Below are 70,882 nucleotides of genomic sequence, written 5' to 3' on the forward strand. Positions count from 1 at the left end.
GGAGATAACACTAACATCTGTTTGGCTGGCTAAAATAAAAGGAAAAACAAAACCCTGAGAATGCCAAGCTGATGGGCATGCAGAGAAATGGGAACTTCCATACATTGCTGGTGGGAATCCAAATGGTGTGACTCCCCTGGAAAACAGCCTAGCATCTATAACGTTAATTGTGCATTTACACTATGACCCAGAAGGCCCATTCCCGGAGAAAGGAAACCTTACGTTAACCAAAAAACCAACCAACCAACCAAACAAAACAAAACAAAAAAACTAGAAACGAGTGTTTCTAGCAGCTCTAGTAGAAAACGTCAAACACAGAAACAACTCGGACGGCCTTCGCAGGTGGATGGGTGAACAGTTGGACCCGTCGGACCAAAGCGATCCTCCTCGGCCCTAACAGGGACAAAGCGGTACAAGCAAGCAACAGCCCCAGTGAATGCTGAAGTCATGACGCTGAAGGAAAGAAGCCAGTCCCAGAAGTTTTCACGGTGCACGATTGCGTTTACCTGCGATTGTTGGGAAAGACAAGATTGCAGAGATGAGCAACGCATCAGCGACTGCCAGGGAATAGAGCTGGCACCCGGGGATAGCCTGTGGGAACACCTTGGGTTCTTTAACCTGATTACTGTGGTGCTTAGCCGAATCCCTCCATGTGTTAAAAGTCATAAACTTGTATGCCCGCTGGAAGAAAAGAGCCAGTCTTATCGTGGAATCCTGTAGTGCAGGTATCCCTGGGAAGGGTTTAACCTGCTATGTCAAACCAGCTGTGCTCAAGGAAAGTGTTCTGAGTCAGAAAAAAATAATTGAGTGGTTCCCCGCCTGGAAATTCTGTGCTCTCTCTCTCGGATTTGGAGTTGGGATCAGTACCGTGCATACACCCTGGGGTGGTGGAGCTTCGTGGTGGCAAAGGCACGCGGAGGACTGAGGGGGGCTGGGACAAAGATAGGCACGACCAGACAGCAGCCAAGGGCAAAGGTACACAGAGGACCGGCCGACTCAGGAGCCCCTCTCTCCAAATAGCCTAGAGCGAGGGGACCCCAGAAAGAGAAGGGCAAGGACCAGATCCTCCCATTGCCTGGGTATGGGTTATCTGTTGACAGTTGTCTACACCTTTCTACCTGTCTGTCTCTCCTACTGGACTGTCAGGCCCCTGAGGGCAGGGCCAGAATCTTAACACACCTTTGAGTTACCAATATGCCTAGTCTGGCACATAGCAGCTAGTTAAAGCTGTTTGTTGAATTTAAAAGGAAAGAAGCAAGGAAGGGAGGAAGGAAGAGAGGGAGGGAGGGAGGGGAGATGGGAAGGAAGGGATGGAGGGAAGGAAGGAGGGAAGGAGATAAAGGAACAAATACATCTGATTCTTCCTGTGGTGATGAGGTCAGAAGAGGGAGCCAGCTAAGACAGGGAGCCCCTTGGGCAGGCTGTTATACACGCCCCTGTCAGACTTGGTCAAGATGCCATCCCAAACCCCCAAGGCACAGGAAGGTACCACTGCTTTAGCAGAGAAACCGGATGCAGTATAAATATTAACAGAAGTATTGCTTAAACATATCAGATATAATTTCTCTGGGATCCTTCCCAGCTCCAAAATTCCATAATAATAGTATCACAAATGGAATACTCTGTTAGATAACGTACTATAAGATTTTGACTGGATTCCTGGCATTCACAGCAAAATGCTGGAGAAGTCACAGGAGAAGGATCTGAAACGTGGATGCTGTCCCACGGTCTGTTCCCTCTGTCTCCCAATCCATGCCACGGTCACCGACTTTGCCTCCTGAATCGGGATCCTCTCCAGCACGACCTTCTCCACCGACAACTGCCCCACCCCACGTCCTCCACCAGAACCTACATCCCCTCCATCATTCTTATCTCTGACTCTTGTACTGTATGTGCTTCAGGACTCATCTTCGCCATCTTCCCCTTCAAGAAGCGTCTCCCCCATCTCAGTTACTACCCCAGGCCAGTCTGTGCTAAGATGAGCTCCCGCTGTGTTCTCCAAGCACAGCACAGACTTTCCTACATCGAAGGGTTTCTCCTTCTGGGTTGGAACTGTTGGCCAAGTTGCCTGTCTTTTGCACAGTTCACCGGGGCCATCTCTTTCCTTGCAGTGCCCAGACTGAAATGTGCCTGGCATCTAAGAGACACACGGTAAATATTTGATGACGTGATGAATACATGAATCTTCTAAATTATTCAAGAGCCGGCAAGCCTGAACCCTCTGACATGCTGCGATGGTGATGACTATTTTTGTGAAGTCGCTTTTATCAGCAAAGGTCGGGAAGCCGACTTCTCCAGCTTCAGGTCCTGGGTTAAATGCGGACCACTGACAGATTGCCAGGGACCAAGGAGAACCAAGAAATCATTGAACTTAGGACAGCGACACTATCCACACTCGCCACTAGATGGCAGCCGCACCCAAGGAGCAGGTGGCTCTGGCCTCTGACCACGCCCCCGCCCCAGGTCTGGCCCCGGGGCAGATGACCACTGGCCTTGGAGCCACTGGGACTGGACCTCCTGGAGGCTCTTGATGTCACTGATCCATCCCCCTGAAGATATGTCTTCCTCCTTGGCTCCACTCCGACTGGCTTCAGGTCCCCACCCCCCAACCCCCATCCCACATTATAAAATTCCCACTGCGCAGGACCTGGCCGGGCTGCAGCGTTAATAGGTACAAAGAAAAGGGCAGTAGTGTCTCCTTGGGTGTCTCCCCCACCCCCCAACTTCCCCTAGGAAATCAGGACGTCTTGAGAACTGTCAGACAGGAGGAAATGGATAGGTAGACGCCAGGGAAAAGTGTGAAAGGAGCCAAGTAGAAAGAGAGAAGCTGAGATTGGAGTGGCTGGAGGAGAAGGCTCTGTGCCCGCGCCTGACCCGGCAGGAGGGACCAGGAGACAGCGTTACATAACTGAGTTGCTCAAGAGGACAGAGGGGTCAGACCAGGAGAGACTCAGGGCCATCGAGTCCCATCTCCTTGGCCATGGTGCCCTTGATGGGAAAGGAGACAAAGACTGGCCAGAGAGTTGGGGCGGGTGGAAGGGGGTGGCTCTTCCCGGGGCTGCCTGATTTTGAGTAGTTGCTTTGCATGATTTTCCCGGACCCCGGAAAGCAAAAGGCCTCTTGACCGTCTTAGAGGGGGCTGAGGGTCCTGTAGAGCACGGGGACAGGGGGCCCTCACCCGGTATCTATATCACCCCTCTGGCAAGGTCTGGGTCAGAAACATCACTGCGGTGCAAACTTATTCTCCAAAAGTGTTGGCGTTTTGTTTTTTTTCTTTTTTTGGTTGTTGGGTTTTCTTAAGATAGGAAGCCGCCATGAATGGTTCTTAAGATCCGGCAAAAAGACACTGAAGCAAAGAGCGTGGGTATCAACACAGACAGCCCTTCCCTAGACTTGTAGTCCCGCAGCCCATCGTGGGACCCCTGCCTGCTCGCCTCCCTTGCTGGCACCAGCCCCAGGAGTGGGTCCCACAGAGTGGCTCCACGGAGATGGGCAGAAGGAACATTCCAGAAGAGGACAGCCCGTGTGCAGAGACACAGAGGCTCCAAATGCCTTTATCAGGGTAGCCAGCTCTTCCTGCTGGGCTTGGCACTGGCCTGGTTGAGCCCAGGAGTCCCACACTGTGTCCCAGAGACCCCTCCGTTCCGGGCAGACCTCGGTGGTCAGTCACCCCATTAGTCATATCCTGGAACATGGGACTAGCCGGCAAGGGGGAGCAGAGCTGCCGCAGCGGCTGGGAGCTCCAGGATGGAGGTCAGAGGGCTAAGAGCCATCCCCCAGGCAACACCGGGCTTTCATTCTGCCCCTTCTGCAGCCCAGCTCCCTCAGTAGCCCCTCCTCCTGGGGTGGCTGGAGTCAGCTGCTCAGGGACCACGCCGGCTTCCCACGCCTCCTCTTCTGTCCCACGAGGGCTGAGCCTGAACACAGAGCAGCTTCAACCCCAGACATTTTCCCCTAGACCCAATCCCCCCTTCTGCATATATGCTAACATATGTACATTGCTTCTGTGTGTACCTACATACACACATGCGTGTACATATATGTGTATCCCACACACGCATACACTCTGTGTATCACAGAGCTGCCTTCATTAAGCCCTTGCTGTGTGCCTTTGCTTATTCAACCCCCACACAAGCTTTCCGAGGTCCTAATGATCACGTCCACTCGCCAAGTGGAGAAGTCAAGGCTCAGAGAAGTCCTTTGTGCAAAGCCCAGTACCAGGATAGCAGCACGCCTCGCAGAGCTACGTCAGAGGGCTCCACGGGGCAGTCAGTGGATTACGACACAGGCCAAGAACGTGGACTGGTGCTGACATGGACAAAGTCGTCTGCAAGGGCCGGTCTCCCCCACGGCCATGCTGACGCCACCTGCCACCTGCCACACCCCGCGGCCCACGCAGCAAGCATGGGAGCCCGGACGGAGGGAAAACAAGACTGATTTGATTATGTGCATGGCAGGGTAATTCACTCCAGGGTTTCTTCCTGGATTGGAGAGCGCGGACGCAGAAGCGGTGATGGCAGAGCAGAGCATCGTGGAAAGCCTCCTGCTGCAGTTCCCGCGGACACTGTCCCCATCCCCCCTGAGCAGAGAGTGCATGCCTTTCCCGGCCACCCTCCTGCCATCTCCCCCAGTCAGACTCTCCAGACTCTTCCCAGTCTGGAGATTTCCTGTTCGTTTGTGCACAGAGATCAAGCTGGCCGAGATGGAAGGTTCCCTCACCGGCTTTGGTCTTCCGCATCCCTGGGAGGGTCTCCCTGATAGACCACGGAGGAAGTCCCTCCACTCCGTGGACTGGGACCCGTGGCAAGGACTCTCCCCCACCCCGTGGCCAGTCTGGCTGGCAGGGTTTCAGGCAGTTTTGTTGGCTTCTGGGTACCCCTTGGGGCACCTTGGGGACAGACAACCCAACGCCTTACAAGCAGCTTGTGAGAGAGGTAGAGACCCTTCCGCGCCATCCCAGTGGACCATCATTCCGTTCTCATTACAGTCACACGCAAAGCCACGGGGGCCTAACCGGGGAAGCCAGGTGGGGCAAGGGTGAACATCCGCCCCCTGTCCAGAGACACCTGGGCCTGGGGTGGGGCAGGACCCCGCTGTGCTCCTGCCCTTTTGTCACCCGAGATGCCCACCCACAGGCTCCGGAAAGTTCCCAGGGGCACCCCCACCATCTCAGAACGGAGGACGTTAAGTAAGCCTCCACCTGCCCTCTCCATCCCCCGGAAGGACTCCACACGGCTCCTGGATCTCATTGTCACGGCCTGCGCTGCACGGAGCCTGCAGAGCCTCTGGGAAAGGCAGCCTTTGGCCGTCCATCTCCGCCATCACCAACACTCACTCCACCAACCCACGAAGCCCCGCTTGCCTGATGTCTGAGCCGGGGCCAGGAGAAGCAGCCCTGCCAAGACACCAGCCTAATGCAGGTCTCCACTCAAACTCGATGACAGACTGCAGAGAAGCCTCATTAATTTTTCACAAGGTTTACCCAACAGTGGCAGAGCCGAGCTGAGACAAAGCCACATCACGAGAGTGCCTGTGCCAGCAGCCCGCAAAGGGTTAACCCATTAGCCCATATCCTGGTGAGCTCATCCCCACTGGAGCCCGCTCAGTGGCTGGGATCAGAGGCACATCAGCTCCTCGATGGGGCCAGGGAGGCTTTCTCTGGCTGGGATGCAGGACTTGAACAGAAACTCGTTGCTGGGTTCCGCCTCCCGTGCAAGCCGCGTGCGATTCCCAGGTTCATCATCCTCTCCCCTGGGACACTGAGGACAGTAAGTAAGGAGGGGATCGGTCCCCTCTGCCCTCCCATTTCCCTGGAGAAACGGGCTGATTTTTAACTTTGCTTGGTGGTGTGCTGAGTCTCTGAACTGGAATTGGAATGCAAATATGCCAAACCGAGCCTCAGGACGGGGAGAACCGGCCACCAGCAGGCTGGAGGGGACTGCCCAGGGAGAACGGTGACAGCCCAGGGGCAGGGGAGGAGAGGGCTGCCCTGCTGAGGGCCCCGTAGCTGGGAAGCTGTGTGCAGACGGGGGCTTCAGCCCTAGGTGTAGAGCATCTAGACTTCACCCTTGGCCACTGGGAGGGGCGGGGAGGGCCGGGCAGGGACCTCAGTCTCAAACCTGGGCAGAGGCAGGAACAAAAAGGCTAGACAGCAAAGCACCAGGCAGCCCCCTCCCGTTCCTGGTGTTGCATGGGCGGCGGCAGGGGTGGGGACTCACACCCAGAATGTCCTCCTGGGAATCCCAGATCAGACCTCAGCGTCTGCTGCTCCCGGCAGCATGCGGGTGTGGCAGGCGCCGAGGGCAGGTGCCAGGGAAACAAGGGACAGCGGGCTGGCTGGGACAGGCTTCATCTCAGCAGGAAGAAACTAGGCAGGCGCAGAGCGCGGACTGAAACACGTAGGGCAGACCAATCGTCCGTGGAAAAGCAGACGCCATCCCCTGAGCTGGGCAGGGTCTGGGTCCTGGCTGGGTGACGGGAAGAGGGGGGTGAGTGGCACTGTCTGGGTGGAGCGTGGCCTCTGGGGAACTTCCCTTCCTAGAAGTGCCGTGAGCAGATGACAGACGGGGTGGCCCAGTGGTAGTGACGGCGGCAGTGTATTCAGAAACGCTCTGGCCTCCACTTTATCAGCTCAGGCACTGGGCCCCACTCACCTTATCAGAGGAATGGGGTCACCCACTGCACGTCTTGTTCAAGGGAGGGCAGCGTCTGGAACCGGCGGCCTCGTGGGGCGGGGGGGGGGGGGGGGCAACTCCAGGGGAGAGAGAGAGAGCAAGACCTTCCAGGGCTCGGGAATGTCACCAAAAAACCCATGCACATGGTCTTTCTCAGAAATAATCCTTCGTGTCATTTCCGAGGCTTGTATTGCCAGCCCGCCCTCCCCGATGCTCCCACGGGACAACCTGGGTCTCTGGGCCCAGCCTCCAGCAAGGCAGTGTGAGCCCCCTCCCCTCCCGAGCTCTGCTTTGGGTCCGTTGCGATTCCCAGAATAGCCCAGCTCCTATCAGGGAGCAGACGCTTGGGAACCAACAGATAACCCCAGGCCCTAGCACGGAGGGGTCTCTTATGGGGCTTGCTGGAGAGCACAGAGGCTGCCCAGCTTAAACAGAAATCGAATCTCTCATAACAACAAATATTTTTGGTGTATGTCCTGTGTATGCAGTCGTTGGCACATTCTTGCACCCAAAGAAGAAAAAAGAAAGAAAGAAAGAAAGAAAGAGCATTTGTTGCAATTTCCCTGGGCACCCTGTCATTTTATTGGTTAGTCTCGAACCTGCTAATACTGACCAAGTTTCAGCAGGTTCGGAGGAGAACGCGGCCAGCAAAGGCCGGTAGGAGCGCCGAGGTGAAGATGAGCAGGAAGGGGCGGGGGGAGGGCAGGGAAGACAGCACCGGGGAGAAGCAGAGGCAGGTGCCACGCCTGAGAAAGCACTGTGCTGTGGATAACAGACCAGAGTTTGGGGCCAGGCAGCTTTGGACCTCAGTTTCCTTATCTGTAAAATGGGAGTGAGGGCAATGGGGCCCCCCTCCTAGAGCCACCAGCAGGAAGAGGGGTGCTCTGGGTGGAGAAAGTGGCCCTACATGGTGTATTTCAGACGCTGGAGGGGAAGCGTTTGGTCTTTATCGTCTTGGACCCTCACTGTCGCCTGGCACCTTGCATAATCCACACGCATGGCCCCAAACCATTTCTACGCTGGGGGACGAATACGTGATCCCGTGAGAAAATGCCCAGGTCCTCCAGCAGCTTCTCTCCCCTGGCATCTGAGACATCTCCTCGCCTCATTTGTTGGAGACGCCCTGTCCTGGAGTCACTTTGCCCCGGCCCGCACCTCTGATTTTCCAGGTAACGGGTTTCCTGCCCACGCCCCGACAACAGATCCCCATGTTCCACTAGAGACATCCTGCCTTTTTTTTCATATTTTCCCATGCAAGCCACAACGGGCAGGGAGGGAGGAAACACGCACCCCCTGAGCTCCCCTGCAGAGCGGGAGACTGGCTTTCTTGTATCCTGGGCACGGAGGCTGGCACACGGGAGTGGTTTGGAAAGTGGGGCCGTGCTGGTGAGCACTGTTTGCTGAGCACTGCGTAGCCCCCCTGGGGGGGAATGCAAGGTCAAGAGCCAAGCACCGAAATGACACACGTAGGCGGTATCTCCAAATAAGGGTGCGAAGGCAAACACGTGGTGGGTGAGCGGACCAGCACTAACAAGATTAAGGGACAGTCCTGGGGGTCCTTCCCTTCTGGAAGGGATCGTTCAGGCCACCAGACCCAGTCTTTGCTCCGTCCAGCCCGCGCGCCCCCCCCCCCCCCCCGCCACATCCCTAGCTTGCGGGACGTCTGTGTTTTCCTTCACGGGGTGGGAGGTTTCCAGAGACGAGGTGGACAAGGTGAAATCCCTGTCTCTCTCCATCTCTCACCTGCCTTTCCTGTCCCAATCCCAGTTTCTCCAAGAAACACCTTCGCTTCCTTCCCAAATTTCCTCCTCATCGGAATCAGCTCCACGGTCTTTTCCGGGTGACTCCCTCACTCTGCAGACCTCCCTGTAACAACATGTCCACCCTCTCCTGGGGTCACTTTGCCCCGGCCCGCACCTCTGATGTTCCAGGTAACGTGTTTCCTGCCCATGCCCCGACGACGGATCCCCGTGTTCCACTAGAGACATCCTGCCTTTCTTGGGGGAGCTGTCGTTCCACCAGCTCTCCACCCAACCCACCAATCATTAGGGTTTTTCAGTCACTTTCCTGGGGCCTGTGGTTTGCACACAGGGAAATGCACAAGTCTTAGTGGGCTATATGGACAGACAGACAGACAACCCCCCTCCCATGTAACCCACAGCAAAAATACCACGGATGGAACACTTCCATCCACCCCCGGGGAAAGCCCTTAGTTCCTTCCCATAATTCCCTTCCCTACAAAACTGTTTTGAGTTCTGTTGCCTTCGATTACTTCTTAGAAGCTTCTAGAAGGCCCTATAAATGGAAATCTACAATAATGTTGCTCTTGGATACATTCACCTGGTATGGCTGGGAGACATCCAGGCTGTGTGTCCGTGAGAACCTTGTTCCCTTACGTCGTTCAGTCCTCTCCATGGCTTTCATATTCTGTTGTATGAATCTACAATCTGTCGTTGGGTGAGTTTCTGGCCAGGGCTGTTGTCGGGAGAGCTGCTTGATGAATGTTCTTCAATAAGTCACTTGTGGACGCAGGCTTCTGTGTCTCCGGGACAAAGAAGTAGCTGGGAGGGGAACTCTGGGGGAGAAGGGTGGGCGTGTGCTTAATTTTGTGAGAAACTACCAAGCCCGTTCCCAGAGTGTTTGTGCCGTTTTATATTCTGCCAGTAGCGTACGGGTCACCATTTGTCTTGTGAGTTGTTTTTTTTTTTTTTTTTAAGATTTTATTTATTTATTTGAGAGAAAGAGAAAGAGAGCACAAGTGGGGTAGGAAGGGCAGAAGGAGAGGGAGAAGCAGGCGCCCCACTGAGCAGGGAGCCCGACACGGGACTCGATCCCAGGACCCTGAGATCGTGACCTGAGCCAAAGGCAGACGCTTCACCGACTGACCACCCAGGCGCCCTGGTTGTGAGATTTTTAAACGTCGTGCATTCTAGGAGGCGTCCAAGTGCGTCTCCTTGTGTTCTTCATGTGCATCTCGCTGTTGAGTGTCCCCGTCAAGCATCGTGTCCGTGCATTCATCTTCCTTCGGGATGGTCTGTCTAAACCTCTAGCGCGTTTTGAAAATTAGGCTGGCGAATGGTTGTTACCCATCAGATGTAGTTCTTAGCGTGTTCCAGGTACAAATCTTTTGACAAATACGTATTTTGCAAAATCTTTTCTCCCAGCCTATAGTTTGCCTGCTCACCTCTTCTAGGAGCCTTTAATGAGCAGGAGTTTCCGATGAAGACGAAATCTTACTTAATTGCTTTTGTTTTCATGCTTGCTTACTGCCTACTCTGTCCTGAGAAAGTCCGCCTGCCTGTGGGTCACAATGGTATTCCTCTCTTTTCCTCCTAAAATCGTCCTCATTCTCGCTTTTATGTCCAGGTTATGCCTGTGATCTGTCTCAATTAATTCTTGGGTGGAGGCCATGAGGCGGGGGTCAGGTTTCATTTTTTTTCTAGTAGAACATCAGTCGCCCCATCGACGTCGGTCGAAAGGACTTTCTTTTCCCCCATGGAATTGCTTCGTCAAAAGGCAGTTGTCCTTGGTTAGTGTCTGGATTTCTAGCCTGGTTGTGGGAGAGGGTGCTCTGATTTCCTAAAAGTCAGACTTATACAAAGCAGGCTGGCTTCCTGGGCTGGTTCCTGCAGCCTGTGGTGGGGTGGGGGTAGGCGGTCAGAGTTCTGGTTTTTTAAGTAGTCTCCACTCCCCACATGGGGCTCGAACCTTCGACCTGGAGTTCATCAAGAGCTTAGTGCTACTGGCTGAGCCCGCCAGGTGCCCCTCAAAGTTCTGGCTTTAGACATGGTCTGGCCATTGTCTGTCTGTATATTCCATTTCCCATTATTATAAGCATTTGCAGACATACATAAAAGTAGAGATTGTAACCATAGTGAGCGTCCGTGTATCCACCACGGATTTACTGTCACTGAGCATCTCGTCAACCTGCCTCTGGACGGAGTCTGAGGTTTTCATAGCATCACGGCATTTCTTCCCTGTACGTTGTTCCAAGCCTTAGCTCCATGTCTTTTTTTTTTTTTAAGCTCCGTATCTTTAAGACATTTTCTTTTGTGTCCCCAGGATCGTTATCATTCCAAATACAAATTTTAAATTCTTGGTGTCATCTCATCCCTAATCCAAATTCTGACTCCCTTAAAATTATCCCCAGATGTCTTTGTCCAGTCGGTCTATTCTAGTCAGAATCCAGAAAAAGGGACCATGTTGCCTTTAGTTAGACCTTTCAATTACCTTTGTTTAAACATTTGATTGCCGTTTAACCTCCACACAGAAAAGCAGCCCTACGGCGAGTCTCCAGCACGAAGGGGACCCACAGAGCCAGCTGTAGCAGATCGAGAAGCAGAACGTTCGAGCCCCCCCAGAAGTGTCCGACATGTCTCCACCACACCCCCACCAAAGGCAACCACTCTCCTCATTGAAATAGCACAGATTTTGAATTTGATGTAAATGGAATCTCATTTTATGTAAATGGGGGTTTTATGTAAATGACAGTTTGCCTGGCCGCTCTTCGTCCGTGTCGTGTTGGGAGATCAGTGCCCGTTCAGGCTCAGGGCTGTCCCTCTTTCCTTCTTGTGGCTGTGGGGTCCCAGACTGAGGCGCCATCTTGGCACCAGCCTGCGGCCTGCCCAACCCCAGCAGTGAGCTATAGTCTCCGTCCACTAAGTCTGCCTCCGGATACTCCAAACGTGGCCTCTGGGGGAGAGGGACCCATCATTCTCTTCTCAAATGGCTGCCCTGAGGGCTGAGCCCACATTCAAATCTGTGGGGGGTCCAGGAGGCCCGACCTCCGGCTTTCCTTCCTTCCTTCCGCCGTCTCCCCCACAGGCCCAGCCTCCGGGCCTCAGCACCTGTCCCCCGCTGAGGTGTCCCGGACGTTAAAGAACGGCAGGTGTGTTCAGTTTCACTGTAACAAATTCCCACAGACGCAGTCACCGAAGACAAAAAAGTTTATTCTCTTATGGTATGGGAGGGCAGAGTCCAAAAATCAAGGAGTCCTTAGAGCTGGTTCCTTCTAGGAGCTCTGAGGGAGAACCGGGCTGCGCCGCCCTCCCAGCTTCTGGCAGAGGCTGGAAATCCTCGGCTCTCCTTGGCTCGTAAGGACATTGGTTCAACCTCTGTTCACACGTTCAGCAGGGTTTCCCCTCCGTATGTCACATTCTCCTCTCCTTCCTCTTATAAGGACACGGTCATTGGACCGGCCTACTTGAGGATGACCTCGGCGGGAGACCCCTGCCTTCCTTATACTTGCCAAGGCCTCTAATCCGAATAAGGTCACTTTCTGACATTCTGGGTGGACCAGTCAACCCACTGCTGGGAGTGAGGGAGCCTCTGAGATGTACAGATCAAGCCCCCAGGAACTTAATCCAAACCTGAAAACTGTTCTCACAGGGCTGGTTCAGCTCCCCACATGTACCTGGGTCCCTCACACGGCTACAGCAGGGGGCCAGGCCCTTGGAGAGCCTGCCAAGGGCCAGAAGGGAGGCCCCCCGTGGAGGATGAGTCAGCTTGGCCTTGGCCCTCGAGCAGCTGCAAGCTAGGCAGGAAGGACAAGCCGGTATAGGGCTATGGTCGAGACCAGAGTGATTTCCCCCTCCCCCACCACACCAGGGGACATCTGACAATTGCCGGAGACATTTTTTGATGATCGTGACCGGAGGAGGTGGTGGTGTTACTGGCATCTGGTGGGCAAAGGTCAAGGCCATTAACACAATCTCCTACAATGCCCAGGGCAGCCTCCCTATAACAGAATGACCCGCCCCAATAGTACTGCTGTTGAGAAACCATGATACTGGAAAAAAAATAGAGAATATTTTAGGGCTTGAATAAAGTATTATAAAACTCGTAGCACCCTGACTTGGGGATTGTCAGGCAGATTGTCAGGAGTGGCAGAGGCCACCTCCCACCCAGACGGGAGCTCTCGCTCCCAGCTCCAACCCAGCTCCAGCAGACTGAGAATCTCTGCATTCCTACTTCTCCCTGCCAACCCCTCCAGCATCCGAAGGCAACAAGACCCTTCTGCCCTGGGTCTCCACTGCCAAGTGGTAGAAAGGGCCACCCCGGGGGCAGGGTGGGGGGGAGTCCTACTGGAGATGTCAGAACATCCACAGAAAAAACTGGATGAGTGTCCGGGAGCATGAGCATTCACCTTCTGAAGGCACGGCCGTGCTACGACACCATTTCCTCCATGTCAAAGGGGACGGCTCTGTAGCTGCTTGTTCTGGAAAGGGGGGGCATTACGGTCGGTTCAGGCCTGAGCTGCTGTGGGGTGGAGGCGGGTGGGAGGTGAGGGATCAAGTTTGGCATGAACATGGTGGGAAGTGTTGGAGGAGAAACCATTTACTCCGGGACCCAGCTTTCCACGGGAGACCCTTGGTAAAGATGAACCAGCAGGTTCCAGGGTGCTCCAGAGGCCATCTCCTCGATCCCAGGCTACCCTTCACCCAGGGGCCAGACTTGCACCATCTTCTCCATATTTGGGTCTGGCTCACCCCATTTGGGGCGTTGGGGGAGCCCACTGTGTCTGGGATGAGTTGTCTCCCTTCCCCAATACACGTTTGGCTATTGGAAAGCAGTCTGATTTGGGTGGACCCCGAAGAGGCCGAAACCAAAACAGAAGAGGGGGGTGGATGGAACAGGATGGAAGGAACAGGAGCCGGGGACCCAAGACAGTTCATCGGAGGAGGGAGACAGAGCAGAGGTTGGAGAGAGTGTTGCTTGAGGAAAGTCAATCCGGGCAGGCAGGAAGGGCCCTGCTGAGAACAGTGGGAGAGTCTGTGGCCTGGGGACACAGGAGGAGAGCGTGGCCAGCAGGGTCCCAGAGCTTAACCCAGGGAGGCACCAGGCTCCGCGAGGAAGAACCCATCCAAACAGTGTTGTAAAAAATGCTGAATTCATGCTGGGGACCATCGGGAGGGAGGAAGCAGAAAGGACAGTCCGTTGTTCGTTCACTCGCTTGCTCACTGAAAGGGAGGCAGGATCTCTGGGGTGCAACAGGCCAGACCTTCTGGAGACAAGTCAAGGATGATGCCTCGGGCCAGGGAGTCAGTGAGGGCCTCCGGGAAGCGGACCGGGGCTCTCTCCAAGCTCACCTTCCTCCCACACACAGAAAGTACCAGGGGAAGAGAGGGCTCTGGTGACTGAGAGGTACACGGCCGGGCTCAGATGAGAAATCAGAGCAGGTCACCAGCTAGACTCCGTACCTTTACAGGCCTGAGATTGACCTGATGTCATCGTCACGGAAGGCGGGGCAAGGGGGCACTTAGCTATTCAAAGGTCACGCTCTGAACTTGGGGCATGACCGTCCCTGGCTGAAAAGCCCATAAAATCCTGGGCTGGGCTGAAAGATGTCCTCCAGACGGTAAGAGCGAGAGCAAGAACAGAACGGGTTCAAATCCAGCCTCTGGCAGCTGGACATGAGCAATGCTGTTATCCCCATTCTGTAGATAAGAAAGCTGAGGCACAGAGATGTTAAGCAACTCACTCGAGTCACACAGCTAGAAAGTCATTGAGTCTGAAAATAAGATGTCATTCGCAACAACACGGCTTTTGCTTTTCTTTTTTTAAAGGGGTACCCTGTTCCCTGTTTTAAATATTAAAAGCAGTTGATCTGATTGCTATAATATTTATCTCTCACAAGAAAAAAACAAAGAAACATGACAGTGAGTGGTTTCTTATTTATGTGGATCTCATCTGACTTTCTGTTTGGCTTCAGCACAAAACCCAGTGTCGCCCTCCGCTCAGAGCCAGACCAGAGACGGATGCTGAGAACAGGAAGGGAGTGTGGGGACTCCTTGGGCTTCACCCTTGTTCCTAAGTGTTGCGGGTACCAGGTGCCCAGTCCCGAGGATCCATGACGATGGAGGCTCTCCCCAAGGCCCCGGAGATCGATGAGAAGTCTCCAGAATCCAAGGACCTGCTGCCCAGCCAGACGGCCAGCTCACTGTGCATCAGCTCCAGAAGTGAGTCCGTGTGGACCGCCGCCCCCCGGAGCAAGTGGGAAATCTACCGCAAACCCATCATTATCATGTCGGTGGGCGGCGCCATCCTCCTCTTCGGCGTGGTCATCACCTGCTTGGCCTACACCCTGAAGCTGGGTGTCAACAGCCTTAAAGTCCTTAAGATGATAGGGCCTGCCTTCCTGTCTCTGGGACTCATGATGCTGGTGTGCGGGCTGGTGTGGGTGCCCATCATCAAGAAGAAACAGAAGCAGAAACAGAAGTCAGTTTTCTTCCAGACTCTCAAGTCCTTCTTCCTGAATCGCTGATGGTGGCCTCACTTTCTCTTCTCCCCGACACCCTGCTGCCTCGACCGGGAGATCTGACAACATCCAACATTCCCCATCTTCTGGTGGAGGTGGTGGTGGTGGAGGGGTTTAGCCATAAGACCGGCAGGCAAAGCCTTTTCCTGGCCCTCTGGGAAAGAGCTCAGGGCTCCACATGCAGCTGAGGAGCGCTGCTGGCTCGATCTCATTCTCTCTTTCTGATATTGCTATGACTCCTTTGACATTGGCCGCAGCCGTCCCCTTCCGTGGCTCATTCCCCACTCCTGCATCTAGGTGCCACTCATCGAACTCTCTCTGCCAAGTGCTATGCATGCTGGGAAATTCCTGGGGCCAGGCTGTGTCCCAAGCGGAACCTCGTGTTTACACACATCAGAGTGTCCGAGCTGGATTCCCCGTCTATATCCTTCTGGAACACAAACTGGACCGTGGAGGTCCTTCACAGAAGAGAGGGAAGACTGGCTTCTGGCTCCCTGCGGTTGCCAGCCCCAGCTCCCTCGGTGGGCAAGATACCGATCTGCATCTCAAGGGACAAGTCTCCAGTGTGAAACATTCCAAAGAGGAAACAGTGGAGGGTGTCCAGGGAGAAACGCTTTCCAAGAAGGCGCATTCCCCCCCGGAGAAGGCTCTGGGAGTCAGCCAGCGGGGGACGTTTAACTCCGAGTTACACAGTATTTACACCAGAGACCATCGGGGTGGGCTGGGGTGCCAGAGTTTGACATTCTAACGCCTTCTCGCTGACTGTTCTCCCCTCTGAACTTGACACTTAGCCATGGACAAGTGCATGTTGCCCTAACTTCCTCCTTCCCCCTTACCTGCACCTCCATCCCCAATTCTAGAGCAGCAAGAGGGAGACGTGCGGCGGGATTCTGTAAGATCTTTCTCTCCTCACCTGCTTGGAGAGCCAAAGCCAAGATCGCATACCACATTTGAATGGTCTGTGGGTTTCCAGAGATAGGATTTGTTTCGGAAAATCTTATCTGCTTTCCCCGTCCCTACCCATCAAACAAGCAAACACTGATTGGGTGCCTGACTCTGGGCCAGGCCCTGGAAGGGAAACGGGTCAAACAAGGTCTGTGTTCTCATCTTCTTCCCAAAGTGAGACATACAGGCCAAGGGGCCATTGGACGACCCGTGCTGAGCACGCTATGGGGGAAGGGCAGCAGGTGTGGAAACGTGGAGGGGCATCTCACCCAGACGGGAGAGAGGACAGAGGGATTGCCGGAGACTGTGTCCTCTGAACTGAGAAACAAAAGGAAAGATAAGAGTTAGCAAAGGGGAAAAGCGTGGAAGGCATTTTGGGCAGCAGGAATTGCCATACAGAAGCTTGGGCAGCAGGAGTTGGGGAGGGGGGTGCATAACACAATTAGGAAACTGCACAGCGACTTCCCCTCTCCTTCCTGCTTCCCACCTGCCAGAGTGTAGCCTCTCCCCATCTCCGGGGGCCACACTGAGGTCATGGACTGGAAGGGAGTTTCCAGGGGACTCCCCCCAAGCAGAGAGCATCCATGGGGTAAGTGCTCCCAGAACCTGGGGCTTCCAGTAGCAACCAGAGGCTCTTGGGTGACAGATCCGGAGGCTGCCCTAGGCCAGGCCAGAGGCCCAGTGGAGTGCACTGACAATAAGGTGTGAACGGAGGGCATCCTGCACTAGAACTACCATTGGCTTGAGCTGCCTTCCTTCCCCGGTGCTTCTGGGCCCACCTCCCCTGTCACCATGGCAACCTCTCTTTTCCTCTAACAAGCCACCAGGAATCTCCATCCTTCCTGGTGGTTCCCTCTGCAGAGTCAGAACCTCACCTAGTTCCCTCTGCATCATGGGAAATTCCATGGTGGTGGGTACCTGTGACAGGACACACCCCCTGCCCCATGCCCTCTAAGAAGCCAGAGTTTGGGGGAACCTGTGGCCTTTGAACTTCACCCAAAACGACCATGTCTCTCATCCAGACAGTGTAGCCGGGTCTTCTAGCTAAACTGTCTCCCGTGCAAAGGTGGTCAAGACCAGTCCGGGGGGTGGGTGTTGCAAGGGCTTCGTCACTAACTGTAGTTCTAGTGCCTCAAGTGGTTGGGCTTATAGATCACTCCCCTTTCCCTGACATGAACACAGATTCCATATTGGTCCTATAATCTCACTCTTACATTCCTGGTGCTTTCTGGGACGGGAGCAAATGGGGTGGGCTCCCAGCGAGCTCCCTGGGAACCCACGCCCCCTGGGTCTCATGTCATCTGCCCACAAGCTTGTGGTCCAAGCGCAGCTGTGGTAGAAGGGCCCATGGATATCTTACTGGAAGGAAGTTTGGGACAGCCATGACTCTAGAAGGTATCCAAGGTCTGGATTCCCCTTGCAGTTCCCACCAATACTTGCCCATACACCCTGCCCCCTTTAGCTAGTGTCTCGGGAAAACCAATGATTTTGGAAAGCTCTCCAAGCCTCATTCATCCCCACTGGGATCTCCCATATGCTTGTGGACCAAGGAGCATGCCAGCATCACACAGAGGGACTTTTGCCAAAGACCGTTGCCACACAGGAGACTGGGGTATGAATGGGCCTGCCCTGTAAATTCAGCCCAGACCAGATGCCACATTTCTGGGAGAAAAAAAAAAAAAGCTTCACCACCACGACTCCTTTGGCACCTGTGGATTGGAGGACAGGACCAGCATCCCCGTGTTCTGCAAACTGGACTGTATTATTCTGCCCCGTAGCTATTCTGGTTTGGGACACTTTGATTTACTCTGAGTCCCAAAGATGGATGTAATGTTGAATCATATTCTATTCCCCGGTGTCTGCTGTGTTTTCTTTCTGTTCCATCCACCAGGAGTTCCAAGATCATATCCACTAATTCTTTCCTCTGAATGCACCCCCTTGCCACATGCCCTTCCAAGCAGCTTAGGGGGAGGGGGGAGAAATGGAATGGTGGGGGTTTCCCATGAGGGTGCTCAGGTGCCTGGCAGGAGCTGAGAGCCCCACGCTGAGAGCTAACACAGCAGGCAGAGCAAGGAAGTCCTGACTCTCCCTTTCCCCACAAGCCCAGTATTGAGACCAAAAAGAGACAGGGAAAAGAACCATCCAGAATGAGTCAGCGGGCAGGGCTAAGGCAGGCGGCTACCTAGAGGTCAGCCCGTCGATGTCCCCATGAACTTAGGAGACCAAGCATGGTAAGGGGCAGTGCAGCTCTCACGACCCCCGTGGCCTCCTTCTGCCTCTTAAGCCTTTCTTCTTTGTCTCCTGGTCCAGCCTCTTCTGCTTCTCCAGGTCGTAAAGCCTGGCCCTCTTCTACTGCCCCCTGTCCCCACCAGACTCACCATGTCCTTGACTTTCTGCCCGCCCTGGCTCGCTCTGTCCTTAGAGGGGAAAAGAAAGGACGGCTCTGGGTCTGCACAAACACGCAGTGTTTTATTCCTCCTTCGGTTCCAGCAGCTTTAACCAACTCATGACACCCCACAGCCCCCGTCCCCTACATTCATCACTTTGCCACTATCTCCAGCCTTCGGGGATCAGGGTCCCTAGAAAACGACATCCCAGACCCTGGAACCTGTCTGATATGAAATGCAGACAAGGGGATGGCCTGAGCACGTACCTGGTGGAGTTTCGGGCCCTGCCAGCCGCAGGCCGTGGGGGCTGGGGTACGGGCAGGGCCTGAGAAGGGGCAGGAGGAGAGCAGGAGGGCAGTTGGCAAGGACACTTAGGAGTGGTATCCGGAGAGCCGAGGAAGGGCCTGGGCTGAAAAGGATGGACATTTCTCGGGTGCTCGCTGCATGCCGGGAACTGACCTCAGAACTCAATCATCAACTCATTTAGTCCTTCCCCAAGCCCTGTTCTCAGGTGCTACTGTTATCATCATCCCCACCTTACAGATGGCATAAGTGAGGCACGGAGACACCAAGCTATAGGACAGTATCAAGCCAGGATTGAAATCCAGATGGTCCAGCTCCTGTGGCCACACCCACTACTCCCACCCCACCCAGCTCTGCAGAGGCCCCAGGGTCACTGTCGTGGGTGGGGAAATAAAGCAGGAGTGCAGTCGGGGTCAGGAGAGAGGCAGGGAGACAAACCAAGCAGGGGCCCAGAATGCCCCAGAAGCAGGAAGCTGGCCAGGGGCCAGGAGGAGAGACAAAAGGGCCAGCAAAGGACCCAGCAGGCTGAGCACCTCCTGAGAGCCAGGCGGCATGCTAGGGGCAGTCACATGGTAGGGTCAGAGGCAGGAGTGGAGGCCTCGAATGGGCAGAGCGGGGTGGCCTTGGTAGCTCCTGTCTTTGTCCCACCGGCAGGCTCCTCTGCTCGCCAGCCGGACGATCTGGAACCAGCTGACACTTTGGCTGTTATGTCCTCACAGCACATCACAGGGCAACTTCATATCCCCCACAAAGTTTAAGACCACCTTCCACAGGGGTGCTTAGAATCAAAGGATCTAAGTCAAGATCCAATGTCTCTTTTCCAGGAAGCCAAGTGGTTAGTGCCAAGGCTTTCTGCAGGGAAAGGGGCTGGGGGCTTGTCCCTCCTTTCTCAAAAGACCCTCCTTGCCTCTTTTAAGACTAGAAACAAGCCCCTGATGAGCTGTGGGCCTGGTCCCTCTTTGACCCAGCAAAACCAGTGGTCATCCATCCAGGTCCCACCTCCTGCCCCGACCCGGATCCCTGAGCCTGTGCTCTCGGCACCCACTGGGCGTGGCCGGTTGCCATCTGAGCTTTCTGTCTAAGCAGACTACTGCCCTGCCCATGGCTCCGGGAGCTACGCAAGCTGGGCCAGGCCCTGGTCTTGGGCCGCCCACCCCCTCGGGTCTCCGGTGGGGGCCTGCTGTACCTGAGGGACTCTGCTCTCTTCCCCCTGGAGCTGCAGGTGCAGGAAGGAGGGGCTCTCCAGGTCCGGTCTCCCACCTCAAGGAGAGAGAAGGCTCAGCAAGGGTCACCCCCTCCCCTGAATGAAGACCATCTCCCACTGCCCAGCAGGGCCCTCCGGCAAAAGCACCCAAATGAGTGATTGCCAAGAATAGGAGAAGCAGCTGCCCACAGTCCCTCTGATAATCATGTGGACCAAGTTGGGCTCATCTTCCAGGACTAAAGAAGTGTGGATATAAATAATGGGCATTTTCCTGCAGGGCTGCGGGAGAAGGAGGCCCGGAAGGGGAGGGACCAAGGAGTCTACTCCGGCCTGGCACCTAGGCCCTCCCTTGCTCCGATTCCTTCTCAGACACAGTCTCTGGATCTGGCCCTCGGGAGTAGCTGTTAACCCAGCATTTCAGTCCCCTGAGCATGGACCGTGCGTCAGACATCAGATATGGGGCCGAGGGATTCATGCTCTGGCCCAGCAAACAAGCAGACCAGTCCTCGGAGGAGGGGGCCGAGGGGTCACTGATTGTGGGGGAGTATGACAGGGCCGGAGGGAAGCAGGGGCGCAGTGGGAGGACCGAGGGTGTGCCCCCAGGTCAGCCCGGCCCCTGTCAACCTCTCCAGGCTCTGGGATGGTGGTGCACAGGGTGATCACATCGGGGATGGGAAGGAGACTGGACCCTGGGGACGGCAGGGCAGGGGGAGTGCCTGGCTGGTTAGTGGGGCTGGAGGAGCCCATTAAAAGACAATCTCTCCCGATGACCTGCGCTACTCTGTTTCACGGTCTTGGCGTTCACTGCTTCTTCCAAATCCGTTCCCTCATAGTCTCTGAATGTGTCCCGAAGGTGCCGCTTTTGAAGAACATGCTGGGGGTTGGGGGGGGGGGCATCCCTTCCTCCTCTTCTGTCCTGGGACCCTCCCGTCCAAGGAACAGTGGTGTGAGCTGCCTTGTCCTGCAGCGATTGTCTCTCCGTGGCTTCTGCCCCCTAGATATCACCTGTCCTCATTCAAACACATCTCTGGGCTGTTTCTTCTTGACAATGGCTTCAACTATCCTGTGTGCTGTGAGTCCCCAAATCCATCCCCATATGTCCCAATGCCTATTGGACAATGTGTTCGCTCCCTATTGAAGCTGTTTTTAAAAAATCAAATACTTAGTAGCTTAAGACAAGCAAATTTATCACCTTAAACATTCTGGAAGTCACAAGTCCATAACAGATCTCACAGAGCTAAAGTCAAGAGGTCAGCGGGGCTGGGTGCCTTCTGGGGACTCTCGGGGAAGACTTGCTCCTGCTTTAGCCAGCTTCCAGAAGCTACCACATCCCTTGCTGCCCCTTCCTCCGTCTTCAGAGCCAGCAATCACATCAGCCTGACCTCAACTGCTGCTGCCTCTTCTCCTTCTTGGACTCTCTTGTTTCCTTCTTTCACAGGTAAGGATCCTTGGGGTTACCTTGGGCCCACCTGGAAAACACAAGATAGTCTCCCCCGTTGGAGAGATCCTTGGATGAGCTTGCTAGGACCACCATAACAATGTACCACAGGCTTGGGGGGCCGACACCACAGACATTTATTTTCGCTCAGTTCTAGGGGCCAGAGGCCCAAGATCAAGATGCCCGTGGGGCTGGCTTCTGAGGGCTCTCTCCTTGGCATGCAGAAAGCCGCCTTCCGCCTGTGTCTTCATGAGGTCTTCCCTCTGGGTGTGTCTGCGTCCCGATGTCCTCTTCTTATAAAGACACCAGTCATAGCTGAACCAAGCCCACACTCAGGACCTCATGTAAATTCAATTCCCTCTTAAAGACCCTGTCTCCAAATTCAGTCACATCTTCAGGGGACTGGGGTCAGCACATCACCATGAATTTGTGGGGACCACAAGTCTCTCCTTAATTCCATCACATTTTCAAATTCCTGTTTGCCATGGAAGGTGAGACCTCCTGGCAAGTTTCAGGGATTCAGACGCAGACATCTCTGGGGAGCCACTATTCTGCCCGACACAAAAAACCTTCATCTTAATACCACCAGCAGCTTAAACTCAACCTGCCCCAAATGGAATTCATCTTGCTCCCCCTTTGACACCACCATTCACCACCGTGCGGCAAGTTCCCCAGACCAGAAATTTGGTGTTCTGGAGAAAATATCAGAAATGACTATTTGCCTAGTCAATATTCTTTTCCCCGTCTTCCTTTGTAATAAAACCTCTACGTTATTGGAGATAGCAACATGCCCAGCTAAAAACACGACATTCCCCTACCTCCCTCATGACAAAGGTTGACCACTCTACATATACAGAGAGATCATTAGCAAGAAAAGCTCCTCATCTGCCGGAAGCTCTTTTCCCTTCACCCTTCCTTCTTCGAAGGCAGACGTGATGGTTGGAGCTGCAGCTGCCATCTTGGGGCCGTGAACTGAGGTTGAGAATGGAAGCCACCGCCAAGGGCAGCAGAGCAGGAAGTGAGAACAGTCCTGCAACACCGATGACCTCCAGGGAGCTATCGGAATCCTAAGCCCATCTCCTACAGGAGATAACCATCACACCTTACCCCACTTTAGACACCATCATTCTGGGTCTGCTACCTGTGGCCAAATGCAGTTCCCGTCTCTGTAGGTGGCAAGGCTGGGACAAGTGTGCTTTTCTTCCTCCGAAGCCCAAATACTATGTGATGAGATCCGGGAGGGATATACTCAGAACAAAGGCTTCTTAAAGAAGCAGCTCAGTGCAATGTTCCTGGTTCTGCCCCTCCAAGCATTCTCTACGTCCCTAAAGAGAGAGGAAAGGGAGGGCAAAGTAGGACCATGATGGTCCTGACTTCGCCCTCCTGCCTCTGAGGCAGCAGGGACCCTCCCCAGACTGGGCATCTGGGTGGCGGTCTGGGAAAAGAGCGGGGTTCACCCAGGGCAGCCCCCTTACCCTTTAACCTATCAAGCTAGCCCACCTTATTTTATAAGAGCAGAGGCAAGGGTGGGAGGGAGAGGGTGGTTGGAAAAGACTGAGCCTACGAAACTAGCATTAACTGGACAATCTACATAAGGTTCCTGTGTGGTCAGCCCTGAATATTACTTATTATTAATATAACAGACGGCACGAGGCCGTGACGGCAAGATTTGGATGTTCTCCTAAATGATGTTATGTAAGGACAGAACACAAGTCTCTATAATTAAGTGTGAGTTGCCTAGGAAAGAAAAGGTCCAGCTTGAGACAAAAGAGACCACTTCTTTGGTACGGAGCAGTTATGGTCACGGGAAATCTGGAGCTTCGGCAATCGACGGACGTGGGTTCAAAACCCGACTCCACAAGCTAATTTCTACACGGCGTGCCTTCTGCATTACTAGCTCAGATTTCCAGTTATGGGTGAGGGTGGTAAGGACCCCCCGAGGGCCTCATCAGGGTTAAATAAGGTAATAGGAGGGTCTGACCACAAGCAGGTGTTCGGTGAAAGGCAGATGTTGTTGCCATGTTTGTTACGGAAAGAGAGAATTCCAGGCTACAGACCCAATGCAGGAATTCCCAAACCCTCGGTTAGAAGCGATTTATGCCTGAGCTTGGGAAGCCATAAGGAGGCTCCCAGCCAGGACTTCGATATCTGATCTCACACGAAGGAAGGCAGCCCTTTTGCAACCGAGTGCTGGACTCTCCCAGCGGTATCGGTGTAATTGTTAGGGAGCCTCGTCCCAGACTAACTCACAACGTGCTCATTTGCACTTCGAATCTAGGTAAGAGCCTCATAAAACTCAGGTAAGAACCCCAAGTGAATAATTCTGAGCACGATCGCCAAGCCGTCCCCTGGTGCCCATTCACCGGGAGAGGGAAGCGAAGCTCCGTGTAATGAGCCCGCTGTAACTGCCGGTCCTGGGGCGAGGGTGTGTTCACTTTCGGGGGACGAGGCCGAGTAACCAGACTAATGAGAGGCGCAGAGTGTGCAAGCCCCAGCCAAGGCCAGGATGGCCGCAGTCAGGTTCAGCCCAGCAAAAGGTTGGAAGGGAGGGAGGCGGGCTCCCCAGAAAGCGGGCGCTGGGGAGCAGAAAGGCTGGGGCGGGTGTGGCCGCCTCTTGGCCAGACAGGTAGCTGCAGAAGAGGCCTGCCTGGTCTGGAGGATGGGAGGCGCCGCCTGGGAAGAGCCTGGGAGGGCTTACAAAAGCCCTTTCACGTGTGGCTGGTGAAAGACAGCATTGTTGCATTCATCCATTCCACCCCGAGCTGTGAGCACCTTGGGAATGCTGCACGGGGAGCCAGGGGGAAGGAGGTGAACCGAACGGAACCCCCCACCCTGGCGGGCCGTGAACAAGGACCTGAGCAATGAACGGGCTGTCAGAGAGCGATGCGGACCACAGAGTCGGGGGCAGGGAGAAGGTGGGGAATGGGGAGGTGGGTGGGGAGGCATAAAGGAGGAGAAGGAGGTCTCCAGGGGAAGGTGTGGGGAGAACATTCCAGCAGAGGGAGGGAAGCCCAGTGGGTGTTGGAGACGCCATCTCTCCCCTCCTCCTCACCTCCTTGCTCTCCTCCCCACGGTGGTGTGAATCCCACCCCAACTCCTTCCCAAGGGGACCTGGTGGGGAGGGGGCGCCATGCTGGTGGCCCGTAGCCTCTCCTTCCGCTCGTCTCTCTCCTGCTCTGGCTTCTCCTTCACGACCCACGCCTGTCCAGGATCCTCCTCCTCGTGCCTGTTCAGCCCTCCATCCCGCTGTGCCGGTCACCCCCAGCTGCCCCGCTGCCTGCACCCAAGCCCCGGCTTCGGTGAATGCCACCCAAGTCGGCCGCTGCTGTTGACCCCTGTGCCGAGCTCCAGACAGCACGTCCCACCCTGGATGGCCCCTGGACTCATGCTGACCAGTGTCAGAAGAATTCACCGTGTGTCCCCACACTGCGTCCTCCAGACCCATGTGTGTGTAACTGCCTCACCCCTACACCCAATCGGTCTCCTAAACCCCTCCAAGTCCTCTCTTTCTCCAGCCCCAGTGCCCCTGGGTTAGGTCACTAGTGTCGTCATTCAGGCCCTTCCTGCTCCAATCTGTTCTCTTAGGGCCTGGGAGAAGATATTCCACAATCCCTTGTGTGTTTGAGAGAGCAGGTCCCAAAGACCCCTGTGCAAGGCCAAGGAGGCCAAGTGTTCTGAGCCCTGGTCCTCCTGCCCTGGAAGGACCCAACCCTGGCCGTATGGGCAGCAACCCGCTCTGTAGATGTCCCTACAGATGGGTCTAAGCAAAGACATTGGTCCCCTCAGTTCCCTAGTCTTCTCTCCTTCAGCTTCCCCATTTTCTACCTCCAGGAACCATCTGCCCGCCCATAGACATCATCCCTGGGGAAGAGCCCTGGAGCTGCTCAGAGCCCATGGATTCCAGTGCAGTGTCTGAGGTGCAGGGCTGGACTGGTCCCGTGGCTAAGAGGGGGCAGAATCAGCCTCAAAGCTGGCTCTCTTGATCTTAAGGCCACAGCACCTTCTTTGGAGGTCCAGGGAGCTCAAGAGGGCTCATTGGGACCTGCCAAATGGGAAAAAGTCCAAGTCTCTGAAGAAATGGATGGCACTCTCCAATATGGTAGCCACATCTGGGTATTTACATTTCCGTTTAGGTTAACTACAATAAATACTGGAGTGTTTGTGTTTGTTTTTGTTTTTTTGCAAATCCACCAAGTTAGGGCTTTAGCCCACAGCTCCCCAGGGACCTTCCCTCCAGGCCAGCACCAGACCCCGGTGAGCCAGGCTTCACGGGGTCTTTGGGTTTCAGTTCTCGCTGTAGACTTTGCACCATTTGGGTCCTCGTTCTCATGCATCCTACAGCTAAAAGCTTCCCATGCCAGCATCCTCTGGCCAAGCTTAGAAGAGTCAAAGCCCCAGAGAGTCCATGTGCCTGCAGTGCCAGCAGCCGTGGGCTCAAGAGGACAACCAGCAGGTACATTGCAGAAGAGAGGGGAAGGCAAGGCCATTTTGGCAGAGGATCCCCGCTGGTTGAGCTCTGGGAAGATACATTAGCCGACTTGATCTTTCAACGGCATTCAACACAACTGACAAATCTAACCTTTTCTGAGACATTTTTCTCCTGTTGGATTCAAGATAGAATGAGCCCGTGGTTTCCCCCATCTCTGTAGTGTTCTTTTCCGGTCTCCTTGGCTGGCTGACTCTACTCCATCCAGACATTCAACGGGGAGGTGCTCGGGACCATCCCAGGGCTTCTTATCGTGCTCTGTCTCAAGAAGACAAGCACTTGCGTCTCCGTCACCAACTTGCTGCTGGCCTGCAAATCCATGTCCCTGCCCAGAGTCAGAGCTCCCAGCCCATCTGTCATGATTGCTGAGCCCCACCAGGCCCCCTTCCAGTACATCCCACGGCATCCAGGAAGCCCCACGGCATCCAGTTTGATGAAAGAGAAATCTGGTATCCAGCCATGACCCCCTCACGTTCCTGCATCCCCACATTGAATCCGTCACTGTGTCCTGTTGATTGCGCTCCCTAGCTATGCCTCAGGTCGACCCACTTGTTTCCACCCCCACTGTCACCAGCCCCACCTCTTCCTTGGTCTCCTGCAACCCACTTACTGCTTGCCAGGTGCCCATTCTAGGTCCCCTCCATACAGCTCTCCCCACAGCAGCAAGAACGCTCTTTCAAAAATATGGATCAGGGATGCCTGGGGGGCTTCGTGGGTTGACCGTCTGCCTTTGGCCCATATCATGATGTCAGGGTCCTGGGATTGAGACCCACATTGGGCTCCTGCTCAGTGGGGAGTCTGCTTCTCCCTCTCACTCTCCCTCTGTGCTTGCTTGCTTTCTCAAATAAATAAATAAAACCTTTTTAAAAATATGGATTGTTTCGCCTTCTGCTTAGGACTCTCCAAAAGCTCCCTGACGCTCTTGGGAGGAAGACGTTAATGTGGTTTTTAACCTCCTCTCCTCCTCCTGTCCCAGCCCCACCAAGTGCCACCTGCCACTAGACTGCTAGTGTAGGTGCTCCCGCCTCTCCTGGAATGCCGTCACCTCCTCTTCACCACTCCTCAGTGACCCTCACTTACTCATCCTTTGGCTCTCAGCTCAAACATCAGTTCCTCAATGAAGCCTTGGTCTATGTCTTCTTTCTCACGCTCTCATAGGAAGGGGTCCTTGACCTTGGACTACGGATCTCTGCCATATTTACACATTAATTGACAGGACTGGTGGGCATCTTCTTCCCCATGCCCCTACCCCTTCCACCCCGCTCTCCACCTTAAGCTCCTCGAAGGCGGGCACTATCTTTCTCTTGGTCACTTAGAGCCAACTCTGCACCTAAAGTTTCTTCAGCAGCCCAAGAGAGCTGAGCCTGGCTCCCAGCAGAGCCCACGAGTGGAGGGGCAGGTCCAAAGTGGGTGCAGGACCTGGGCATGGACCCACCCAAGCAGAGACCTTGGTCCATGGCTGGGAGAGGAAGGGTTCCTGGGCAGCCGAGCCCTGTACGGTTTAACCCTAGCACCCTGCAAACAGGCTTTGCAGCCGACTGCTCCCGAGACAGGCAAGTCATGGGCAGGAAGAATTTAGACAGAAAGTTAGGATTCTAGCACCAAACCCAGCAGATATCCCGGTGGTGATGTCTTGGGACTCACAGCTCTGACTCCCTGAGTGCCCAGCAACCCACTCAGAGCTGAGTGCTGGTAGAAACGGAGAGCAAAATCAAATGGGTGCAGGGGACAAGCCAGGGAGAAGTGCAGGAGATCGTTTTCCCTGGGTGATTCGGTGGAGGGAGGCATTTTGCTTTGGAAAGGGAGAGCTGTGGGAGCATTGCTTCCTCAGACACAGGGAGGAGGGGGAGGAAAGAGACACGGAACTTGGAATGGATCATGGCAGAGCTGGAGAAACTCTGGTAAGACACTGAGCTTTTCCGAGTCCCAGTGTTATGACATGAGTCTAGTCAATAAACACTGGGGCTTAGTTACTAAGGTGAGTTACAAAGAGAGGGCAGAGCAGCTCCCGGGCTGGAAGGGATGCCCAGCTGAGTGAGGACGATGGAGAACTTGACAAGTGACCTCCATAAATGTACCAGGTACTATGACAAAAGCCACTAGCAAGCCAAATAGGAAGCCACCCTCACCCATTAGGATGACTATTATCAAAAAACCAAAGCCCAGACAAAAGGGAAAACAAGTGTTGGGAGATGATGTGGAGATCGGAGTCCTTGTGTGCCATTGGTGGGAACGGAAGACGGTACAGCCACCAGCGAGCACAGTACGGCAGGTGCTCAAATAGTTCAACACAGTCACTGTCACCCAGCAACTTCACTCTGAGGTATATACCCGAAAGAACCGAAAGCAAGGATTCCTTGTACGGGTATTTGTACGCCCATGTTCACAGCAGCATTATTCACAACAGCCGAAAGGTGGAGGCAACCCAAGCATCCAGACAGGTGGACGGATAAACAAAGTGCGATGTGTGTATAAATAATGTCCAGTCTTCAAAAGGAAGGAGCTTCGGGCACACGCTACAATATGGATGAAACTTGAGGACTCCATGCAGAGTGAAATAACCCAGAGACAAATGGGTTAAACAGGGCCTGACCCCACACATAACACATACTCAGAGGAAGCAAATTGAGAGAGACAGAAAGTACAATGGTGGTGGCCCGGGGCTAGGGCCACAGGAGAATGGAGAGTTAGTGCTTCATGGGGACAAAGTTGCATCTGGGGACAGGAGAAAGTTCCGGAGATGCACAATAGTGTGAATGTACTGAATGCCACCAGATTGTAGAGTTTAAAAAGTCAAAATAGGGGCACCTGGATGGCTCAGTCAGTTAAGCATCTGCCTTCTGCTCAGGTCATGATCCTGGGGTCCTGGGACTGAGCCCCGCATCGGGCTCCGTGGGAAGCCTGCTCCTCCCTCTCCTACTCCCCCTTCTAGTGTTTCCTCTCTCGCCGTCTCTCTCTGTCAAAATAATTCAAATCTTAAGAAAAATAAAATAAAATAAAATAAAATAAAATGCAATGCAGGGTGACTGGGTGGCTTAGTCGCTTAAGTGTCCGACTCGGTTTCAGCCCACGGCATGATCTCAGGGTCGTGAGACCGAGTCTTGAATCAGGCTCACATTCAGCGTGGGGTCTGCTTGTCCCTCTCCCTCTGACCCCAGCTCACACGCTCTCTCTCTCTCTCTCTCTCAAATACATAAATAAAAATCTTTTTAAAAACAGTTAAAATGCTAAATGTATGCTGTGTGTATTTTGCCACAATGAAATTCTTACAAATGAATTAAAAAAATGGAACGGGAGTAAGAAAGAAACAAACTTGGATCTCACGGCTGCTGGGGAGAGAGCTGGCACGGGGACTGGGAGCAGGAAAGAGGGATTTCGTGTATCCCAGACAACAGGACCGGGTTGTAGCTCTAGCTGTTCCTTCCTTATCGGGTGAATGTAGGTGACTCTCCTGACTGCTCTCAACTCTGGGGCAGGCACAGGGTTGCTGGGGAGACAAGCAGGTCCCAAAAGTGGACATGGGCCCATCCAGTGTACACAAAAGTGTAACACAAAGGCATGGAAATACGATTCTCTGCTAAATAGGGGTCTACATCATCAGCCTGCCGAGAGTGAAGGTCATGAGCAAGGGGGAGGTGGCAGTTGGGGGACGCTCTTGAGCTCTGGATGGGAATGATGAGGGTTTAGGCCAGCCTGGTGGGGAATAAGATAGGGAGACCAGGGGAGAGATCCGAGCCTGTGGGTAGCAGGTAGATGGATTCTAGAAGCCCAGGCAGTACACTCCGGGGAAGTCTCTAAAGTCCAAGTTTGTAGCCCAACAGAGGAAGAATGAAGAGCTGTGAGAAATGTCAGACACGCCTAAGGCAAGCGGGAATATAGTTCTGAGAACTGACCCTGGGCTCCAGCCTGAGAAAACACTGCATTTATCCCCTCTGAAACATGTGAATCTCAGGCCCTATTTGACCCAAAAAGTACAGGTGTCAGGTTTCAGCGACTTCAGTTTTGCAGGAGTTGATAAGCTCAGCCCACTGCCTGGTTTCATAAATAAAGTTTTATTGGAACACAGCCCCACCGTTCATTTATATATTGTTTATGGCTCTTCTGCTACGACAGCAGAACTGAGTGGTTTTAACAGAGACCTTATGGCCCACAAAGTCTAAAACGCTTGAGGCTCTCTGGTCTAGTTTAATTACATTGTTTTGTTTCAGCGTATGCATTCTAGAATACCTTCTGTCTGTTGTGAGCCACAGTGTTCCACTGAGGCTGACAGTAATGAATTGAAGTTAAAAAAAATCTAAAAAATTTAACAAGTTGCTGTAACAACACATTAACAAATTAACATAATCTATCATAGAAGCGGACCCCCAGCTGTGGCCAAATCCTGGACGTGGCACATACATGATAGACACCGGATTCTGGGAGTAAGGGAAGTCAACAGAACTGAGAACGTTGCAGATAAAGATGAGAGTCTGGGGACTGGAAGGGCATTTCATGGAAAGAAGGGACCCACCACCGCTGGCTCTGTGCCCATCAAGGCTGGAGAGAGGGCTCCGTGTGTCCACACTGGACTCAGTGGGTGTCAGGGGACTCAGGAGGGCAGGGAGCTGCAACCAGGTGAAGCCAAGATCGATAAAAGGAAGAGAGGCTCGTGCAAGAGGGTCGATGGTGGATCCCTTCCAATCTGGGTTTTCCCTACGGATGCATCAGGGCAGAAAGAACGTAAAGACAACAGTGACAACCACACAGTAACACGTCCTGCTGCAGTGTGCTGGTGCTAAGCTCTTTACATCTACAAACTCACGCGATCTTTCCAGTACCCCTGAGAAATAGGGATTATTTTGCAATGAGGAGATGAAGGCACAGAGAGGGCAAGTGACTTGCCCAACGTCACACAGCTAGTGAGTAGCACAGGCTGGTGTGAGGCTACACCTGCCCAACATCTGAGCCCTGACACTCAGCCGGTGACTGGGCCTTGGTCATTCACAGAGTCGGGCCCAGGAACTGTGACTCTGGGTCAGCTGAGCACCTGGCTAGCCTGTCCCTGGTCTCTCGGTCTCAGACTGCCCTTCAGAATCCAGGTCACAGAGACATTGTCTGTCATCCTGGTGACATCACAGGAAGATGACAGATCGTGGCTTTCCACGGGAGTGACAAGATGCCAGTCGCCAAGATGAGGCCGATCTGTGAGGCAGCAGCAGGAAGACTCAGCCCTCTGAGCCCCAGGGGCGGTGGCAGCCCCAGAGCTGGAGAATTCTTGGAAGTAGAGGCACCAAGGGGCTGGGTTTGTGGCTGTGTGCTCGTGATTCAGAAGGCATCACACATGCCGCTGTCCTACGTTTCCCCATTTTTGTAACTCTTGTTAAGATTTTATTTATTTTATTTTGGGGGGAGGGGCCAAGGAGATGGAGAGAAGCCGACTCCCCACAGAGCACGGAGCGCCATACAGGGCTTGATCTCGAGACGCTGAGATCATGACCTGAGCCAAGAGCAAACGTCCAACGTTTAACCGATTGTTAACTCATGTTCTTGTAATTCTTTGCATTGTCTGTATCACCTCCAGACATTAAAGCACTTGTGTATTCTTTAATTATTAGTTGTCATGTCTCCCCTCCTTGGACTGTTAACTCCATGGTGTCAGGTTCTGTACCAGATCCTATCCCCATCTGCCTGACACAGAGTAGGTGCTCAGTCGCATTGGTCTAATTGAAATCCCACTTCGGTTGAGGCTTCTAAGTGTGTTGGGGTCACTCAGGGTTACCCATTTGTGGAGGACGAGCTCCTTGCTTTAGTGGACAAGGGGACAGCCATCCAGAGCCTAGCAGGGCCTCCTCAGCTTCTCTCCCAATGACATAGGAACAGTCAGGACCATCTCGTTCCTTCTGGCTGCCTGGCGGCATGGTGGGCCACCTCTAATGGGGTGCCGACTTCGTAATTATGTCTGTTTCGGAAAGCTCTGTTTTCAAGTCTCAATCGTTATCTACACTACAGCTAAAGTCAAAGGATGTCCAAAAACAAACAAGCTTATCAGCGATAGTCACTGATTGAATTGTGTCCCCCCCGAATTCATGTGTTGACATCCTAACCCCAATACCCCAGAATGTGACCTAGTTTGGAAACAGAGCTGTCACAGACGCAATTAGCTAAGCAGGGGTCAAACTGCGGTAGAATGCACCCTTCATCCTATATAGTTGGGGTCCTTACAGAAAGAGGACATTTGGACACAGAGATAGGCACACAGGAGAATGATGCTCGAAAAGGAAGGCGATGTACCCACCAGGCAAGGGATGCCCGAGATTGCCAGGAAACCCCCCAAGAAGCAAGCAGGAGGGCAGGGAATGGAGTCTCCCTCCCAGCCCTCAGAAGGAACCCACCCTGCTCTCATCAAGATCTTGGACTTCTGGCCACCATTTCTGGGGCTGGAGCTCCCAGTTTGGGGTTCTCTGTCAGAGCAGCCCCGGGAATGTCACATGGTGATTTCCCACAGTGGCTGCTCCCCCCTGATGAGGGGAGAGGTCGGGAAAGCTCTGTGTGGGAGGAGAAGGGGCTGGCGTCCTTGTTCCAACTGAGCCTCCCAAGCTGTGCCATGTCCAGTCAACTGAGGGTTCCTGCTCGCCACCTGCCCCTGGCCTGGGCTCCCCCTGGCACTCTCTGTGTCCCCACAGCCAGCCATGCCCTGCCGGCTCCTCCTGTCCCCACCTCCTTTTCCAGCGGTCCCACTCCAGGGCTCCGGTCTCACCTGGCTTTCCACCCACCACCCCGTGTCTGTCCCAGCTGTGTAAACATCCAGAGGGCCTCACACACAGGAAATGGGACACTGGGAAACAGGAACAGGAAGGACCATGGGCTGGGGGCATCGGGGTTCTTCCGGGCCCATGCTCGCCCCACGGAAGAACAGCCACACGGTGCACGGAGAGAAGGTCCGGACTGCAGAACTGGGTGTGCAGTGTGGCCCGTTTCCAGAAGACAGGAAGGGAGTAATTGTCGCTCTGGAAGGTGAGCGCCAAGTGGGTGGTGAGGAGCTCTGGTTTGGATTTCGTTCCTTTTGCTGGTGAATGTGTCAGAGTTTCTTCAACTGGAAGCGGGTGCGCCACGTGTGTGTGTGTGTGCAAGCACACGCGAAAATAGTAGAAATAAAAAGGAGGGCTAGTACCCGAAGAACGCGTGTTTTTCTGGGATGCAGGGGGGGGGGGTTCCAGCCGAGTGAGGCAGAGCTGGCTTCTCTCTGACCTGTCCTCTGACGTCGGAGGGGAGTGCGGTGATGAACCGCTCCGAGTTTCACGGTCAGATTGTTCACAGGCATGCAGCACTCTGCAAAGGCACCTGGGAGCCCGCTGGCAGTCAGGCCTGGACACATCCCACCCCCCGGCCCCACACAGCCACTGTGGGGCCACCGCTGTCCGCCAGCTCTTCTTCCCAGGACGCTCTCCTCGTCAAAGTGGGTGGCAGGGGATGGAGGGGGAGGGGGGCCTCAGCTTCTCCAGCACTGGGAGGTGCTCCTGTATTGATAGCTAACTGCTTCGGAGGATATACCCAGGAAAGGAAGCCAGCACTGACTGGGAGATTGGCCTCGGCTGCTTCTCACTTGGAGATGCTCCAGACTGGCTCCTTGGCTTGAGTCAAGTCTCTGGGTATTTCGGATCCTGAAGTCTGTAACACATGGGCACCTGGGTGACTCAATCCGTCGAGCAACTAATTCTTAGTTTTGGCTCAGGTCATGATCTCGGGATCATGGGATCAAGCCCTTCATCAGGCTCTGCACTGAGCGTGGGGTCTGATGGAGGATTCTCCCTCTCCCTCTCCCCTCCCCCCACTCACATGCTCACTATCTCTCTCTCTCTCTCAAACAAATAAATAGGGGCGCCTGGGTGGCTCAGTGGGTTAAGCCTCTGCCTTCAGCTCAGGTCATGATCTCAGGATCCTGGGATCAAGCCCCACATCGGGCTCTCTGCTCAGCGGGGAGCCTGCTACCCCCTCTCTCTCTGCCTGCCTCTCTGCCTACTTGTGCTCTCTCTTTAAAAATAAATAAATAAATAAAACCTATTACACATAATGCCCTCCCCCCCAGGACTTTCTTCCTGAAAGTTTCTCACCCATTCTGGCCTATTTTACACTAGGAAACAAAGTTGGAACCACCTGTTTATTCTCACCCACCTGGGAACGCGAAAGAGTGGAAACTGCTCCTCTCATTTGTGTGGGAAAACCGAGTCCCAGAGAGGCTCGGTACGCAGGTCAAGATCCCACAGCGAACTGGGGACATACCCTGTGAGCGGCCACAGAGACAAGACCGCCGTGTTATACATAAGCCCTCAGGGATGTGAGCAGAGTCCCTGAGACAGGAGGCAAAGGTCAAGTCTGAGGGTCTGGAAAAGAGCAGAGAACCAGGTAAACCTTCCTTGACTTGTGCCTGAAGCAGCCAGTCGGTCCACGCCCAGTCTTCCACAGCCAGAGGCCAGAGCGCACCCCGCTTCTCCCCGTGTCTGTCTTCTCAGTCACTTTAATCTCTGGGGTGAGCCTCCCGGTGCAGGAAGCTGGGTCCCCGGGTCGTCAGAGTGCAGAAATCCACAAGACACCACCACCTGCCCCGGCTGTCTGTTTGGTCTCTAACATGGACCAATTCTCACAGCACAATTTCAAAATCTATTTATGTCAACAAACTCCCTTCCCTATCCTTTACTTAAAAACCTCCCTTCTGCACCAGGAAGAGTTGGGCAGAGCAGTGAGGGGGACGAAAACCCCGCCCCACAGCAGGAAATGGAGAAACTTGCAGGGATGTGCCCAGGACTCGAGGTCCCGAGGACAAGCGGCCAGACGGCCCCTCGCTGGCACCGAAAATCCCTTGGGGGGCACCCAACCCCTCCCCTGCCATGTCGTAACTGGGTTGGCCGGGCCATGACCAGTCCCATTACCAGTGATGTCAGGCTGTTTGGGTCGACCGTTCGTTCGTTCCTGAGTCATGAAGCAGTTAAGGAACACCCTGCCCCAGGGCCGCAGTGCTCATAAGGGCAGACCCACGTGGACTTCCTTGTGTATCCAGACAGCCTGACGACTCCCTCGTTCGCTCACACCCAGCCACGAGCCAGCCAGCGAGGGCCGCGGGAGGCAGAACCACAGCCCGCCCATGCAAATCAGCCCCGGGAGTGCAGCGGGGCTTCTCCTGCGGCTCCCGGGCAATGCTCCTGGGGAGGCGGTGGGCAAGATGCAACCCGGGGCGCTGTGCCTTCCTCCTTGTCCTGGCTCTCCTGCTCGATGCGGTGGGTCTGGTCCTTCTGCTGCTGGGTATCTTCGCCTCCCTCGACTACTGGGACTTCTTGGTCTACACAGGGGCGCTGATCCTGGCTTTCAGCCTCGTGCTCTGGATCAGCTGGTACTCCTTCAACATCGAGGAACCGCTTGAGAAACTGGGCTTGTAGTTTGGCCGTGGCAGAGGAGGAGGGACGCGGGCTCTGCGGCTGCCTGACTATACCTGGGGCTGTCGGAGGCGTGGGGACACCCTGCCACTCCCACACGGAGCGCCCCCGCGGGGATGAGGTGAGTGCCCCCAGGCCTGCCCGGTGGCGTGAGGGTTTCTGTCTATCTGGGTTTAGGCTGCACCTGTGCTGGCCACAGGTGTTCCCTCCCCGGGGGCCCGTCAGACTTATGGAGACTAGAAAGAGGGTCTCCACGGCCCCCTCCACGTCCCATATGCCAGGAGTAGTCCTGCCAGGCAGAACGGGAAGTTGCCCCTTCTGCTCAGAACTTGGGGAGAAAGGAGCCCATCCTGATTCTCTGTTGGCAAGAATCCAGCTTGGGAGTGAAGGGGAAGACTTGAGCCCCAGGAGAGGGTGGACAGCTCCCCGATGGTTGGCTGTTCCCTCGCGAGGAGGGAGGTCGTGCAGGGGAAAGTATGGTGGACAACCGTCCAGAGCAGCCCTTCTCCCTTGCTTCCTCCCTGCACCTGCGGAGGGGACATGCACCACAGACGGGGGGCCTGCCTCCCCACCCCCTCCCAGTGCCAGCTGACTCCTCTCCAGCCCTGCCCCCACACTGCCCTCCTCGCACACACTGCACTCCACCACCCCCTCCTCACACCCCGCCCCCCAGCCATGGCCGGGCTGGGAGTCAAGAGACCATGAAGTCAGGAGACCCTGGCGGACCTTTCCATCGGCCCAGCTGCCCCCACAGCCAGACCAGCAGCTTGGTTGACTGCATGCGCCCAAGGACGCAGATAATTGTAAGGTTTTTCACAGGGACACGAAGCACCAAGGATAGAGCCGGTCTGGGCCCCACAGCCCTGCATTATGGGCAGCTGTCCCCAGGAAACTGAGACTGGATCCCCGCTAGGGCTGACGACTCTCATCTCCTCCCCCCTCCCCCATGGCGACCAGGAACCTGGCACAGCTGGGCACTCCCTTTCCAGCGCTGGCTGAGAGGATAAAGGTCATGGCTGGGTTGGAAGGAGGAGGTAGTGATCCCCATGTCTCTTCTGGGGGATTCCATCTGACCCTTGGAACAAAGAGATCAGAGCAGCAGTTTGATGAGGTTTCTGGAGGTGGGGGGTGGGGGTAAAATCTGGTCCCGGCAGATGAAAGGAAAGGCGATGGGAAGTCTGAGGGCCTGGGTCCTGCTCCAAGTGGTACCACTGGTTTGCTGGATGACACCGGCCAGACTGCAACCTGCTCCAAGCCTCAGTCTTCTGTGAAACAGGGATAATAGTACCTGCCTTTGTTGTTGCCATGGCCAAAAAAGAGGGAATGGCAGGAGAAGGCTCTTTGCACACGATGTGGTTTTTACAAAGGTCACATGTCCTTACCAAACAGATAATAGAGAATGCGTAAACTGACCCCGAGTCCCCACTGAGGGTACTTGGTACTTGGTGCACCAGAAACTGGTGGTGAGGGAGTCAGCTTATACCTCCAATCAAGGAGGAACCCCCAATCTCTTGGCTCATTCCGAAGACACACCAGGCACCAGGCAAGGCACCAGGAATGTGGTGAAGGATAAGGTGCACAGATCTCTACCCTCGAGGGGTTTCCCGTCTAGTGAGACATAGAGAGTAATCAAATAGTCTCACTCACGGAGGCACGATAAGAGTCAGGTTAGGACTAGGAAGAAGAGGACCATCACTTCCTGGAAACAGCCAACTGAGAAGCTGACCCAGAAAGTGGAGTCTTTCAGGAAGAGGCAATGGCTTGAGCAAAGGTCCTGGGGTAGGAATTTGGTCATTATCTTCAGAACAGTAAGAAGTTATTAAAGAGATGTAAGCAAGGGAGGGAGCTTACCAAGGATTTGGATCTATGTTTCCAAAAGACTACTCTGGCCATGGCATGGATGATGGTGACGATAATGATGATGGTCACGAGGGTGATGATGACCAGGTCAAGCTCGGGGAGCTAAGCCACTTACCCAAACAACAGGGGGTCCCTCGTGTGAGGCTCCTTGCCCTTTATATCCTTCTCTCATTGAATAGAAAGAAGTTCAATAGCCTAGTGGTGACGAGTGTGGGCCAAGACCCAGACTGGTTTGAATCCAGCTTTGTTCCTTGCTAACTATGCGTCCCCCAGAGTGAGCTACCTCCTGTCCCCGTGCCCTGCTTTCCAAACCCGTAAAATGGAGATGGTGCTAATGACCATCTACTTCACCTGCTGAGAGAGGATGATCAGATGAGCTCCTACCTCGTAAAGGTGTTGTGTAGATCGAGTGGGTTAATGTGCGTACGGAACCCAAGAGTGACAATTAAATGGGACAAGGGACACTCCACCGACACTCTCTCACAGTGCAGGTGGCTGGCGCCTTACAGAGGGGTAAGACCTTCCTCCAAGACAGATATCCTGAAAGCGTTATGATCACATCTTAAGACAGGGTAGGGCATTAAAAAATGAGAGAAAGGAGGCTCCCCCCAGAACCCAGCATTTTGTCCAGGATCAAGGGGGCTTCAGAAGCTCGAGATCCACTGTCTTCTCCATTAAATACAGTCATGCAAATGTCGCTTTCATCTTTTCAGTTCCCAAACTCCAAGTTCAATGGGACCCTCAGAGGCTGGCTCTGGGTCCTCCCTGGGTCCCTCCGTCTCCTGCAATGCCTGAGTCTGGCCCGGAGTGACAAATCAGTGTGGGCCGGGACCTACCCACTTTTTGGGGGGGCTCCCCACCCCCCCCCCGCCGATGACCTTGGGCAAGTCACTTTACTTCTCTGTAGAGCAGGAGATTTGGTCCCCTTGGAAGGTTCTAGCCAGGCTCTGGGAAGGGCCCCTCAGCGGCTGGGGTGGGAGATGGCAAGCAGGTAGGAATCCAGCAGCCCTACCCACCCACGACACACACATACCCTCCCAGGACAGTGGGGTTTCCCGCAGTTCGAGCAACTGAACGTTCATGGAAGGCTTCCTGTGACCACAAGCTGTGATGCTCAACTGGATTTCTGAAAATGACTCATCTCGATCCCCTCACATTTTATGACCTTTGGCCTGGGCATGATCTCCAACCACATCCATGATTTATGGCAGCTTCGAACTGGCTCTGCCAGTTCTCCGACTCTCGGAGCGGAGTCAAAGGAAAGAGCATAGACCCCCCCACCACCACCCTGCAAATTCAGGGCCCGATCCCATCCTTCCAAGCTCGTCCTTCAGTCTCAGGACGGTAAGCTTGCTCGAACACCCCCGCCCTGCCCCGAGCTAAGCGGGTAGCATCTCTGGCACGAGGTCCGGTACAGAACTGGGGTGAGGCCCCCGGAGTTTCAGAATGAGCGCCTTGCGTACCAAGCGAGACAAGCCGCCATCTGATTTGATCACTCGGTCGCTATACTTTCGCAAGATCTGTTTGCTCCTTGTTCCGCCTGCTGGGCCTTTCTTGTAGATAGAGAGAAGCCCCCAGGCAAAGTCAGGTGAGGACTCTGATCCTTTTACTAGAGGGTGTCCCACACACACGCACAAATACACACATGCACACGCATCCTCACACCTGTCACGCACCCACCAGAAATACACACTCACAGAAACACACACCCATTCACCCCCTCTGCAGCGACCAAAGTCCCAAAGGCAGAGAAGGCTCACACCCCCGAGCCCGGGAAAGTGAAACCTGTTTCTCACCATCCACTTTCTCCCCACATGCGGACACCCGCCCTGCCCACAGAGGGGCCGGTGGGGTTGGCAGGTCAGCTCAGGGTGAGCACGCCAGCTCGGCTGACCCAGGCCACGTGCAGACACGGTGCTGGGGCTGTGTGGAGGGCCCAGCGTTTCTCGAATCCCTAGAGGAACGTTTAATCTAGAGGGAGCGATAAGGCAAGTACACAACACTCCGGGAAAGTACACGGAAAATGCGCGCCGGAGATAAGCGCCGTCTCGCATGGGGCTCTGAGGGCCCAGTGGAGGAAGGAGAGATCCTGCTGGTGGGGAGGGGAGGGGGGCCGTGTGCGGCTTCAGACGTCTGGCCTGGGTCCGGAGGCGCAGGAAGGAACGTGACAGGCAGAGACCGCACTTGGGAGAGTGGGAGGGAAGGACTGCCAAAAGAAAACAGATGAAAGAATATTCCGGAAAGAGCAGGCGAGCACACGCAACTGGGTCGGGGGGGTTCACCAGCGGACACTGGAAGCAAGATGAGCACTGAGATGGTTGGAAAGCGAGGAAGAGACTTCAGGGACTGCAGAGGGACGTGGTCGGGCTCTGCCCGTGGTAGCAGGTGCAGGGATGGGGGGCGGGGAGACCACTCGGGAAGCTCAGCAGGCGTGTAGTGAGACAGGGACAGGAACGGAGGGCCATGGAAAGCAGAGGAGACAGAGACAGCACGAGTGGACAGTTCGTCCTGGTCTCCTGCAGCCGGGAGAGGTGCCAGAGGTTTCAGAGAGCCCTGCCGTGAGTGCGGGGGAGGGAGGTGAGGGAGGTCGGGGGTCGGCACAGGTTTGCTCATGATCACGCGATGATGCGTCTTCCCTTGCACGCATGCAGGGGTTGAGACCCAAATGGTGCGTTCAAGCAAAATGACCCAGATGGCATGGAATGCACAGATTTTAAACTCAGAAGGGAGGTCAGGGATGGAGTTGGCGGTAGGGATGGGAGACGGAGTGTGGCTGGGATTGTACAGACTGTGGAGGCAGGGGAAAGGGGAGGAAAACAGGGTGTGGGGGCGTGGGGACTAGAAGGAAGGGAGGAGGACGGGAGCCCGAGCTTCTCTGAAGGAGGCGCCACATGGGACCCCACTCCCCCACCAACAGCACCACCGAAAGCATCAGGATTATTATCAATAATTGATACTGATTATCAATTATTATCAATGATTAGTCCCCCTTACAGATGAGGATATCAATGGCCACAGAGTCTAAGTAACTTGTCCGGCATAATGGAACCTGCGGGAGGGGGGGGGGGGCGCAGATTGTGAAACGGGGTCTACCTGTCCGTAGGGTCCATACGCTTTCCCCTAGGTGGAGGAGGGCACACTCCAGCTTTGAGCCAAATCTGGCCCTTCTCCTACTTGGTAAGCTGAGCTGCCCTGCAACACAGCTAGGCACAGTCACGCGTGCGCCGTGACGACAGAGCCCAGTCATTCCAGAAAAGGCCATATGGCCCGCAACGCCTCGTCTTTCCTCTCCGGCATCTTACAGAACCTCTGACCTGGCCATGGTTATTCCCCACAGGAGCCAAACTCAGAACCCCAAGCCATGCCCACTTTTGGGGGAGCGGGAGAAGGAAGGTGGGTTGGGAAGCCCACAGAGTAGTCCCCAGTAGTAATAAGGGAGTGACGCCTTGCCAGCGACAGGGAGGATGAAGGATGACAGGTTGCCAAGAGTAGGAGACTGACCGTGGAATGCCTGAGACCCGTCAAGATGGCTGTAGCCTGAGGAGAGTTGACTGGACTTGGCCATGAGCTTTTGCCACTACATGGTGGGGACAAAACGGGCCCAGTGGCGGCTGAGATGTCTGAAGGGACCAGCGCAGATCTGTCTTCAGTGTATCTGGGGGAGATATGACAGGAGGAAGTCTGTGCTGGCCTCCCTGGCTGGCAATAAGATTTCTCTCAGAGATGGGGATCCAGAACATTGAGCAGGATGGTAAGGGGAGGCGAGGAGTCAGAGGAGACAGAATCTGTCCACTCCAGGTGGACGTGGGGGTGGACATCCGGAGCCCCGGGACAGGTGTTAGCTCTGCCTGCAGGGAAGGGTGAGGAGAGGGATGAGTGTCTCGGTATTTACCGGCCAATCACTCATGCGATGCTCACGCCTCAGGGACTCAAGCGCCCATTTCACAGATGGAGCAAACTGAGTCTCAGAGCAGTTCACAACTAGCCCACGGAGACAGCACTATCAAGAGGCAGGGCTAGAAGTCAAACCTAAGCCCCATGGGCTCCAAGCACCGCATACAGGTTTGAAATGACATATTCAAACCTCGGGCTGACCCATTTCATCCTCATTTATTCAACGCAGGTCCCGTCGGATGGAGGAGTGTCAGAGCGGGAAGATGCCACTCTTGGCCACACATCCTTTCCTCATATCCAGGAGGAAGCAGAGGCTGCCAGGCAGAGGCTTCCAGAGCACCCGCTAGGATGCCCACGTGTGGCATGAAGCCTGGGCTTCTGGAAGGTTCCGCTCTCTGTCAAGGGTCCAGCGCCCTTGCACCATCCCTGCACCATCCCAGCTGCTCCGGGACAGCCTGAGAAGTCCTTGCCCTGGGCATTCTGATGGAAGCAAGCTTGTCGGGGGCTTCGATGCCCCGAGTAGTCCCATCCCCTCCTGCTCCTCTTGCCAATGTCCCATTAAAGACTAACAGTCGGGGAAGTCCAAATGGGGTCTCCTGCAGGCACACACCACGCTGTGTTATTGCTGCTTTCCCTCTCCGGCTCCGGGGACAGGCCGTGCGAGCCCCTGCAGGGCTCTGCCTCGCCCATCTCTCGGTGCGGTCTGGAGCGCCCACGGGGCATACTGCAACATGCTCGTTGCAAAAGCCAAGCACAGGGGAAGCCGTGGGCCGGCGGCTGCCCTCCTCGGGGCCGGACACTGTTTATGATTCCTGCGGCCCCGTCCATTTGCACAGCCACACTGCCGGCGGTTCCTGTCGAGGTTTCAGTCAACGGAAGCCCTCCTCCGGTGATTTTCTGGGGGTGAGTGAGCTCCTGCGTGCTGTCCGCATGGTATGCCTTCTTGATCCCACGAGCGGGACCCTATGTTTGTCTTAGCTCGGCGGCATCCAGTCAAATGCCACCCGGCCCTGGTTACCCGTGATGGCCACCTTTCAGCTTGCTTCCAGAGGCTAAGCAGGCGTGCGTGGGCTTGTCCCCAGTGCTTGGCCTGCCTCGATACCTTATGTTTCCCCTGGTCTAATTTTGTACTTTTTATTTATATTTAACCTCAAAAACAAAAAGTCTAAGTGTTCTCTATAAGCTGCCTCCGACGTTCTGGGGTGCGACCGTGGAATCTTCCGGATGTTTCGTGCTCAGCCTCCATCCCGGCCTCTCAGAACTTAGGCTGGGCTCGAAAACCCAACAGACATCATGGACAAACATTCCTGATAAGCCATGAAGAAGGAAGATTCCCCTCCTCTTCAGAAGGCTCCTTGACCACCCGCACGTGTAATACTGTTGACTTTTCCCAACTGGACACTTCTTGGTGGCTCTCACGCCATGAGAAAGGCTTCCTCTTCCTTGAGGGTGAACGTTAGTACAGAAAGAAGGGTCCCATGTTACCGGTGTGGAACAGGAACCCTGGCGTCCAGGGGTCTGGGCTGCCAGTCAAGCCCTCTTTCCCCTCCGTAAACCTCTGACTGGCTTCCCCAGAGCCCTGCTGAGCCTTGGGCAGGGCAAGCAAGCAAGCAGGCAAGCCAGCTGGGCAGTGGCCGGAAGAGGTGAGACACACTCGTGTGAGCGTGAGTCAAGAGCCATTGCGCCTGGGGCCTTGACGTGACTGTGCTGCGTGCCCAGGAATGTGATCCCAACTTCCCAGGCCTCCATCCTGCTCCACGTCTCCACGGATACCAGAGCAGTGAGCTCTGAGTGCCCATCCCGCAAGGCAAGGCTGGGCAGAGAGGGAGGAGCAAGCAGGAGGAGCCGAGTTTCAGTGGGTGGGGCCCTCTGGAGCTGGGCTCATCTTCCCAAAAGTTCTCCAGCAGGGCTGTCCAGAACCATCTCCGTGGCCCCTCCTCCTGCCTGTCTCCTGGGAAGGCAGGTGGGCTTTTTCCATGACTTGGACTCAGTTGGCTCAGCCACCGATGGGCTGAGCGACCTTCTAGGACATCCTCACCTGGGAGGCAGTAATAATAATGACATCCTAGTCACAAGGATCCAAGGAGATGCGGCACTGACCTTTGGAGACCCCACATCCTCCCAAATGGGCAGATCCCTTTGAGAGCATCACTTCTCCTTGGTAGAAATCAAGACGCAGAGCTGTCCATTTTGGACTCCTGATGCTTCGAGAACCTTAGACAATCAGCCTCAGCCTGGTAACAGATGCTGATTATACATCTGTATGCTGGCTCGTTCTGCTGTAACCTCTGCTTGTTCTTGAGAAAAACCGGTCGTAAGACAGATGAGGCAGGGTTGGGGGAGGGCCAGGGAAGAGGGGAGGCCATGTGTGATGTTGGGGACCATGTCTTATCGCTTGGAAGCATCTGGGGTAGACTTGGGTTGTGTGAGTACAGAGTCCCACAGGCTTAACAGCTTGGATGCACCTTGAGCCTCAGTCTGCTCCCCAAATACAAGCACCCACAGGCTTAACAGCTTGGATGCACCTTGAGCCTCAGTCTGCTCCCCAAATACAAGCACCCACAGGCTTAACAGCTTGGAGGCACCTTGAGCCTCAGTCTGCTCCCCAAATACAAGCACCCACAGGCTTAACAGCTTGGAGGCACCTTGAGCCTCAGTCTGCTCCCCAAATACAAGCACCCAGGTGACAAGCGTCTCCATGTCTTTGCTTCCTCTTTTCTCCTCCTTCTCCAAGCCGACTGCTCCCCCGTTAGCACCAGCCTCTAAGCGGCCCTTTTCCTTTTCACCAGCTTCCATTCCAGCCCAAGGCCAAGGGCAGAGGCCCTCTGGAGGATGTACCCAGGGTCACGTGCCCAGCACACACAGCCTCAGCCCGATGTCCTCTCATCCCAACCCCGCCCTCCTGGCCCCCATCCATCTCAGACTCGGGGCCCCGGTTCCCAAGTGCACATCTACCTCCCCGAAAAGAGCCCTCCGGCATCTGAGCTCTGGTCCCTGCTCAGCGCCTCTCGTGGTCTGGGATGCCAGGCCCACATCTCCACGGCCACCTGGGAACAATGACACAGCCATTCTCCAAGCGCAGTCCTGGGACTAGCAGTGTCCACATCGCCTGGGAAATTGTTAGAAGAGCAGAGTGTCCCACCCCAGTTGGGGGACCAGCTCATCCCGGTTCACCTGCCTCGAGCCAGAAGTTCCTGTTCCAGACCTACAGAGTGAGAGCAACCACGTTCACCAAGCCCTCCTGGGGGGATTCTGATGCTCAAGTCTGAGAACTGTCACTGGGAGGATCCCTGATGCTGAACTAGGAGCCTGGAGGCTGCCCTCCAGTTTTCCCCAGGTTCCCCCATCTCCTCCGTCTCCCCTGGGTACTGGAGAGCAAACCTTGCCCCATCACGCAGTGTCCTGGCCCCGGGCTGTGCCAGCCCCAGGCAGCTCTATCAGCCGTGGGGAACTTCGTGTCCTGGCCAGCCCATCATGTCCCCAATCACCTGCGACTAGTGTCCCTTACCAGGCAGGGGGATGTACTGGCTGTTCCTCTGGCCTTGTACATTTTGGTTTTCAGGAGACTCAAGTACCCCACAGCTCAGGAAGAAAGTCGGGTAGGGGAGGCTGCGGGGGGGGGGGGGGGGATGGGCGCTGGTGTAGGAACAAAGGAGGGAGGTGGCAGGAGAAGAGTCCCGGGGAGGAGGGGAGAGGCCTGGGGGAGTGAGACAGGGGGAGAAAGGCTGGGTGGGGAAGGGTGACAGGAAAGAAGAGCCATGGAAGAGAGAGCGAGTGGGGGGAGAGCATTTCTCAAAGTGGGGTCCTGGGACCCGCGGCGGCGGCAGCACCTGGGACCTGGTTTGACATTCGGTCTCACCCCAGACCTTCTAAACCAGGAACTCTGGGGATTGGGCCCATTTTGTCTGCGTTGCAAAAAGTCCTTCCTGGGACTCTGATGCAAACTGCACTTGGAATCCCACTGGGCTGGACAGCTATATTCTGTGAAGCCTCTAGATCCTGGGCTTTTTTCCAGTGTTTTTGAATATCGGCCTTGGGCATAGCAGCCTCGGAAGAAAGATCAGGGTCTCCCTCGGGTGACTCACACACATACCAAATCTTGCTCTTGACCTACTGACTCCCTGAATGGGCAAACTGTCTCCCCAACCCCCGTCCTCCATCACTCCCCCTACACCACTGGAACCCCCAGTCTGGCAGCTCTACACCGGGCAGCCTTTTCCCGGAAGGTCTGTGGGCTCGGAAAGAACCCTAAGGAGCCTCTGATCTGTTCCTTCTCAACCTACGCAACATCAAGACACTTCTTTATTATTACCCACCACCCCCCATCTCCCTTGTCTTGAAATCTGCTGTCTGCCAAGGAGACTGACCATTAAGGAATAATTAATTCATTTCCCCATGATTTATTAATCAAACACATCCACAACTGGGCGTGCAAAAAGCAGAAAACAGATGTATTATGATTTCCATTAGCGTTTTGAAACATTTAAAACAATCCATTACAACTGCCAGGAGCCCCTAGGGACCTGGGGAGGGACAAATGAAACCAGAGTTTGCAGACCGCAAGTGCCCGTGCGGACAAAACGTAGAACGAGAAGAGTAAAGTGGCTTCGAGTCTCCTGCCAGTCTCCCCCCATACTCAGCCCACTTTGCCCCTTTCACAAACTGCACATTCCCCCCTCTTTCTGGCGGTCCCCAAAGGGCATCTCCTGGACTCACAAATAAGGCCAGTACAAAACCAGGTGACCAGGTGAGTTCTGTGAGCAGGGTACCTGCTCATCTGCCCCGTCCTGTACCCCGACTTTCCCAGCATGACTGGCCCTCCCATACCAGACCTCCACCTCCTGCAAATACTGGAGTTGGTCCTGACTCTTCACCATGAAACAGGACACCAGGCCAACAGGGGTTCCTGGCAGAGTGGGGGTGGGCCGGCTGCCGTTCCCCTCGGTCACAGCAAGATCCAAGCCAAGCTGTTTGGGCCACAGGGAAGTGCAAGGTGCTAGAGAAGGGGTTTCTCTCATTTCTGTCTACAGAGCCCTGCTCAGAAACGGATCTATGGGACAGTGGGGCTGGAGGCAGAGTGAGGGATGGACCCCCTTCTCCCCCGATGTCAAAGGCTTTGCTAGTGCTTCCCTGGGTGGGTGTGGCTCCCTCATTGCCTGGGACACTTGTCAACCCAGGCATCACGTGGCAGGGGAGAGAAGGACCCAGATGCCAGATCTGGGGAGTGACGGGAGGGGTAGGGCAGGCTGCCCTAAATTAGGAATTTCTTAAAAACTTCTCTTGCTCATTAAAATTTGTACAAAGTTGTCTTTTGCTTCACAGTGTATTTGTGCTCAGTCACCACGTTTAAAATGTCCCTGAATCTTCAAATAAAATTGATTTCATTTTACCTGCAAGTTTACTGCACCATGGTACGGACCCCAAGAGGGTCACGCGGCACAGGTGAGAAGCAGCCCCTCCCCCCCCCCCGAGGCTCCTCAGCCCTACTGCAGGTGGATCTGTGCCAAGGTCAATGGGCAGGTAGCCAGGTGGGTCCAGCCATGCCTAGCGCCCGTGCTCACAATCAGGAAGCACCTCTCTTGCTCCAGCCCCATGTTTCCACTTGAGAAAGCCCAGTTCCAAGCACATGAAACTGACCCACCCAAGGCCACGCAGCCTGTCACTAACACAGCCTTGACGGGGACCTACGTTTTCTAACTCCTGACCCGCTGCTCCTGCTACCGTCCCCAACCTCCCTCCTCTCAGGGTGATACAGGAGGCTTCCGGGGACACGGGGACTCTCTCAAGCACGGCTCAGGGAAACTTCCTGAGCCCCTCCTAGAGAATGGGACTATTAGGGCCAGGACTATGCACTCCAGAGGGCTGTTTGAGACGCATGCTGGGTGACATGCATCAGGGGCATTGGAAAGGTACAAACCTATGACAAGAGAGGGGTCTCTCTTGATCCCGTGCTGGGAAGGCTTGAGTGTAGCTTTGCTCACTCAGTCCTGTCCTTTCTCTTGCCCTGTGCGCAGTGCGGGGAGGCTGACTCCAACAGTGATGGCAAACCAGGTCCCTCCATGCCCCAATGGAAAGCATCAATCGGGGTCACTGTGCCTCTGGGCATGTCGCAGCTGAGTTCTGGACTGCGGGGGCCATGGAAACTGGCTCCCGAGGTGAAATCCATTTATCATCCCCTATCATTTACAGTTGGTCTAAGCCAACTGTAAATGGCTTGGGCCAACCGGCAGCAGCCAACTATCCAGCCATCACGATGGACGGACGCCTATAAATCACAGCCCCCTGCAGGCCCTGGGCCACAAGTGATCCAAACTGGAAAGAATCTTAGCTATTTATACACTTACTAATCAACATGGTTCAACCTTAAACCTATAATACTAGTATTGCCACCATGCTTCATTCCTAAATTTTTCTTGGTCTCCTTGACTCAGTGAAAGTCCATGCTTTTTATGGATCAGCTTTTCAAATGGGTTTGATAGGCTTGGTACACTGAACACACACCCCAAAATGCCCTACTTCCCCATAAACCAAGGCAGCTTGCAAGGAGACCTTAAAGGAGGCCTGGGATGGAATCAGAGTGTGAAAGCAAGAAAAGGTCATAGTAGCAGAGGTTTGCTTGGAACCTGCCGCTAAGTGCTTCAAGCCTGAACGCAACAAGCTCCCCCCCCCACCCCCCCACCCCGTGGCCTGAAGTTGTACACTCCTCATTTACCTTATCCATAAATAGACCCTACTCTGTATTATAAATAGCTTTACACTTGAAGGGTTTCTGAATGCGCTGTACTACAGCAGATGGGAGGAGATGGAGAGGAGGGAGGGAGCAAAGGAGCCAGATCTTAAACCCAGAGCCCTGCCCTCCCTCCACCATAAACACACTTCCAATTCTCTGAATCTTGGAGGCCTGATGAGAGTGACACAAGAGACATCCACAGATGCTAACCCACCAATGGGGCCTTTTATTTGGAGTGTAGTCCAGGACTTAGCATAATAAGAAACACCACTGTCTGGGGGAAATCCCCACAAAGTAGAAAGCTTACAGCTGATTTCGCTCTCACGCAAAGTGTAATGCAGGGTTTCCCTCTATCACAAATACATAGACACACACACTCACCTGCGGTCTCTCTCCCCTTGATGGTGGCCCTCTATGTCTTTCAGACTCAGCTGAGGTAGAAAGAGCTTTGGATTAGCTGTCAGACCTGCGAATCACCGCCAAATGATGCTATCACCAAGCCTCTTGTGGGGGCTCAAACTTCATCTGTAAAGCCGGATCTTATCGCCGTCAAGTGAGATAACACATTCGATAGTAACTAACATTAAGGGCACCTGGGTGGCTCGGTGGGTTAAGGCTTCTGCCTTCAGTTCAGGTCATGATCTCAGGGTCCTGGGATCGAGCCCCACATTGGGCTCTCTGCTCAGCAGGGAGTCTGCTTCTCCCCACTCCTCTCTCTGCCTACCTCTCTGCCTACTGTGATCTCTGTCAAATAAATAAAATCTTAAAAAAAAATTGTCACCAGGTGCTAGCATTTTACATGTTTACAGGTTTATCCTCTTACTGAACAATGCTATCAACCAACTTGACCTAACTGGCATTTATGGAACATTTCACCCAATAGCAACAGGATATACATTCTTCTCAAGGGAACCCAGAATATTTACCAAGACAAACCGTATTCTGGGTCATAAAACAAGTGTCAATACGTTTTAAATCATTCAAATCATACAAAGCATATTCTCTCACCACAATAGAATTCAGTTAGAAACTAATTACAGAAAGATAGCTAGAAAAATCTCCCAAATATTTGGGAAGTAATTATTACACTTTCAAGTAGTTTATCATTCAAAGGAGAAATGAGGAAGTATTTTGAATTGGATAAAAATTATACATAACATATCCAAACGTGTGAGATTCAACTAAAGAAGTGCTTAGAAGGAAAGTATAGTTTTAAATTCTTGTATTAGAAAAGGAGTTCTCGGGCGCCTGGGTGGCTAGTGGGTTAAGCCGCTGCCTTCAGCTCAGGTCATGATCTCAGGGTCCTGGGATCAAGTACCGCATCTCTCTCTCTCTCTTCTCTGCCTCTCTCTCTCTCTCTGCCTGCCTCTCTGTCTACTTGTGATCTCTCTCTGTCAAATAAATAAATAAAATCTTAAAAAAAAAAAAAAAGAAAAGGAGTTCTCAAATCAACAACCTAAACTTCCATCTTTAAAAAACCCAGCAAAATAAATGCAAATCAAGCAGAATGGTAGAAAACATAAAGAGTAGGAATCAATGAAATAGTACAGTTAATTAAAAAAGAAAAGAGAGAGAGAAGAAAGCAATGAACGCAAAAGCTGCTTATTTGATAAATAAAATTCATAAACCTCTTGGCAGACAGATCAGGAAAAAAAGAGACACAATTATCAATCATAAGTAAGAAGAGTGACATGATCAGATTTTATAGATATTTTTAAAATATTAAATGAATAATATAAACAACATTATGCCAGTAAGTTGGATAGACAGAATGAAATGGACAAATTCCCTGAAAGACACAAACTATAAATGCATACTCAGTGAAAAAATCAGTAGCCTTATATCTATTAAAGAAATTGAATATGTGGGGCGCCTGGGTGGCTCAGTGGGTTAAAGCCTCTGCCTTCGGCTCAGGTCATGATCTCAGGGTCCTGGGATCGAGCCCTACATCGGGCTCTCTGTTCCGCAGGGAGCCTGCTTCCTCCTCTCTCTCTGTCTGCCTCTCTGCCTAGTTGTGATTTCTCTCTGTCAAATAAATAAAATATTTTTTAAAAAAGAAATTGAATATGTAATTAAAAACCTTCAGAGAGAGAACATTTCTTCACATTGAAAACTATAAAACACTGCTGAGAGAAATTAGAGAAAGCCTAAGTAAATGGAAAGGTACACCTTCTCCACGGGTCAAAGATTTATTATTCTTAAGATGTCAGTTTTCCCCAAATTGACCTATAGAGTTAAACGATCCTAGAAAAAATTCAAACACACTATTCTTTCAATTGACAAATTCATTTTAGTATTCATTCACATGGAAATGGAAAGGACTTATTAGCATTACCTGATTTCATGACTTGTTACAAAGCTAGAATAATCAAGGTCATATGCTGTTGGCATCAAATAAGGTAATTTGATTGACATAACAGTATAGAGTCCAAAAATAGGACCGAAATTTTTTGAAAAATTTTTTATTTTATTTATTTATCTTTTTTTTACAAAGGCACAAAGACGGTTCAGTCAGGAAAGGCCCATCATTTCAACAAGTCATATTGGAACAACCAGATAGCCACATGCAAAAAAATGATCCATATCTACCACTTTATACAAAAAATAACTCAAAATGGATCACAGACCTAAATGGGATACCAAAACAAGAAGTCTTCTTAAAAAAAAAAAAAAAAAGGAGAAAATCTTGTGAACTTGGGGGAGACAAAAATTTGCAAGTTGTCAGAAATATCAAAAGAAAAAAATAAAGGAATTCGACTTCTTAAAAATTAAAAATGTATGTTCTGCAAAAGACACTGTTAAGAGAATTAGAAAACTTTCCAAATCACATATCACATAAAGGACCTGTATCTAAAATAAATAAAATACTCTCAGGGGTGTATGGGTGACCAGTCAGTAAGCATCCAACTCTTGATTTCGGCTCAGATGGTGATCTTGGCATTGTGAGATTGAGCCCTGCATCGGGCTCCATCCTCAGTGTGGAGTCTGTTTGTCCCTCTCCTGTTCCTCCCCTGTTTCATACTTTCTCTCTATCAAACAAATAAATAAAATCTTTAAAAAATAAAATACTCTCCAAACTTAACAAGAAGCAAGCAAACAATACAAAATGGGCAAAAGACACTCCAACAGAGAAGAAGGCAAAAAAGCATGTGAAAAGATGCTCAACATCATTTACCCATTAATAGGTAAATTAAACCCACAGCGAAATATCCTCACACGTGTCTTAGGATAACTAAAACACAAAAGACTGACCTTGCCAAGTGTTGGCAAGGATGTGAACTAGCTGGTGTTCTCCTGCACTGCTGATGGGAATGTAAAATAAAATGGTACAGTCACTCTGGACAAGAGCTCAGCACCTTCTTACCTTGAACAAACACGTACCCGATGACTGGATGATTGAGCCGTTCCAGCCCTAGCTGTTTACCCAAGAGAAAACAAAATATACATCCAGACAAAGACTGGCACACAGATGTTTGTAGCAGCTTTATTTACAATGGCCAAAAACTGGAAACAACTCAAATATCCATCAACACTTCAACAGGTGAGTAGATACACAAATTGCTGTGTGTCCATAAATACTCAGCAATAAAACAGAATGAATTATTGATACAGGCAACAACGAGGATACATCTCTGAATAATACTGCTGAGTGAGAGAACTCAGGTGTAAAAGAGTACACATTGTACCATTCTCTCTATATAAAACTCAAGAAGTGGAGACTATGCAGATCCCTGGAGGCAGGTGGGAGGGAGTTGGACAGGGAGAGACAGAGTTCAAAATTCAGCATAGGGATTAAGGGATTACCTCTGTATTTTACTCCCAATGCCAGACTCCATAGCAAATGTTGCCAACTGAATGTGATGCCTTCCTGCATATCTGGGCATGTATGATGCCTATTGCTTTGTTCCGAGTCCTTCTCCTCGGGTTTTCCATCATGCGGCTGAACACCCAGGTCTGTCTATGCTCTTGGCACTTTCCTCATCCTCCTCCGTGCAAGAAGGTCAAATGTATCCACCAAAAGGCTCAGACACCTATCCATATCCAGCATGGGTGGTCCCAGAAGGGTCTGGGAAATTTACCACATTTACCATGTAAATGATATTTACATAAATGTAAATTTATTTATTTATTATTACATGAAATGTAAATATCATTTACAACATAATATTTAGGATTTGCTTAAAAATGACCCAGCACAAAAAAAGGGGCTGGAGGAGAACAAGATACATGAAACAAGATTGATGAAATGCTGGCAGTTGTTGGAGCTGAGTGATGGAGTTCATTCTGCAATTGCCTCTATTTTATGTATGTTTGAAAATTACCTCCATAAAAAGGTGTGTGGGGAAGCTTCTCCAGCACAGCTAGGAGAGTACAGACCACACTCAAGGAGACCTGGGAAGAGGGACGTCTTAGTTACTAGACACCTACTTTTATACATTTGTACCTCTCCTAGCCAAAAAGTTCTTACTTGAATAATTCTCAATGATCCACTCATTCTGTCTAAATATCTATCCTTCCACCCACCTATCTACCTATCTACCTATCTTACCCATCTACATCTATCTATCTATCATCTACCCATCCATCTACCTATCTATCCAATCCATCCATCCATCCATCCATCCATCCATCCATCCATCCACCCATCCATCCAGCCATCTAGCTATCTTCCTGATGTCTTATGTATCTATCCATCCACCTGTCCATCCACCAACCTATCTTCTTATCTATCATCTCTCACTCTTGGATCAATGGAATCAGAACCTCCAAGGGAGGGGCCTGGACATATTTTAAGGAATCCAGGTGACTCTAATGTGCAGCCAGGACTGTGAACCACCAGTAAGGGAAAGTTTCTGAGGGCTTCTGAGGGTGAACCTCGGGTCAATCTTTTTTTAGAATAAATCAGGTTGCTTTTGCATGTCTGTGAGAGCGCAGACTATACACAAAGAGGCCTGAGTGGCAGTAAGAACCACCACCATTTATGAAGTACCTCATATGTGCCATTGGCGAGTTCCCTTATGCACATAAACTCCTATCACCTAACAGCTGTCTTATAGAGAAATTACAGCTGGAAGAGGAGAGGTAACTCACACAGGGCCAAATGGCTTCTGAGTGGCTGAGCTCGGACTCAACCCCAAGAATCCAAGTCTTTCTGCTCCAACAGAAAAATTAAGAGGTCTGTGGCTCTTGAACAATCTTTCCTCCTCAGCCCATCCTGTTTCTTCATCTCCCCATCTCGCCTGGATATCTAATTTCCTCACTCTTGTGACCTCCATTTCAGCTGAAGCAATATCTTCCCTGCCTCTCCAAGCTTCCCCCATTCCTGCCTGTAAGTGTTCAAAACCAGCTGCAGAATGGTAGCGCTCTCCTGCCAACACCCACTTTGTGTGTATCTATAAAAATCTGTCCTACAAATGTTTTTCCTGTATTTAAAAAACATGTTCACCGCATTCCATATGTTGTTTACAGCCTTATATTTGGTCAGGTCTCAGATGGGCGTGACAGCAAATGGGCAGAGCTAAGTAACCAAAATTAATTCCAAAATTACATTAAGTTCCTTATGGCAAGTTTAATGTGTAAGATGTACAATAACTATGACATAAGGGGAAGGGCAGAGGCACCCACGTTGTGAGAAGGTCTTCGCATTCTGTGAGAAGCAGCGCAATACTGGTTCTACGTACGCTGAGAGCAGGGAAACACAGTATCTCCATTGTAATCGCTAGAGCAACCATTTGAAATACGACTTAAAAAAAAAAGATATAGTCAAAAACACAAAAGAAAAATTGAAGTGGTATTTGAAGAAGTCAGGAAAGTGGAAACCAGGGAACACATTTTTTAAAGAGATAGGAAAGACAAATAATCAAATGGTAGACCTAAGCCCAATATATAAACAAAAAGGTATTGTACCAATAGATTTGTCTTTAATTATCCAATTATATGTTATCCACAAGAAACTCACTTTGAATATGATACTGGTATGTTAAAAGTAAATGGATGGTAAAAGATACCACATGCAAACATGCCCTCCCAAAAGTTGCAGTGGCTATATATATTATAAAGTCATATTAAATTAAAACAAGCAGACTTCAGAGCAAAGAATTTTACCAGGGATGAAGAGAGACGTTACATAATTACTAGAGGGTCAATTCACCAAAGGCAGAGCAATCATAAATATGTATGTACCCAATAACAGAGCTTCAAAAAATATAAGGCAAAAACTTACAGAATGGAAAGGAGAAAGAGAATACATTCAGAATTTGTTAGGAGACTTCACCTCTTCTCTCAGTAATTAAAAGAACGAGTAGAGAGAAATTCGGCAAGGTCTCAACCATAAAGCTGAAACTTCCTGTCAGCTCAGAACTGATAGAACAGAACAACCATAAACCAATGGGATCTGATTAACACTGATAGCATGCTCTGCCCAACAATGGCAGAACAGACATTCTGTTCAAGTGCACATGGAACACTCATGAAGACAGACCATATGCTGGGTCATAAAACAAAGCTTAATGAATTCAAATGAGCTGAAACCATACAATGTATGTTCTCTGATCATAATGGAACTGAACTTAAAATCAGTAGTAGGAAGGGACCAGTGTCTTGCTTTGGTCCATGCTCCATGCTCTGAAGCAGGGGGTGAGGGCTCAGCAGCTATCAACACTCCTTGTACCCCTGGTCTACAGTTTGCTCACCTTGAGACCCTGCCCATCTTTTCACTTGTTTCCAGGTGAAACATGCCTTTCATACCCAAGGCAACCCTACAGGGACCCTCACTCTGGGATGGAACACTCAGGGTGGCTGGAAACATGTGGGACATGGGAATAGAAGCAAATTGGGGAAAGAGGGAGGGAGGGTGGGAGCCAGAATAACTAGGACCCCCAGACAGAAAAGTGTGAGTCCCCCAGGCAGCTGAAAAATATACAGATGCCCCAGCCCTCACCTCAGACTTTATGGGATCCAAGCATTAGAATGTATTAGAAGCTCTCTAAGGTGATTTTTTAAATTTTATTAACATAAAATGTATTATTTGCTTCAGGGGTCAGGTCTGTGAATCATCAGTCTTACATAAGTCACAGCACCCCCCATAGCATCTCAATGTGCAATCTGGGTTAAGAAGCTTCCCTACGTCAGAGGTCTGCAAACTTTTTCCATAAAAGACCAGATATTGAACATTTTAGGCTTTGTAGGCCATGCAAGATCTCTGTCATTTCTCTGACTCCTTTCCCTCCTCCTTTACCTCCTTCTCCTTCTTCTATGATCCTTTAAAAATGTACAAACCATTCCTAGCCTATGGGCAATACAAAGCCAGGCAACAGGTTGGACTTGGCCCACAGGCTGTCCTTTGCTGATCCCACTCTAGGTCAACAACTCTCCAACATTAGTCGTTGGACCAGAAATGAGAAGACTGTGGCGTGTGGGCAAACCAGCTCTGATAAACCAAAACAAAACCCTCACTTGTGGCATTTGCTGGTTTCCACGGTATAAACGGACCCACCAAGCCCCATATCAAACACCAATGTGATGTCCCTGAACGAGAGTTGAGAGGTGGTGCACAGTCGGCTGCCACCAGCCGGGCTCAGGCAGCTCCAACACATCGCTCTGTGGGAATCATCTAGGAAGCTGCTCATTAGCAAAGCAGCTCTGGAAACCTTGTGCTGCCAAGTACGGGAGCCACTGCCTTTGGTTCTACGAGGAAACAATTGGATGATCCATGCACTCCACAAACGATTATACAAGGCATGAGCTCCACTCGGGGAACCCAAAGGTGAATGACCCACGTCCCCACCCCCAGGGACACCGAGCTGTGATAAGTGGGTGCAGGAGCTGTGGCATGAGTCAGGGAGAAAGCTGTTGGGAAAAATTACTCATGACTTGGAATTAAGACAAAAAGATGACTGCATGACCATTTAATGCCATACTGGAGGGTTTTCTACAAAACCCTCTGAAGGGTCATGTGACCCTCTTGGGAAATGTATCTTTGTTGGACAAATTTGTCATTCGAGCCTAGGCATAAAATTAGGAGTCAACAGGTACAAGACTGAAAAGAGAGATGATTTTTTTTCTGTCTAGTAAATAAATACAGAAGTAAAAACAGACCCGGATGCTCTTCAGTTCTAGCATGATTAAGTTTACACCACAGTTAGGAAAAACCATGGTGCTAAAGCAAAAATGACAGGATCGCCGTGCCTGGCCCTGGAACCCTACATCATAAAACCTTGGCTATTTCCCAGAAACTTTAACTCCCTTAAAAAAAAATCCATTTATCTTTGCTTTTTGCCATGCTGATATCTGAAGATATGCCATGACCTTTGGAATTATGACAATGGCCTGAGAATGTTGATGCTTTTGACCATGGGAAACCTAACGTAAACTTGACAACCTTGGTGATTTTGCAGTTTTTTTCTTTAAACGGTCATTGCATTTTGTATTGGGCAATCCAGCCCTTTGGACGCCTAACTCCCTGACACTGTTGGAAGGGAAACTTTCTCTTTCATCTCCTAAACATTATCATCCTCTGAGCCTTGACAGAAGATAACTCCAAAGGTTACTTTTTATTGTCCTGTTGGATATTAATCAGACTTACACTTTGATGCTACTAGCACTCTTTTTCCCACTGGATGCATAAATCCCAATTTCACATATCCTTAGTGAACCAGCTGTCTTTCTTTCCTTTTTAAAGATTTTGTTTATTTATTTGACAAAAACAGAGAGAGAGAGAACCCAAGCAGGGGGAGCAACAGGAAGAGGGAGAGGGAGAGGCAGGCTCCCGGCAGAGCAAGGAGCCCAACACAGGGCTCGACCCCAGGACCTTGCGATCATGACCTGAGCCGAAGGCAGACCCTTAACCGACTGAGCCACCCAGGCGCCCCAGCTGTTTTCCCTTCTGTTGATTCCATCAGCTAGCCTCAGCTGTGTAACAAAACCCCAAGGTTGTGGCTTAAAACAAATACCATTTAGATAGCTCCTGATTCTGTGTGTTGGCTGGGAAGTTCCTCTGGTCTGGGATGGTGCGAGGAATCCCTACTGTGCTTGCTCACGCATCTGTAGTTAGTGGGCAGAGCACCTGCCCCGAGTGATCTAAGATGGTCTTGTTTCCATGTTACAGGTGATTGCCCAGCTGCTAACCAGGACAAGAGGGACAACCGGGGCCTGAGTCTCTCATCGTCGGGCAGGCTAGCCCAAGCTCGTTATACAGTGTTGCCGGATTCCAAGAACAGCAAGTGAGGCCAAACACCAAAGCGCAAGGATTTTCCTTTGAGTCCCGGCTCGTATCTCTGTTACTTTCCCACTGGTCACAGCATGTCACATGCCTGAGCTGGGTGGAGAGGTGTGGATAAGGTGGTGGCCATTACCGCAACAGCTAGTTGGACACGGGCTAACAAATAACTTGGCCAGAGAACTATGCTTTTGCAAGATGAAGAGGGGGAGCCCTTTAAGAACACAGGGGTCAGAGAAGCGAAGACACAGTGAAGAGGAGTGTGCTCCATGCAGAGGGAACAGTGTGCGCAAAACCCTAACGACCCTGCTCACTTGTTCCAGAAAGCTGCTCACTGGGGTTGGAACAGAAGGCGGAGCTGGTGTATCTTCATTTAAAACCTCTGTTCTATTTTGGGGTGCCTGGGTGGCTCAGTTGGGAAAGCATCCCACTTCTGATCTCAGCTCAGGTCTTGATCTCAGGGTCGTGAGTTCAAGCCCTGCGTAGGGCTCCTTCTGGGGCGTGGAGCCTACCTTTCAATCAAAACAAAAAAACACTTCTGTTTTATTCAAATGTGCTTTTATTTAAAGGCGAAGAGCTATCAACGCAGCTTCAACTGTGTTTTGCTTTTGCTACCTATCTTGGTCCGCTGAGAAGGTTGGGAGGTCCACGCCGGCCTGCCCTAGGAGGAGGAAAATGCGGTCTTGGGTTAACTGAGGATCGGGTCTAACGGGTCACCATGGTCTACAGTGCAAGATCCAGAAGGAAAGAGAAGGAAGGTCTTGCCCCTGGGGAAAGGAAGGGTTTCCTGGCGATTTAAAAGGAGGTTCTAGGAAGAAGGGAAGAGAAGAAGGTGTTGTAAGAGGGCATTGGCAGGGAGCTGGGTCACGATCCTGGGGAAGGTGCCCACCAAAGGGGAGGTAATGCAGTTGGAGGAGGCCAGGGTCGGGAGAGTGACAGAAGGCCACAGAAGCACCTGGTTCTAGAGACCAGAAGCAGCAGAGGCTCCCAGCCTCCACAGGGACCAGTGGCCTTCCCCAGCCTCCACTCAGTCACCACTCAAGCTAATCCTCCCACTGGGGCCAGCGGAGACGTGGCTTTGACAGCACTGGGCGATTTTCCAAGTGATCTCGTTCCCCGGTCTCTATCTGAGCACCTCACCTTGAAAGCCCACTCTCTGTGCCCCGAGCTCCATAAGCCCAAGGAAAGGACCACTGGGACTCAGACTGTTAGCGCCATGGGGTTGGGACATCCTCTCGCTCTGCTTCGGTTCTTTGGGTCCTGAATCAGCTAAAGAATCCCCTGCCCCAGAAGATTTTATATAAGAACATGGACCAGCTCAAACATTAGACCCCTCCCCAGGAGCAATTACCATGAATTGTCTCTTGTGCGGTGTTCCAAGTATTTTGTGGGTTTATACGAACTGAGCCGTAACAGCCACAACTGTGTGTTTCCAACAACCAACAGCCTGATGAGCGTTGCTGGGTCGGCTGTATGAAAGTACGGGGTGAGGGGCGCCTGGGTGGCTCAGTGGGTTAAAGCCTCTGCCTTCAGCTCAGGTCATGATCCCAGGGTCCTGGGATAGAGCCCCGCATCGGGCTCTCTGCTCAGCAGGGAGCCTGCTTCCCCCTCTCTCTCTGCCTGCCTCTCTGCCTAGTTGTGATTTCTGTCTGTCAAATAAATAAATAATCTTAAAAAAAAAAAAGAAAGAAAGAAAGTACGGGGTGATTTCATGCAAAGTAATTCGTACCCGGGGCTCAGTTTCAAAGCCGGCTGGAATGAATGATTTAGCTTCCATCCCAACATCTCTAGTCCTTAATTGCAGGAAGAAAAAATATGTCAGTCAGCTCCTACAATTACCCGCTTTACAACTCCAGATCACACAGAGGAAAGAGAGCTAAAGTGACTTGCAAAGAATGGGCCCCTGGGGGGAAGAAAATCAGATTCTCCCCACCCTTAAATGCAAGGCGGGGGAGGAGCAGAGAAGGCCGGATTGACGGAAGAACGGCTCAAGAGCTAATTAAGTCTGTGCCGCAGCCAAGCAGGCCTCTGCCTGGTCCACTGCCGGCGACAAAGCTTTCCAGTGTCGCCGTGAGATGTGAGTGGGCGGGGCCAACTTCAGGCCCTCGAGGGAGGCTCTGGGTTACAATCGCCAGAAGTGTCCGGAGGAGGAGGCTAAGACCTGGTCTCTGGGCAGAATGAAAACCACCACCTGATCGGGCAAACACCGTGTAAGAGGGGCACTGAAACTCTTGTCTTGATAGATACGTACTTAGGTCAGTAAATAACTGTATTTTCGTCAAAGAGGGCGAAACAGGTTCTCCAAGGAGACCTCACCGCCCAGGCCACGGAGCAGGCGTCACCCAGTGGCAGCTTCTGGAATTACAAGCGCAGGCCTTAACGGGATTTGGCTACTTTCCCAAAGTGTAACTCATACAATTGAACAAGAACTATAGGCCCCTGAAGCTTTTCTTTCACTACGACCTTGCTGTAATTACACACCCGCCTCTGGCCTCCTTTTTTGACGACAAAGGGCTGACACAGATAATGCTGGTAGTAGTTCCTTGCATTCGTGTGGCCTTCCTTTCAGAACGTACAGAACTCTTTTCTCATAAATGACCTCAAACCATGGGCAGCAGGTGGGCAGGAAGGCACAGGGATTCCCAGCTTATTGAGAAGGGAAATGAGGAACCAGGAAGACAAAGTAACCTGCTCGAGGTCAAAGAGGATCGCACGTCGACGCCCACACCGAGACCTCCCTGCTCGGAGTTCAGTGTGGCCCCTTCTCAATGCATATGCCCCACGGAAGATGGAGGAGGGCCACGCAGGCCACGCTGCAACTCGAGTCACTAAAACACTGTACACACCAGGGGCTGGAGTGTCGCAGAGGCAGAATCCAGCTCCGCCCTTCTGATGCCCATCTCCTCAACACACAGAGACACATCCAGACACACACATGGGACAGCCTGATGACATGTAAAGGATACAGTATGCTTTGCTTGGTTGGGACTGGTGCTCTTTTCTAAGTCATTAATATCCAGACCCAAACAGGGGATTACTAGGTTCCTAGAACTCCAGGATTATAGGACCCCTTTGCGCCCGCTGAATGCTGTTCATCACTCATGTCAGCTACTGGAACTCGGGAAAATCTCCCAGGCCCTGGCCCATTGCCTGCTTTCTCTGATCTGAGGACCTCAATATCCAGAGAGGTCTCGGGTCAGCGGGTCCACACCAACCAGTTGCCTACACAGAAACCCAGAGTGACTTGATGGCCTGAACTTTAGGTTACATTTGGGTATGTCATGCGGCGTGTTCTGTACCGGGCAAACACTGGGTTGAAGTAGGACACCTGTCTACCAGTCAGGCCACCCCTGCATGGAAGCCAGCGATACCGGGGTTAGCAGGCGCAGCTGTACGTTCCGGTCCAGTCTCCACTTTACACCATGGCCAGGAGACCGCATCCCCCCACACACAAGGTTTCAGGTCCTCTGAGTGTGACAGAGAGCATTCATTCACTCGTCAACTGTTCTTTAAGGAGCACTTGCTATGGACCAGGCTCCAGATATACAGCAGTGAACCAAACGCACAAAATCCCCACCTTCCAGAAGGTTCCATTCTTGTTGGATGGACAGACAGGAAGGAAAAAAAAAGGATAAAAAAAAATACACATGCATATCACCTAGCAGTTAAGGTTTAGGAGTAAAGTCAGAAAAGGACAGGATGAAGTGTGGGAATTTAAGATAAGTGGGAAAGAAGGTGATGTCTGAGTAAAGGTACAAAGGGGCACAAGAGCAGCACTGTGAAGGTATCTGGGAGAAGATGAGAGGCGTATATGCAAAGGTCCTGTGGTGGCTGTAGGACGAAGGAGTTCAAGAAACAGCGAAGAGATGAGTCCAGAGTGAAGAGGAAGAAGCAGCAAGAGAAAATCTGAGAAGAGAAAAATCACTCCCCACGCATCTTTCTCACCATGAATAGAAGGATGGATTTGGACCTGGTCCTCCTGACAGTGTCCCATGTTTTGCTGGCCCACAGTGTCCAGGATCCGAACAGTTCTAAGATCACCCAGGGCAGAAGGGAGACAGGCAGGACCGCCCACTGACTGGGCCCAGCATATGGGACTGGACCAGGGGTAGAGTGAGATGCTACAACGTGGATGAACCTTGGAACTCGTGTGCAAGTGACGGAAGCCAGGCATAAAGGGTCCCCTATTTAACACTGCATTGATACGAAGTATTCAGAAAAGGCAAATCCACAGAGACAGAAAGCAGACTGCGGGTAGCCAGGGGAGCAAGGGGTGAGGAGAATCTGCTTCGGAGGGACGGGGCCTCCAGCAGTGAAGACAATGTTTTGAATGGAGGCAGAGTCATAGCCTGTAGGCAAATGCAGGCCTGGCCTTTGGGGGCCCAGCACTCAGTCTGTGTCCCCTGGGCAGCAAAGAGTTCCTGCCCAGAGGCCTGGAGCCCATGGTCCACCCCGGATTAAACTGACCTGGGGACACAGCACCGCTGACCCTGCCCAACGCACGTCCGCCACAGGCCAGACCCTACCTGGGGCAAGGTGGCCAGTGTGTGGAGCCCGACTGCCACCGAGACCTCCTGAAGGATAAAGACAGCCAGGAGAGTGAAGAGTCTAGGAACTTTCCTCTCTAGGAGGAAAGGCCGTAGGAACTATGAGGTTCAGGCAGACCAATGGAATGGGGCGGGGGACAGGGGGGTGCTGTCTTCATCATCCAAACACCAACTGAAACGAGATGAGCTCTGCAGAGACCCAGATAATAGAATTAGAGCAAATGGGCAGAAAGATAAACATGCAAGTTTTATTCGATGTGAAGAAAAATGTCTCAAGAACTTGGGATCTGGGGGCGGGGAGGCAGCTAGCCCATGCTGTGCCTTTGTGGGGGAAAGAGAAAAGGACCACCCACCGCCCCCCACCCTGGGGAAAAGATCATTCATACAAGTGGACCCCCGGGGCTGACGCAGCCGGGAGCTAGGCCCAGGCCTGGCAGACCTCAGTGGGCAGCCCTGCATATGAGCAGGACAGACTGTCCTGGAAAGCAGTGAACTCAGAAGGTTACAGTTACTGAGGCCCCATAGCCACTCCAAAAGGTAGTGACTTAAACACAGTCACCTGGTCAGTTTTGCTCACCAGTCTGCAAAACTGGGCAGGGCTCAGCAGAGATGGCTTGTATGTGCCCGGTTGTGTGTCTGCTGGAGCGGCCTGGAGGCGGAGGGCGGGACCTGCATGGGAGCTGTCCAGCAGAACACCAACGTGAGGCCTGCCGCGGTGGCGCAGGCTTCCTCACACCACGGCAACCCAACAGAGAAAGAGTCAGGTGGCAGTTCTGTTGTCTTTTAGAACCGGTGTTGGAGGCCACATTGCATCTGTCCCCCATGGTCTAGTCCTTGACAGAGTTTCAAGGGGAGCAAAAATGGACTCCGCCTCCTCCCTGGGGGGAGTGACGAGACTTCTAGAAGCATCTGTGGAACTGGAAAGAGTACTGTGGCCATTCTGGGGGATAGACACTCCGACACACAGGAAGAGGCAATGTGATTGAGACAGCTCCGTTCAAACTGTCCCACAGAGCTAGATCCCCAGGACACCAATAGCTTGATGCTTCACTCTTCCCAGATGCCCACTAAGCCCTCAGTGCTGGGAGGATCCTTCTGTCCCAGATAGACGAGGGCTTCAAGTCTCCAGCAATCCCCTGACACACGCTATAAGTTCAAACCCACAAGCACGGACACGTTGCAGGAATCTATTCTAGACGTACCCCGACGTTTCCATAACTATTCCAAAAGTGTGGAATTTGGGGGTGGCCCAAGCTGGATCAAAGCCAGGTCTGCTGCTGTGTGTCTCTGGGAAAGCTGCCTGGCTACTCTGAGCCTCAGTCCCCCTAGCCTGTAAAACATGGAAAGTATAGGGCTGCTATTAGAGGATTAAATGATGTCCTGCAGGTACAGTGCCTCATTCCAGAGCCTTGGAGGGGCCCAGCTGGGCGTGCTGTGGAGGGTGGGGCTCGGGGCTGGGCTCCCACAGAGGGGGACAGGGCACCCTGTGGCCGGCACACAGCTGTCTCCCCACCCCTCTCTAGACACAGCCCTGAGGACTTCTGCATCACCCCCACAACAGCCAGGCCCCGTGTGTCACACTCACAGCACAGCTCACCCAGATGTAGCATTCCTGGGCCAAGAGCCCTCTGCTCCGGAAGGTCACCTTCCCGGCAGGCAGCACGGCTGCAGAGCTAAGCGGAGCGGTGGAGTCTAACAGGATTAGGTTAATGAGGTCGTGGCCGGGTGGCCTGCCTGCTTCTTACATGGCTGCACTTTCCAGCTCGTGATTATGAGGCAGGCCTTGCAGGACTCAGGCTCATTACCACGCAATTGAATCTCTTCCCAGACGTCAGCTGAGGCAAGGAGAGGTTAAGCACATTTCTCAAGACCACGAAGTCACCGTCAGGGCTCCTCGGGGACAGTTCCGGGATGCTGGAAAGTGTCAGGCCCTCTGGGGACGCTTTCTGTCCACTGGTGGGGGCCCCAGCAGGTGCTCCAAACAAGGGCTACAGGTGGAAGGCCATCCCCTTCCCCTCAACATCAAGCCAGTGCTCCCCGTGGGCCTCAGGTCAGAAACATGGGCTTGGTGCCCTCGCTGAGAAGAGTGACAGCAAGAGCTTTGGAGATGGGGTGGCCAAGCCAGGGTCCCTCAGCTGAGCTGCTGGGGGGCAGGATGTGGAAGCTGGAAGAGTGGGAAGGCAGCAGGACTGAGCAGCTAAGTGTAGGGCTCTAACTCAGCGTCTTCCACTTTCTAAGCTGAGGGACCATGGGCAAGCTACTAACACTTACTAGCGGAGGGACTGTGGGCAAGCTACCAAGCTCTCTGTGCCTCAGCTTCCTCATCTGTACAATGATGAGAAGAAAATGATCTATCTCAGTAACCAGCATAAAACACCGGCCAGGGGCTCACGGCTGGTCTCCTCTCCTGGGTTTCAGGCTCTCAGGGACTGTTTGGGAGCAAAGGCTGCTCGTCATGCCTGAGTGGGACTGCACGTGCCCAGGACACCATGGGGATATGCAATAAGCACTTTCCATGTTCCATGTACCAGATACTGAACTAGGCACTCATTTCATGACACTCCAGGTCACTGTCTGTTACAAGGGAGCAAGCTCCAGACCCTGTCCACGGTCTCACACCCACAGCCAGTGAGTGACCAGGCCTCGATCTGATCCCAGGTCTCCCTGATTCCAACATTCGTGTTCTCGCAGAACATGTCTTGTGATGCTTGACTCGATGGTGGTCTTAAGTCCCAGGAGGGAATCAACAGGAGGGTTGCCAAAGAGACTCTCATACCTCTGTGTCAATGGAACACAGATGCCTCGAGATAGGAAACAACACTAGACGCTGTTCATTATGTTGTTTGTGTCTGCATCGCTTTTCTCTCTTTATTCAGTGTTGACACAGGCATCTCTGTTCTTTAGGCACCATCTGCATCACCCTGTCCGTGGGAGAGGCATTAAAGCTGTCTTTAATGAGTGAAGCTCTGCAAAGTACAAGAAGCAGAAGGGACTTGCTAATTCTACTCTTAGTTAATGCAAAGCTTCTCAACCTGATCCAGAAGATCCTTTGCTGGGGGGAAAACGCCCTGTGCATTGTAGGATGTGTAGAAGATAGCAGCCTCTTCCGCTGTTAGATGCCAATAGCACACACATCTTTCCGCCCACCACAAGCTATGACAACCAAAAATGTCTCCACAGATTGCCAAATGTCCCGGGGGGAGGGGGTGGGGCAGGGGGCAAAAATCACCCAGGATTGAGAACCCCCATGCTTAATCTTAATGCCATTCTGGTAAGTTCAAGCCTTTGCAATCAGACAAGAAAATGAAATAAAGTTATACAAGGAAGTTAGTTCACTGATAGCTGTTGGTTCACAGTTCAAGTTCAGATGGAAGAAAGGATTGAGGTTTAAAAAGAATCAAAGAATTCAAAGATAGGAGAATGTGAGTCCGTGATCAAAATTTAAGACTCCATAAATCAAAACCACCATAAATCAAAAGTAAAATATGATGTTACATAGTCTACATGACACATGTAACATATCTGAATATATTTCAGTCTACATTCATTGTATCATAATGATACATAATAACATAATACATATCATAATGATAACAATGAATGATACAATTCTGAAGGATAATCTGGTGTTAAAACTGGCATATTTTTGGCCCAAACATGTCACTTCCAGGAATTTTATCCAGGAAAAAAAAGCTGAATGTGTAAAAAATGTACCATCAAGATTATCAGAGCTTATCAAGATTATCAAGCTTATCAGAGCAGGAGGCAGCTGGCTGCGTTAATGATGCCAAATGGATAAAGGTGACTACAGTGCAGTCTGTTAAAAGGACACGTAAGCAGTATTTTCCAAACTGGCCCTTCCCAAGTCCAAGGTATTCCCTGAGCTGATTCAGTGTTTTCCTGGGGTGGGGGTGGGGGATGGGGAAGATCATAGGAAGGGAGAAAGCCAGGGGACAAGAGCAGGTAAGACTAGGAGCTTCCAGCCCCATTTCAACAAGTCCAGTTCCACTTCTATCTGTTCTATATATTAGGCTGGTGGGGAAAATCCCATAAAGAATGCATGCTAGTTGGGGTGCCTGGGTGGTTCAGTGGGTTGAGCATCCGACTCTTGGCCCAGGTCATGATCTTAGAGTCCTGGGATCAAGCCCTGCATGGATACCCTTGTCAGGCTCTACGCTCAGCATGGAACCTGCTTAAGATTTCTCTCTCCCTCCCCCACCACCGCTTGTGATGTCTCTCTTTTAAAAAAAATTTAAAAATGCATGCTAGAGCTGAAAGAGAAAGAGAGAGAGAGAGAGCCTGAGCTAGAGCTAGAACAATTTGGAGAACATTGGTGTAAAATGATACCGTGGCAGAGCAGGCATGGGTTTGGAGGTCCAAGAGATTTAGTTACAGACCTAGTTCTGCTACAAAACTAGTCGTGCGACCTTAGGCAAGGTTCCTGATTCTTCTGTGCCTTGGTTTCTTTGCCTGTAGCACGAGAATGACAATGCTTCCTCTTATCGTTACTGTCCTGAGAAGATAACACAGGTAACGTGCCCAGAGCTCGGCACAGGGTAAGCAACAATGAAGGATAGCTACTATCATTGTTCAATGAGATGCAAAAATGTTCACAGATGCCCTGGACAAAGGAGATCATGCACACTATGTTCATACACGTGTCCACGCGTGATGGATTGTGTGCGAGAGAATGTACAGAAGAGGGTAGCACTCATGCTTGCTGGGAGGTAGCGTTACGGCTGGTGTGGAGTTAAAACTTTTTGCTCCTCTTCCAGAATGTGCTTTCATAGATCACTAAGACCCTGCATCCCCTTATGTGAAGGGAGGGTCATCTGATATTGACTCACATTCCCTTTTATGATGTTCCGACAGTCTAGACAGAGCTAGACTTCACCTCTAGCCTCTCTGGTACATAGGATTTATATCACCTTCAGCATTTATCTCATCGACTAATAATGCTGGACATTTCAGAGATGATGTATCGGTGTCAAGACTTGGGGATCATTAAATCCAACTCTGAACCGTCTCCTGGGAGCGGATGGCAGGATGTTGTACATCACTGGATGCCAGCATCTCATGAGCCCTGAGGACAAGTATCTCTGAAATGGGAGGGACAGGAGAGTGCCAATGTACCAGCCATTTCTCCTGTCTCTTTTGATCTAAATGCTGCTGCTTATTATGAGATATCCTTGCCATGCTGACAGGAGATGGCGGGACCGCAAAGGGATTGTAGAATGAGAGAAAGGACATGGCTTCTATAAAACCATCTTAGATTTATCTCTTTTGAGCTGTGCTTGAGGTACACATTATCTGGCAGTCATCAAGAGGGCAATGACATCTTCAAATCAGACTGACCCCTGTCCTTTCCAGCTACTGCTGGGAGTGCGTGTGCATGCATTTGGCAAGGGATTAGGGGGTTGAAATGGTGCAGATAGAAATGTCCAGGTCTACCGCAGAACTATGCAGTAGAACTCTCTGGGAGGATGGACACGCTCTCTCTCTGTGCTGTCCAATATGGTAGCCACTAGCCACACATAAGGAGCCATTTGAAATGTGGCTCAGGGGGACTTACTGGATTTGACTGTTGTTTAATATCAACTAATTTATACTTAAATAGCCACGTGTAGCTAGTGGCTACCTTCTTGGATGGCTCAGCACAGTGGTTAAGGACGTAGAGTCTGGATTCATATTGTCTGGGTTTGAATTGCAGCCACTCTCAACGCTGACATTGGGTGAGGTACTTAACCTCACGGTACTTATCCAGGAAATGGTGTGATCCAGTACCCCGGCTTCTTCTGGGAATTCCATGAGTTGCTATGCATGTTATGTGCCACCAGGAGCCCACAGGAAGTGTGATGTAGGCAGCGATGCTGGACTCTCCTATCCATCCTTCCTGATCCACGGTCCACTCTTTCCCACCCCGCTCGGTCCTCCAAAGCTTGACCTCTATGGACACATCAATGACCTCCTGGCTTGCCCTCTGGCTTCTAGTTGGGTTCAGTCACTGAGAAGTACTGACTGGAAGCTGGAGGGTGGGAGGAGAGAGAGGTCACTCCCTCCCTGCTCGGCCGCCATGTTGTGCGTCCTCCCGCCATCCCCACCATCGTCGCTGAAGGCCATGATTCGCCAGGTAGCTCTACGACAACTACCCTCCCCAGTCTCTAGTTGCAGCTCCCTCTTCTTGCCCCTTGGGCCTAGAGAATGTGGGGATTGGCTCCTGTCTGTTGTGGGTCCTGTTGCTTCACCGACGATGGTCCTAACTGGTTTCTCCTACTGTTGCATCTTGGTAAAGAGTCTCTTTATTAAGTTCTCTTCAGTCGCTATGCTTGAGAGTGCTTTCTGTTTCCTGCCAGACTCTGACCAGCAGAGATCATGCTGTTCCCACTGTTATCATTCCACCAGTCCCCATAGTTACCACAGAACCGTGTGCAGGTGCCTTCTAGGCTCCCCAGCCCAGTGGCTTTCTCTTTTCAACAGACCCCTAAGTCTTATTCACTGACTTCAGCTGGCTGGTTGGGGTCTTTAGAAGTGGGAAGATGATCATCAATGAAGAGAAAAATGTGTTTTCGCCACGGGAGTCCCTGCCCCAAGAGGACAGTTGGATACACTTCACTAGCAAGTCAAAGCCAGAGAACATTCTAATTGCTGCTTTTCTGTTCTTTGCCTGGGAATAGTGAAAGCCTAAATCCATTACCTGTGTCCCAGTGAGAGCAGAGCTCTCCCCATCCCCACCAGCCTGCCCATTTGTCACACCCCTGACCACAGCCATCATTGAGGACAGCTGGCATTAACTCTGTGTCCTTAAGGAAGAAACACAGCTCTGTCTCTACTGGCCTCAGGCCTCATTGGCTGGAGAGATGGCCAAGGTCAGGAGGTGGCTGCTGGGTGCTCAGGGTGAGGACCAAGCATGGGCTTGGAGATGAAAGCTGGACCAGCAGCTTTGAGCCCAGAGAAGTTGTCCACTGCACCAGCAAACACTTCCTGTGAGGGGCCAGAGTGTCTGTGAGGGTGTGTACGTGCAAGTGGGAGAGGAAGTCAACTCTGATCGATGTAAGGAGAAAAGTAATTCATTGGGAGGACATGGACTGGGTCCCAGCATGGCCACAAACACTAGAGAGTCCAGTTCTGGAAATGGGCACTAGAAGGGAAGCCCGACCAAAATCATGCCAAAGGGCCAGTCATGCAGCCTCTGCCCCCAAACCCTGGGTCCCCAGCTCACTCTGCCACAAGGTTGCCTCTGGGACCTGGATCCTGCAGGTGTCGTCACCCAAATGCATTCTTCCCCATCCCTGTTTCTCTGGGTCTCCAGCTCCTGATTCAAGGTCCCAGGTGGGTAGGAATGCTTGGTTGAGACAAAGCCACATGCCCATGTTGCTGCTGCCAGGGGACTGGGAGAGCAGCATCTAGACCTTCCATCTTCTGTGGGGAAGTGGCCTTTGTCTCAGGACAACAGAAAATGTTGTGCCAGGACAACATGGCAGGGAATTCCCCAAGCATGGGAAGGGAGTGAGATTCTGGGCAGCCATCGCCCCAGGGTGTGCATGAATGAACAGCATGGCCTACGGCCTGGAGGGACTGACAGCCTCCAGACCAGTCCGTGTCAAACATTTGTGTTAACGTACCTAAGAACCAACTGGGGTAATTAAGTAAACATACAGATCTGCCACGACTTTAAAAAAAAAAAGATTTTATTTATTTATGATTTATTGAGAGAGCGAGCAGGGGGAGGGGCAGAGGGAGAGAGAGAATCTTAAGTGGACTCCACGATGAGTGTGGCCTGACGTGGGGCTCAGTCTCACGACCCCGAGATCACAACCTGGGCCGAAGTCATGAGTCGGACTCTTAACCGACGGAGCCACGCAGGCGCCCCATGCGATGCCATCTTTAAAGACTCTGACTCCTTGGGCCAGTGATTAGGTCTGGAAATAGACAGGATATTGAGGCATGTAGCTCCCACACAGCGTAGACAACGAAGCAAATGCCAGTACTATGCCCAAGCTGCTTCGAGGGCACAGGGAAGCTCGGATCTAACTGATCAGTGAAGAATGAGGTGGGCAGGGGACATGAGGAAGGGGAGACGACAATTCAGGCAGACAGTATGAGATACGCCCCAAAGTCCCCAGAGGAACTCAAGGAAAACACAGACTGACGAGAACCCAGAGCAGGGGAAATAGAAAGAGGTCTGGGCCACTGAGCAGCCTTCCACGCCATTCCAAGGGTTTCCGCTTTGTCTTTCAGCCAGTGTTTTCAAACAGATCATGGCTCAATCGTGGATCGAGAAATCGGTTTAGTGGGTCCTGGCCAGAAGTTTTAAAAAAGCGGTCTCAAATAGAAACTCAGGTAAGTATCAGTTCTTGGAAACTTTACTTCACTTACAGAAGTAAGTGCACTGTAAAATCAATTGCAATGTAAAATACATTTCTTACTGCGGGTCAAGGTCACAGAGGTTTGGAAGGTGTGGTTGTGAGCAGAAAGGGGGTTTGAAACTTTGTTTAGGAGAAGAATGGTATGATCAGATGCGCAGTGTCAGCAAAGACCCCCCTGCTGGTGGTTGGACATGGACAGGGTGGAGGACAGAAGCTTTAGGAGAAGCGTGCAGCCCATGTAAAGGAAAGATGCTGAGGGCCTGAACCCCGGCGGTCCTCACCAGAATGGAGAGGACCGTTCCAGGCCAAATCAGTAAAGTCGACGCTGGCTGGAGGCCTGGCGGAGAAGAGGACAGGCTTCCCGTTGCCGGTGTGGGTGACTAGGAGGAGGACGAGCTGGGGAGTAGCGGGGAGCTGCGGATTTGGCTGTTAGCAGAAGCTGAGCCAGTGCAGAAAATGAGCGGAGGGCTGGACACTGTGACCAGGGAGGCCTGTGGAACCTCACCGGAGTTAACCTGAGACATGGGCCACCTGCCCTAAGCTAAGCCATCAGACGCCGTCCCTGGGATTGGAGCCATGGGCAGAAGCATGCAAGACCATCCATCCTTTCTGGAGGGTAGCCCTGGACAGAGCCACATTCCTTCCAGAGGGCTGTTCCTTTGGTTTTCTGCTGAATCAGTGAACTTCCCTATACCTGTCCTTTTCGGTTGTTAGCCAAAGCCATTTTCTGTTGCTTATCGCCAAAGAGCTCGGACTGATAAAATGCCCCCACCCTACTGAGCTCCCTGAGTCAGCAGGATTAACGTGCTACAGTTTCAAAGTGTTACGAACTGCCAAGTGCTGGGCAGATGTAAGGAAGGACATCTCCTTGAGGCCCCTCGCCTCTGCCGGTGCTGGGATGCCACTCCTTCCTCCACCTCTCCCGCGGAGAACCTCGGGCGGGGCTCAGTGCTAGGGTAGCAGTGAAGAACAGGGGGAGGGACGGCTAATGGTCCTGAACTGCCCACCCAGAGAGCAATCAACCAGAACAAGATCTGCAACCCCGGCTGCCTACTGCCACTCTTTCCAGAGCATAGCAGGGTCCCGATGGGCAGGAGAAAGGGGGAAGATGGTGACCAGGCAAAGGGACAGAAGCTGCAACTCTGCTGGCCAACTCGGTTGCCAGGT

The 70,882-nt window shown here is 52.4% G+C and overlaps 2 protein-coding genes across 2 annotated transcripts; both read left to right on the forward strand.

The window, feature by feature from the left end:
* Nucleotides 1–5,631: 5,631 nt before the first annotated feature.
* Nucleotides 5,632–17,726, forward strand: PIRT (phosphoinositide interacting regulator of transient receptor potential channels). Its single transcript, XM_045983952.1, has 2 exons — nt 5,632–5,768; nt 14,386–17,726. Exon 2 carries the CDS (start codon nt 14,524–14,526, stop codon nt 14,935–14,937), a length of 414 nt encoding a protein of 137 aa, XP_045839908.1. The 5' UTR covers nt 5,632–5,768; nt 14,386–14,523; the 3' UTR covers nt 14,938–17,726.
* A 17,000-nt stretch (nt 17,727–34,726) lies between these two features.
* Nucleotides 34,727–46,244, forward strand: TMEM238L (transmembrane protein 238 like). Its single transcript, XM_045986158.1, has 2 exons — nt 34,727–35,222; nt 41,085–46,244. The coding sequence occupies exon 1, from the start codon at nt 34,865–34,867 to the stop codon at nt 35,102–35,104; it is 240 nt and encodes a 79-aa protein (XP_045842114.1). The 5' UTR covers nt 34,727–34,864; the 3' UTR covers nt 35,105–35,222; nt 41,085–46,244.
* Nucleotides 46,245–70,882: the final 24,638 nt, after the last annotated feature.

The sequence above is a fragment of the Meles meles genome, chromosome 18 (assembly GCF_922984935.1).
Source record: "Meles meles chromosome 18, mMelMel3.1 paternal haplotype, whole genome shotgun sequence".
Taxonomy (NCBI): domain Eukaryota; kingdom Metazoa; phylum Chordata; class Mammalia; order Carnivora; family Mustelidae; genus Meles; species Meles meles.

Bases quoted from the DNA above. Each gene is read 5' to 3' on its own strand.
- PIRT (XM_045983952.1), top strand. From the start codon at position 14,524: ATGACGATGGAGGCTCTCCCCAAGGCCCCGGAGATCGATGAGAAGTCT.
- TMEM238L (XM_045986158.1), top strand. From the start codon at position 34,865: ATGCTCCTGGGGAGGCGGTGGGCAAGATGCAACCCGGGGCGCTGTGCC.